Source organism: Meriones unguiculatus, chromosome 14 (genome assembly GCF_030254825.1).
Source record: "Meriones unguiculatus strain TT.TT164.6M chromosome 14, Bangor_MerUng_6.1, whole genome shotgun sequence".
Lineage (NCBI taxonomy): Eukaryota > Metazoa > Chordata > Mammalia > Rodentia > Muridae > Meriones > Meriones unguiculatus.
In genome coordinates, this window is record NC_083361.1 from 6,291,332 (window position 1) to 6,363,420 (window position 72,089).

A 72,089-nucleotide genomic window follows, 5' to 3' on the forward strand; every position below is an offset into this window, starting at 1 on the left:
GTGTTTGGGGAGTACTGTAGCTATCCCCATTGTGGACTTGGCAGCAGGGCCAGTGATGATGCTAGCTGATCAGTGTCCTGTGAGGTGTAGAGTCGTAGACTCACTAGAAAACCTCACAAGCGCAGCACGCGGGAGCCTACTGTAGAAAAAGCACTGGGCTGGGATGGGGAGCAGCTTAGTGGGTGCAGAGGGCTCTCCGAGCTGCATAAACCAGGCGTGGTGGCGCAGGGCTTACATGCCGGCAGGCTGCCGACCGCTCACCTGAGCTACAGCTGCAGCCCAAGTTTGGGATCTCCTGTCTGCCCACCCCATCCAGTGTTCCAGCGTGTCCTACGAATGGCTAGCCCTTTCTCCTCACGTCTGAGATCTTAACTGACGAGTGCTGACTCGAGCTCTCCTTGACCGTCTACGGTAAGAAGTCAGTGCTGGAAGGAGTTAGAGCTGACCTGCTTTGGCGTCAAAGCCTCGCTAGGGGAAGGTGCGCCGCAGGCACGCTGTGCTGCCAGTTATTACCTCCACAACGAGTGCCCCGTCAGTGACCTAGCGGGCTGGGAAGGAGTTCAGCCTGCACGACCGTGGAGAACTGGGCCCCGACATCCCAGCCTAGAGGGCTACCATATGTGCTTTGATGCTCACAGTAACTAAAAGTGTGTTCAATAACACCATCTGTGGCCCCCAAAAGGGTCACCTGCTCACATCCAGGCACACGGCGAACGATGGCTGCCAAGTTCTGGGGCTCAGCAATGAAACACAACTACAAAACATTTCTTGTTGATCTATACAAAAGATATAAAACTAAAAAAATAAACCATCCTTAAATGCTCCAGTTCTCCTACAGTGCAATTTCCAACACCTTTATCACTACTGAGTGTTTTTTTTTAAGATTTATTTTATCACTACTGAGTGTTTTTTTTTTAAGATTTATTTATTTATTACTTATGCAATGTGTGTTAGCATGTACACCTGCACGCCAGAAGAGGGAATCAGATTTCATGTTTAGATGGTTGTGAGCCACCATGTGGTTGCTGGGAATTGAACTCAGGACCTTTGGGAAGAGCAATCAGTGTTCTTATCCTCTGAGCCATCTCTCCAGCCCCCACTACTGAGTGTTTTAATGAGAGTTAACAAAAATCAGAATAGTTAAAAATATTTAAATCTTTGGATCCCTTTATTCCATGGCCTTTATTAAAAACACAAAGTGGCCAGATATTTTTTTGCTATAGCTTAAATATCAAAAAAGATTTATTAGTAATTTACAGTTAGCAACAACAGTGCACACGGGGCCGCAAGTGGGCCACTCCACAGACTGTTAGTGATGTTGACAGGCGCCAGCTGGTTCTGAAAACATCTTCCTGAAGTAGACAGGAGTCAGTGTCATCGCAACAGGATTCCAGGCATAGCAGGAGGAACAGGTCAATTGGTGCCTAGTTTTAATGTCTTAAAAAGGGGGAAAGTTATTTATTTGAAAATACAGCGAGGTACATTCTCATCTATGATTATTTACATTCATTCACTGAAAATATCTGTTATTTGAACAAATCCTGTGATTTGCTACAAAATGAAGTCCGTCCATACAGTATGCATGAATAATTTATCCTTTTTAGATAATGGAATAAAGTTATCAAATCTTCATGTGTGTTCCAAACATTAAAAAAGAAACCAAAAGCTGTAAGCCTGGAAAGCAAGGGGGCAAAGACCCACCCACAGCCTGCTCCTCAGCATCCCAACTTCTGCACGGACACGTGTGTTTGCCGACTTTAAAACGTTTATTCTTTAAAAAATTAGTTGCTTTTTATACAGCTATACAAAGTTCTTAATGTTTCTTTGGCAATGGAATATAATGGAATTTTACAACTATATAAAAAAGTTACCTTTGCCTAAGAAACAGTATTTACCTGTGTGTACATAGTTGACTGACAAAATTCTCTACCGTCCAGCACCCTAATTAAGTGTCGAAATAAACTACCTCATATTATAGGATCTTCAAAAAGAAAGATACAGACACGCGCACATGCACGCACACATACATACACACACATGCGCACATACACAACCTTCTGTGGCTCAAAACACAGTATCACGGCCTATCTGCAGGCAACTCGAAGTAATCGCTGAATACAATTAGTGATAAGAAAACTCCTTTCAATGATGAAAAAATACTTAGCAGTTCCATTTCGCAGACTTTAGTTCATCTCTACGCCAGGAATCACAGCCTCCGCTACTCCACATACACTTATACTTGTGTTTTAAGACGAGCCTTCCTGCCCCAAAGCAACTGCAATGCAGCTTTGAAATGAAGCAGAAAAACGAACAGACAGAACCCAGTGCTGGTGACAGACAGACAGCAACTTCTCTTCTTCATTCTTCACAAAGACTGAAAGCGCTTTCCAGGACCATGAAAGCTGGGAGTCACCCATTTTCAAAGGCTTGTTTGTAGACTATGCAGCAACTTTGTTGTCTTTCTAAAAAAAAAAGGGGGGGGGGCTCATTATCGAGACTTTCTTAGTTTGCTTAGGTTTATTTAGGTTCCTTAAATACACCCTTCCTCTCATTTTTTCACAGAAAAAAATACCCGTCTCACTGGTTTCTGGGAAACTGTTTTCAACTTTCTATATTTTATTTTTGTTTTTTTTGAGACAAGTTTCCTTGTGTAGCCTTGGCTGGCCTGGACTTGCTTTGTAGACCAGGCTGGCCTTGAACTCACAGAGATCTGCCTGCCTCTGCCTCTCCGAGCGCGGGAATCACAGGCCTCAGGCCCTGGGAAACTATTTTAACCGCCACATCCAACTATCTGCTCACTGTATTTTCTAGTCAGCAGCGGCTACAGCAGTGGCTGGCCTGATACGAAGGCAGGCTGCTCTCCAATAGGGGTACCCCACTACCTCTGGTTGCCGGAACAATTTAAATACAACTTATGTGAACTTTCACTTGGTCACTCATAAAAGTCTTTAGAAACAAGTTTTACAAAATCTCTGTATTGCTGAGACCTTTGACCAAGCAGTAGTAACCCAAAGGTAAAGTAGCACTTCTCTCTAACCCTGCACACTAGGAGAAGGCAGTGTTGCATTTAGAAATCTATTTTTTAAAAAATAACTTAAAATATTTATTTCTTACTTTTATTACTATCTATGTATTTGTGAAGGCACTGGATCCCCTGGAGCTGTGGGTCTCAGCTTGACACACTTGAGTGTTCTTCAAGAGCAGCAAGCATTCCCAACTGTTGAGCTCTCCAGCCCCCAGCAAATACCTCCTAAAAGGCTAGGTCAGCGGAGCCCTAGCCTAGCATCTCCACCACGTCAACTAACCGCAGTGGCACATGCCTCTAATCACAGCTCTATGGAGATGGAGGCAATACAAAATCTCTCTCATCCCTGGTTAGACAGTAGGCTCAATGCTATTTTAAGCCATATAAGACCAGCACCCATCCCCCAAATCTCTGCAAGCTAATAAAAATTAAAAAGCAAAACAAAACTCTTAAATTTGAAATAAGTTTGAAAAACAAATTTAACTGAGAAAATTAAAAACTAACCAATAAGAAAAGCAAACTAGTGCTGAAGGAGGCTCTAGTGAGATTAGCCCTAAACTCAGTTGGTTATAGTACTGAGCCCGGGGCTTCTGCTTCCTCTCAGACAAGTAGCTACCATATCCCTGCATTCTTGGGTCCTACATTCCCAGGTCTTCAGTGTGAGCCTCTCTCCCTCTCATTCTTATTCTCGTTATGCCCTAAACAACAGAGTATAACAATTACTATACTAGAGCCAGCATAGAGCCCCGGCAAAGCCTGGGTGAAGCCCCATGTTCAATCCCCAGCACCCACAAACAGGCAAGAGAATATGATGGGTTCTATGCAAACACAACCTTGTTTTGTAAAGGGACTTGAGCGTGCATGGATTTGGGGATTCATGGGGGAATCTTGGCGCCAATCCATTTAGACAGTGATGGCCACACTTTTTTTGTTTTTGTTTTTTTTTCTTCTTTTCTTTTTCGAGATAGGGCTTATCTGTGTAACAGCCCTAGCTGTCCTAGAACTCAAGAGATCCTCTTGCCTTTGCTTCCCAAGTGCTGGGGCTAAAGGTGTCCATCACCACATTCTTAACTCTTACTGATACACACCCCAGTGGTAAGACAGGTACTTCCTAGGTGAAAGCCATCCTCTGAGGGTAGGACAGCAAACTATTTTTGTACAGGGTCACTAGTGAACTGAAGCACATATGGCAGAGTACAAGTCGGCACAGGAACCAATCTAAAGATGAACCCTCTGTCCCCCGCTAAACCACCCTTCACACCTCCCAATTTCTTTCTTTCTTTTTCTTTTTTTACCTTTCAGAAAGCAGTATGACCAATCCAGACCTTTTAGGGTCCAAAAGCCGTGGTTTTCTGAAAGGTTAAAAAAAAAGATAGGAGAAAGAGAGGGAGAGAAAGGGGGTAAGGGGAGGGAGGAGAAAATAAAAGGGGAAGGAAAGAGACTGAGTCATTTCAGATTTTTTCCTCCATGCCCCCAAATTAAAAAGAAAAATGTTTGTGTGTGTGTGTGTATGCCTGTGCAAGGAGCTAGAGTTACAAGAAGCTATGGCACCGGTGCTGGCAATGAAACTTTGGAAGTGTACTGCGCACTTTTATCCACTGAGTCCAGCCCCCATTTCAGAGTCTCCAATGTCTCAGGACTCTCTTTGAAGAAACAAAGACTCAAGTATGCTGTCACCCACTAAGGTGACTGAAACCACTTTAAGTAGCATGAGATCCCAATCCACATATCCTCTTTCTCTAAAAAGATTAAAAAACAAACAAAACAAAATAAAAAACAGCACCGGACATAAAAGTTTGTATGTAAAACATTATTCTTAGTAAAAATTGGGGCAAAATTACGATCAGTGTGTGTCTGCCCTGGAACTAGAACCCTCTAAGTGTGAGCTCATAGCCAGATGCATGAACCTCTTGGGAGTTAGTCGCCTCACTCACAGGTGGAGTGGAGGACAGGCTCGGGCTGATTCTCCACGGTGCTTTCATCACTTCTGTTTCTGGTACAGCAGACCTGCTTACATCCCCACACTGACACCCACGCCAGTGTCCCAAGCACTAAACTTTAGGAGGGCTGCTGCGGCAGCCATGTCCACGCTGGAGGGGCAGCAAGGAGCCCTTGCTGCACAGCAAGACTCACTGTAATGTTTAAGGTAAAAGATGATGTGAGCTTAGACGGTATGACAGCTAATCCTCATGGTCAATTTGACAGGATTTAGAATCACCATGGAAACAAGCCCACGGGAACGGAATGTCTGTTTCTAAACGAGGGTGAGGTGTGAGGGTGAGGTGCACCATGCTATGGCCTGGACCTGAGCAGCAGCCCTCATCTGCCTTTGCCTCCCAGCTGCAGGGGCCAAGTAAGCAGCCACCTCAAGCACCTGTGGCCATGGCTTCCCTACCATGGCAGGCTGTGCCCTGAACTATGAGCCAAAGGGAAAAGGAACCCTTCCTACTGTAATTGCTTTTGTCAAGAATTTTGTCAGTGGGTTGTTATATAGTTGGCAGAGACCTCCCTCTCTCAGTCCCTGAGACAGGGTTTCTCTGTGTAGCCTTGGCTGGCCTGGACTTGCTTTGTAGACAAACTAGCCTCAAACTCACAGAGATCGGCTTGCCTCTGCCTCCCTGAGTGCTGGGATTTCCCAGCTGGCAGGGACATTTCAAACGAAAGCAGCAAGGTGCTTACATACTTCTACCCTGTGGATGGTTTACCAACCAGAGCACGGAGAACAGGAAAAGCAAGATCAGTCAAGGACACAAAGTAGGCAGAATCCAAGAAAGCCCAGTAGGAACAAAGTGTAAGACAAAGGACAACTGAAAACCGCCAGAGGACACGCTCACAAGAGGGAGTGAGAGTACTTGAGCAAGAAAGCACACGTGAGTGACTGAGTACACCAGCACACGCCCAGCAGCTCTCTCTCGAGCTCCTGAACACACTGTCTCTCATTGAGCACCGGGTCACAGCTTGGTTGAAGAGTGCTTGCCTAGCATGCGTGAGGCCCAGAGCTCAGGCCCTACCACACAAACCTGGGCATGGTGGCCCGCACCTGTAATTCCAGCACTTGGGAGGCACAGGCAGGAGGATGAGAGCTGGCTGTCGAGACTCTACCTCTGTGTGTTAAGACCCCCCCAGCAATCCCTAAACACTCCAGGCAGCACTGGGTCAGAAAAGGCAGGAAGGAGGGAAGAGGGAAGGAAGGCAGAAGTTATAAGTAAGAATGGAAGAAAGAGAAAACCCCTCTAAGATAGGACATTCAGGGTGCGCAACAAAAGCACGAGGCCAATGACTCTAGCAGAGGCAGAGGAGAGGGTGGCCCAACTGGCGACAAGGACTAGAAACAACACTAGATTTCTGACCAGGAGAGGGAAGCAGATTACAAAAAACAAACAAAAAACACAAACAAACAAAAAACCAAACAAACAAACCCCCCCCAAAACAAACAAACATAAAAATCTAAGAGTATTAAATAAACTAATACTGGACAATAATTTCATACATAAAAATCTAAGAGTATTAAATAAACTAATACTGGACAATAATTTCATACATCTTTAGTCCCAGAGTCAAGGGTCTGTGAGTTTGAGGCCAGTCTGGCCAACATAGTAAGTTTCAGGATAGCCACGGCTACATATTAAAACCCTGTCTCAAAAAAATAAAATAAAAAAGGAAAGAAAGAAAAACCTAAAGCCAGTGGCTAGTCACCAGTATCCACTATTCTACAGAGGTTAAACACTGGGTTCTGTATGTGGTCACTGGCAACTCTAAGAAGTCAGATGGGCAAGAGCAGCCTATGGTGTGAGGAACTCTGAGCTGGAGGGTCCTGTGTGCATGGCTGGGCACACACAGGAGCTAATGACTTGAGGCTAATTCTGAGCAGTCTTGGCACAGTATCCAAGACACTAAAATTAACATAGCCCGTCCAAAAGCCATGACAAGCAGTCTCCTTCCACACAGTCCCTTAACAGTGGCTAGCTATAAAAACTGGACAATGAAACTCCAGCCGGCAAATGTTTGCAACTGTCTTTTCCTATTCATCATGGAACTCTCTGTATAAAAGAATATTGCTCTTTTTTATTCTTTCCTTGTTAATAAACTAAGATATGCAAGATAGCTACAGTGCTGCCTTAACTAACAGGCCTACTAAATGAACAATGCACAAAAGCACACTACATAGAGCCACGGAATTCTCCCACTGCTGTTGGCGAATGCTAATATCCCAGAGGGCTCCCAGGAGCATGCCTTAATAAGAAAACAAGAGCCAAGTCAGTTCTCTACAAACCTATATTAAGAGCAGTGACTCAAGAGCCAACCTGCTAGGCTCAGTACTCAGTATCCTCCCTCTCTGCTTCTGTGACCTTGGATAGTTGTTTAATCTCTGTATGTTTCCTTTGTAAGCTCAGATAGGAATGGAGCCCTTCTCACAGAGCTGATGCGAGGCTTAACCAGGCTAGCGTGCGTGAGGAACATCAGTGCGTTATTCATTATATGCGAACGCCAACGCTCTCACATTCACAGGTTTGCTCTCTTCCGAGATTCTTTTGACATTGAAAGTGTAAAACTTAGTAACATGAAATAAAGGTGGTATCAGTCAGTTTCCTTATTGTACAGCTTTAGGGATCCTTACTGTGCTTCCTATAAAACATTTTTCTTTAAGAGGCAGAAAAAAGGTAACACCTACTCAGCTGCTGGCAGTTTATTCCTTTTTTGGGGGAGGGGATGCTTCAGAGATTTTAATGATTCCTGATTACCTAAACTAATGGCTCTAACAAAAAGGCAAACCCCACTGTCTTCTTACTCTTCCTTTCTCAGCTGGAAGAGCAGTCAGGCTACAGGCAGCTCTCCAGCTACTGCCCAGACTGATGCCGCTGTGACGTAGTCAACGCAGTACTCTTTCTTTGTTTCTGAGGTGTCTCAATATGTGTCCCTGGCTGCTTTGGAACTCAAAGATCCTCTAGCGCTGGGATTAACGGCATGTACCATCAAGCCTGGCTCTTTTCTATTCATTAGCCAAGAAATTACTGTTAAGTCAAAGTAAGTATTTTAATCATGTATATCTCCAAGAAGTTATAATTCTGCCAAAACGGACACCAGAAAAATGTTCTGAATGCCAAGGCCACACCATGCAGCTATACTTACCCTATATTCAAAATCGGCAAACTCCCTACCCCCACGACCGCCTCGGAATCCACCACGAAACCCCCGGGGGGCAGTGAAGGTCCCTCCTCGTCCGCTACTGCGTCCTCTCGCACCACGGAAGCCAAGGCCTCCTCTGCCGCGGTAGCCCCCACGGCCACGGTTTGGACGAAGTGGGATTCCAAACGTTTCAGCATTTAATCTTCTTTCTTCGGCCCAAGTTGGTCTCCTCTCTCTGTTATACAAGAGTGGATGAACATTAGTCTATCGACTCAAAAAAGTGCATTTCCCAGCAAATCTATGCAGCACTAATTCCTGATAAATGTAATTGATTTCTCAAGATAAAAAAAAAGAAAAAAGCAGTCAATCTAAACTCTTCCACGCTTTCATGGCATGCAAGCTATAAACACTCCTGTAGTATATTTTCACATGACTGGTTTTTTTCTAAAAAAAAAAAAAAAAAAAAAAAAAAAACTTATTTATTTATTATTTATACAGTTCCCTTCTAGCATGTATACCTACACACCAGAAGAGGGCATCAGATATCATTATAGATGGCTGTGAGCCACCATGTGGTTGCTGGGAAATGAACTCAGGACCTTTGGAAGGGCAGACTGTGCTCTCTTAACCATTGAACCATCTCTCCAGACAGAGGCTAGTTTCTTATAAATACAACTGATTGACTGTACTTGACCCTACAAATTTTCTGTGCAGCACAGAAAAGAGGACCAAGCCGGCAGGAAAGGCTTGGCTTAGAAAAGCTAGGCGATGGAGGACCTAGGATCCTAGCTCATACTCTGGACCTGATACAATTAGCCCCACAGTTACCCAGCCTAGTAGGCCTCAGGCCTGCCTATCCATGAAGGAATTGAAGCCAACGGTTGCCAGCAGTGGCAATCAGCTGCAGTCAGGGCAATGGTGAGGTGATGGGGCAGCAGACTCGGCAGCTCTTGACTCACTGTGCTGGGTCGTCTCTTTCTGACAATCTGGAAATTTTCTGGACTTTTTTTTAGTATAACATGTCAGAGTTTTTCTGCATGAGTCAATGCTGAAGAAATACTTTCCATTTGGGTCTGGTTTCATTTGAATTACAATGTAGACAAGTAACAGGAAGGTTAATATACTACATGACTATAATAGTATTTAGATGTGACTACATCTTTAAACAAAACTGTATCTTTTTTTTTTCCATTCTTTTTTCAGGACAGAATCCCCCACAATCCATGAACTAGTTATATAGCCAAGGGTGACTCTGTGCCCTTGGTCCTCCTGACTCTACTTCCACCCAAGTGCTGGGATTATAGGTTAGAGCCCATGACTCTTTTTCTTTTTTGTGGTACTAGGTCAAAATCTAGGGCCTTGTGTATGCCAGGAGGCATTCCTCCACTGAGCTACAACTTCAGTCTTTACTTCTTTTAAAGGAATATAATTTACATTGAGAAGAACAAAAAAAAAAAAAAAAAAAAAAAATCAGAAAGAAGGAGAGGAGGAGGACCTCCCCTATCAGTGGACTTGGGGAGAAGCATGCATGCAGAAAGAGGGAGAGGGTGGGACCGGGAGGGGAGGAGGGAGGGGCTTATGGGGGGATACAAAAGGAATAAAGTGTAATTAATAAAAGTTAAATAAAAAATTAAAAAGAAAAAAAAAAAGGAATATAATTTAAACTTCTGGGCTGGTGAGATGGCTCAAACAAAGGTGCTTCCCAGCAAGCTTCACATCTAGGTCCCGTCCCTGGAAAACCTCATGGTAGAGAGAGAACTGATTTCTGTAGGCGGTCCTCTGACCACCACACCTACTCTACAGAACGTGCACAAACACACACGTATGCATGCACACACAAAAAATTAAAAACTTTTCAATAGTAAATTATTTTAGCAAAAGAAAACATCACTAAAAAAAAAAAAAAAAAAACAAAACTGTGGGAGCTGGAGAGATGGCTTAACTATCTTGACTATTGTTAAGAGCACTGGCTACTCTTTCAGAAGACCTAGGTTCAATGCCAAGCCCCACATGATGGCTCACAACCATCTCCAGATTCAGTTCCAAGGATTTGATGGCCTTTTCTGGCCTCGTGGGTACTGAACGCACATGGTGTACAGACAGACACACATTCAGGCAAAACACCAATGTAATATACATAAAGTAAAAAGGAGTAAGTCTCATAAAAGACAGTACCTGTTATCATCACAAGAAATATTATCAAAGAAGGATTTAGTTTTGTCATAATAGCAGTTGGGCCCAAGCGGATCTTCTTCATCAGCATTCCCTTCACTGTTTTGAGTATCAATTCCAGAGTCTCCTTTATCTTCACCATTTATAGGTTTCTCCTGTTTCTCAAGTTTATCTTCTAATGAAAAACACGCAGGTTAAGACTCTTCCGTAAAACATCTTTAACTCACAGATAAAATTATTTCTTGAGTAGAACAATAAAAACTTACCTTTTAATTTAAGTTTATTATGAAACTCTCTGTCGATCTCCTCCTTGTTAAATTGTGCATTTGCACTTTCAAAGTCAAAGTCTTTCTCAAATTTCATTGGACCGTCTCGGCGGATACCAAACCTTCCCCTGCCACCTCGATGGCCTCCCCGTCCTCTCCTGGGAGCAGGAGGAGCACCTGGAACTATGTTAATAAAGAGTATTTGTAACAAACATTCAGTGTGTAGCAGCTGGTTTAGAACAGTACTGTGTCTTTTTTATGAAACAATCTACAATATAAATGTTTAAAGGTCTCTACTGTCCAGTATATATGTATTTTTACATAATTAAGAAATGGGGTGGGCCGAGAGACGGTTCAGTAATGAAAAACGCTGGACGCTCTTGCAGAACCTGGGTTTAATTCCCAACACTCACACGGTGGCTCCATTCAGAACTCCACATTCAGAACTCCAGTTCCAGGGAGTGACTGATCCTTCTTCTGATCTCTGCAGACATCAGGCATACAGCCGTACACACACATACATGCAGGCAAAACACGCATACACATAAAATAAAAATCTTAAAACAACAAAACTCTCAGAAATTGAGGCTAGGGAGATAGCTCAGTGGGTAAAAAAGCTGTTGCCAAGCCTGATGACCCAAATTTGATCCCTGGGGCCCGTATGGTGGGAAGAGACCAGACCTCCACATCTGTACTGTGCGCACTGACACAGCTATACAAGTAAAAACAAACAAAAACGCCTGCAAGTCATCCTCTGATCTCTACAGGTGCACCGTAGCATACATAGACAGATAAAAATGCGAAAAAGACACCAGAAAATTAAGTTGCTAAAAGTTAGTATGATAATGAGAAAGACCACAGAAAATATAATGCAATTTAATATAGCTGTTATACAGTTATATTTATGAAAACCACACAAGCAGATGTATAATCAGCAGATTTAGGACATTCTCCACTGTATGAACCTAGGCTCCAGAGGTACTATCTAGACTCGCACTCTCTCTCACACCCCAAGTGTCAGGCCCTTTGTGGAAAGGATAACAGGCAACAAGATGCACAATAAACAGCAACGTAAGTGAACACAATCAGCACAGACTGTAAGGTGGAAGGTGTTTTTCTCACAACTCAGATAAGACAACAGATGAGAAAAACAAAACAGAAAACCGACAACAGATGAGAAAAGCAAAAACAAAACAGAAAACCGACAACAGATGAGAAAAGCACTTCCTGAGTTCACCGTTCCCCGCTAACTGGCCCCACGGAGTTAAGTCTCCCTGAATCTACAGGACTTCAGTGAATCACTGAGATAAGATAAAACGGTACAAAGCAGCGAAAGTCAGAGTGAAAACTTGGGAACCCAAATACCCCACACATGTATGACTAAGAAAAACCGCCCAGAACCTGGAGCAGTGCTGGGTGCGAGCTTAACTTCAAAAGGTGCAGAGCACAAACTGGGTGACACACGACAAATCAGTGACTGCAGGGTGACAGGTCTGTAGAGCAGCATATTCAGACACTTACGTCTAGATGAGCAGGTCTTCAACACGCTCAACTGTATTATTAAAAGCAACAGTTACGTGCCAGGAAACAGAGCATGATTCGTCTTAAAGCTCTGCATGAAGAATACGTGTGTGTAAAATCCAAGGAGAACCCACAGAACAGTCACTGCTCTGCTAGCGACCCTTAGTGGTGGAGGAGGGAACCCAAGCTTTTAGTTTGTCTTGCTTTTGTGGTACCGGAGACTAAAGGCATTCTGGATGCCAAAGCAAGAAGCATCCTAGCATTTTACCACCAGAAAGAGCGGCGAGTTTGAAAGATACTGTTAAAACAAATTTAATTATTCCTTCACATATTGTTAAAATATTCACTGTTTTTATTTACGTGTGTGCATGTGTATGTGCCTGCAGAGTCAGGAGAGGGTGCTGGGTTCCCTGGGGCTGGGGTTGTGAGCCGGCAGCTGTGGTGCCAGGAGCCTAATCCTGCCTCTGCAGGAGCAGCAAGTGCTCTTGACTGCTGAGGCATTGCTCCAGCCCCTTACATAACTTCTGCATGACAAAAATGCGGCAATTATTGTGAGAAGAGAGTCACCTGTTTAAAGTGTAACAACTACTCCACAACACACAAAACAGCAACAAGCAACTACTCAGGAGGTGAAGGAGGTCCAGGCCACACAGAGCACACTCAAGTACAGGAGAAATAAGAGTGCTTAAAAATAGTACATCGACATTGGGCGGCAATAGTGCTTGCCTTTAATCTCAACAATTCGGAGGCAGAGGCCAGAGAATTTGAGGGCAGCCTGGTCTATAGAGCGAGTTCCAGGACAGCCCTGTACAGAGAAATTCTATTCCCCCATAACAAAACAAAAACAACTCTCCCCTCCACAAAGCACAATGGGATGTTTAATAATAAAAATAAATTCAAAGATTACTTTTTAATCCCCATCTAAATTAAGGACAGTAGTATGTTTCCTTTATGTTTTTTAACTTGGAACAGTTTTAGATTTTGTTTTCAATTAATAAATTGGAAATTAGAACAAATTAGCTTTTGAATACTAAATATTGCCAAAAAGTAAAACCTTATAAAATCAATAATCAAAAAAGAAAATGAAAAGTTCTTATACAAGCACTTCATTTAAAAAGGCACAAAGAGCTGCAGAGATGGCTCAGAGGTTAAGAGCGCTGGCTGTTCTTCCAAAGGTCCCAAGTTCAATTCCCAGCAACCACATGGTGGCTCACAACTTTCTATAGTGAGTTCTGGTGTCCTCTTCTGGCATGTAGGCAATACACGCAGAATACTGTATAAATACTAAATACATCTTTAAAAAATAATAAAAATAAAAAGGCACACAGGGGATGGAGGAACAGCTCAGAGGCCAAGAGCACAATTGCTTCAATGATGACTCGGGTTTGGTTCCCAGCACCTACATTAGGTGGCTCACAACTACCTGTAACTCCAGTTCCAGGGGATCCAACAGGCACGTGGTGTACACATATGCATATAGGCAAATATTCATACACATAATAAAAAAGCAAAAATTGTTGGGCTGTGTCTGATGGTACACTCTGGAGACAGAATCAGGGGTTGGAGGCCAGCCTTGATTGTGCAGTAATTCCCAGGCTAGCCTGGGCTTCAAGAGACTTTGCCTTAAAACAAAGAAAACCCAAACCTCTAGATTTAAACAGCTTTTTTAAAAACATAAACTTTATTAGATTTAGCAGGAAGCACCTTTATCCGATTAGCCATCTTGCTGGTGCCTTAGATACTTTTTTCTTAAGATTTTATTTATGGGCTGGAAACTGCTCAGAAGTGAGGAGCAGAGTGGCTGCCACCATCCACAGGGCAGCCCACAACTGTCAGTTAACTCCAATTCCAAGTGATCTGACCTCCTCTTCTGAAGCCTGTGAGCATCAGGCATGCATGCGGTAACCATACATACAAGCAGGCAAATACGCAACACACACACACACACACACACACACACACACACACACACACACACACACACACACACAAAAAGGGCTAAGGAGGCATTCCTGGGGGTAAAGCTAGCTCTCTTGCTATGCAACCACAAGGGCTGCAGTCCAGATGCCTAGCACCCCTTAAATGCTGGGAGGGTGCAGAAGCCTGCTTCTATGATCCCAGCTCTCAGGAGGCAGAGACAGGGATCAGCAAACTAGCTAGCCAAACTAGCCTAATTAACAGGCTCAGGGTTCAAGTGAGAAAACTTTCCTCAATAGACACATGATGAGGAGGGAGTGAAGAGGACAGCTGCCGCCAACCTCTGACCTCCATCTGCAAATGCCCATGTGGACGTAAGCACTAGGACCGAGTTCTGGAGACAGCTGGATCCGGAGCTCACCGCCCCGCCAGCCCAGGCAAGTCAATGAACTCCAGGTTCAGGGAGACTCTTACCTCAAAAATAAGGCGGTGGAGTGCGACCAGCGAAGACATCTAACACTGTCTTCCAGGCTCCACTCCCCTGTGCACATGTGTGTATTATGTACCTGCATGCACACATCCACAAGAACATGTACATACACACCAAACGCAAAAACAACCCTGAACCACCAAATAGAGTTCTTTCAGAAAAGCAGTATTTCAGGGAAACGATATTAAACGAAACACAGACATAAGAAAACGAAAAGCAAAGCACACCGTGATGTCACAGTCCATTTCCAGCTTCAGGCCCACCAGCAACAGCGGCACTCCTGCACACCAGGAAACAGGCCTGGCAGAGTTCGGGTAGCTGAAGCCCCCGCCTTACCTGTGTGTCACTGTGGCATGGATCTTCTGGCATGTATTCACACAGAGCCGGCACCAGTTTGCCACGTGCACACACTCACAGTCTTTGGTAGTTTATAATTCCTTTTTTTTTTTTTTAATAGCAAATATGCATCTTTGAAATGGCTTCCCTTATTGAGATCCACAGCACATGGCTTGCAGATCCAGGTAGCCACCAGCTGTGGTGGCACATGCCTTTAATCCCAGCACTTGGGAAGCAAAGTTCCAAGTCGTCCAGGGCTATAGAGGGAGGACCTGTCACAACCAACCAACCAACCAACCAACCAACCAACCAACCACAAAACTCACAAATCAAACAAACCCAAACCAACTAGATCCAGGTAACTTACCTACTTGCCTCTTGCTATCATTTCTGAGTTGCTCGTTTTCTGGCCTGGGGACTTTGTGTACTTCAGCTACAGAAAGAGACATGCAAAATGACAGATCAATTTAGAAGCTCTAACTAAAGACTTCTGTAAAGTTAAAATGGGAGAGATGACAAGACCTGCAATACAACACCCCCCACCACTCTGAATCTTCTTTGAAACACTGAACACTATTAAATGAAGTTCAGCTTAGACCTGCTAGCGCCATTCATATAAAGTAGCACTCTTGGTGAAATGAGGAGATGGAGAGTGATCAGTCAGTGCAGGAACAGGAAACAGCTCAGCTCTACCTCGCCTGTGCTCTTGGTTGTCTATTGCTTTCTGGCTGGTAGGTGGCAAAGGCCTGGCTGGTACAGGGCTCCTTCTCCCAACAGGTGCTGGAGCAGGTAAGTGGGCCGAGGCGGTCTGTACTGCTTGTTCCATGGTTGGACTTTTTCTCAAAGGGTCTAACTGAGGGCTTGATCGACCTAAAATGTAACCAAAAGATTAAAACTACCCTACCCTGGTTGCCAAAACCATCTAGACCTTGTAAAAATAAGTCTAGAATTTTATTCTGCCAATTCAAATCCTTAGCATAAAACTGAATTAATTTATTAGAACAGTGCTTAAACCTGGTTATCTTTAGTGGGGTGGTTACTAAACTAATGAAAAACAAATAACCCCTCCAAGCCCCAAAACAAACAAACAAAACCCCAAACCAATACCCTGCAGCCACAACCCCACAGTAACATACTGTTAAGACTTTATCCATGTTTTTACCCAGAATAGGAATATCAGCAAAGATCACACTGTAGGCGTGCCAAATGGAGGCTTTCCCACAGCTGCCACAGAATTATACTTACAGGTTCAGAATTTACTTATTTTATTTTATTTTTTTTTTTTGAGACAGGGTTTCTCAGTGTAGCCAGGGCTGTCCTGGACTTACTTTGTAGACCAGACCTTAAACTCACAGGGATACGCCTGCCTCTGCCTCCCAGAGTGCTGGGATTACAGAACCTCAGCTAGCTCATAGCTCAGGCTAGCCTTAAATTCCTGACCCTCTTGCCTCCATCACTCCAATGCTAGGATTCCAGGTGTTTACGTCCACACGAATGACTAAAGGATATAGTTCTTACGAGAATGTAAAGGATAATAAAACATGGCGGGTAGGTGGTTTTTAGAAGCCTTACATGTTTGGGTAATTAAATGTCATAATTAAAAAGCCAGCAAAAGGAATCCCTTCTGAGAAGTCCAGAGTAGTCACACCCCTCCCAACCATCTGAGAGCTCTCGCTTACGAAATCCCACGTTTCCCTTTAGGAGGTCAGAATGACATTAATTATGCCTATCATGCTTTTGGTTCCTGTAATGTTTGCTCTGAATTTCCAAAGAAACTTTTATTTCATGGTACTGTACCAAAATAAGAGAATTTTGCTTAAAAATTACCTTCATTTTGTTTAACAAACAAACCCCAGATATGCTTCTGCCTACATGTCTACCGGCTACATGTCTACATGTCAACTGGAGAGGAGGGTGAAAGCTGTGGCTGTGCAGTCTCAGGACCCTGGGGACAATTCTCCAGGTACCCTAAGTATGGAATCACAGTGTCTACATATTTCCAGACATCAAGGCAAGTTACTTCAGTGAAAAGATTAATTACCAGTGAAACACTGAAAACATACAGTTCTGTTAACAGAAACACTGTAAGTTTTCATTCTTTATGGTTATATTTTGGCTCACAAAAACATTATTAAGCATTGTCGGATATAGGAAAGGGTAAGATGCTCAGACTGGCACTGAACATGTGGACTCAAATGATCCTGCTGCCTCAGCTTCCAATGTAGGTGCCTATGCAGCTGACAAGAGACACAGACATATGTCACCATGCACTTTTCAAAGAGTTAAGTTTGTTTTCTTTTTTCTCCTCTTTAGATCAGGCCCTCACTAAGCAGAAAAAGCTGGCTTTGAACCCCTAATATTCCTGCATCAGCCTTCCATATGTTGGAATTAGAGGTGTGATCACCGCAGTTTCAAGTGTTAAGACTGAGAAAACCTGTTGCTACAGTTCATTTTATGATATTCTACCAAATGATCTTTCAACTTTCTAGTTCATCGCTGCTGTTCTGAGAAGCAGGCCTGTGGCTCTGAAGCAGTGCAGGAGTCAATGGACACAGGGAGTTACTGGCTCATTGGCTGTATAGTAAATTTCCTTTTCCTAACAACTTGCTAATCATGGTGTCAATTCTGCTACAAATAAGGAAACATGGTGCATACGAATATATGCACAAATAGAAATAACTTGAAATAATTTCAGTTAAATTAAAACAACACCCTTGAGTGATGATCAAATTTTTGTTTCTTCGTCTATTTGAGACAGAGTTTCTCTGTATAGTCCTGGCTGCTCTATAAGTAACTCTGTAGACCAGGCTAGCCTCAAACTCAGAGATAGGCCTGGCCTGCCTTTGCCTCCTGAGCGCTGGGGTTAGAGGTGTGTGTACACCCCTGACCAGCTGCCGATTATGTCCTTACCACAGTGTTAAAGAAAATCTACTGTATACTTGTGAAATTTAGAAACTTTACGATTTTCTGAGACAGTGTCTCTGTGCAGCCCTGGCTGAGCTGGAAGTAACAGGACCACAAGCCTCCACAGCCACAGCCTTGGGTTAGAAGTGAGCGCCACCACTCTCGGCTTTATTATTTTTGAAAAGGGTTTAATTTTTATGCTTTCACCATGCACCTGAATGAGTGCTTGAGAAGGCCAGGAGGGCGTCAGATGCCCCTCGAGTGGACTTCTGGTGGGGCTGAGCTGTTCTGTCTGATACAGGCACTTTGAGGAACTCTCTGATGTGGCGCCTGCTGAGCCACCTGTCCAGCCCATGAAATGCAAACATTTTAGTTGGTGAAATTGAAAAGATTTCTTATGCTTTCTGTGCTACAGCTTTATGTAAACCCATGTCAAAATTTAATAAAAATACTTCTGTTTTCAATACAAGGGAAGAAATCCAGCCTGTTTTTTGTTTTGTTTTTCTTTTCCTAAAACATTAGGCCCCAACGTCACTTACTGGAAATAACCAGCCTTTCTCTCACTATAACTTAATCTACAAATCTCTTGTTCTGTTTCTGTGGGTTTATTAAATTATTTATTTATTTATTTTTGAGGCAGGGCTTCTCTGTGTAGCCTTGGCTGTCCTGAAACTCACTCTGTAGACCAGGCTGGCCTTGAATTCACAGAGATCTGCCTGCCTCTGCCTCCCAAGTGTTGGGATTAAAGGTGTGTGCCACCACTGCCTGGCAATTGTTATATTTCTTAAAATATTTTATACAAAATTTCTATTTCTCATTATCAACGGCTGTTTCTTTTATCTCTATTATAGCATGTAGACTGTTTTAAGACAACTACTGACTTAAGAGTTTTTATGTGTTAGGAGTGTTTTGCCTATGTGTATGTAACCGCACATGTGTGCAGTGCCCTCAGAGGCCAGAGGAGGGCATGAGATTCTCTTGGAAATAAAGTTATATATAGTTGTGAGGCAGCATTGGGATGTTGGGAACTGAACCCAAGTCCTCTGCAAGAGGAGCACGTGTTTTTAAGAGAGCAGCAGTAAACAGGTATATATTTATATTAGTAAGAATTTCTGAATAACATTAAGTCTGATGTTGGCTACTGGTTAAGAAAGCTACCATTTACTAAGTAGTTGTATGGAAAACACTAAGCCAAGAGCACTGCATAGATTGTTCTGCCTGCATGTCTGCCTGCAGGCCAGAAGAGGGCACCAGATCTCACTACAGATGATTAAGAGCCACCAAGTGGTTGCTGGAAATTGAACTCAGACTTTTGAAGAACAGCCAGGGCACTTCACCTTTGATCCATCTCTCTAAGCTTGTTTGTTTGTTTTTAAGACAGGGTGTGGTGGTGTCAATAGGCTCTACCCCCATAGATTCATGTGTTTAAATACTTGGCCATAGGGAGTGGCACTATTAGGAGGTGTGGCCTTGTTGGAGTGAAAGTGGCCTTGAAGGAGGGAGGAAGTGTGTCACTGCCCCCCCCCCCCCCCGGGCGGCAGGCTTTGAGGTTTTACAAGCTTAAGCTCCACCCCATGTGGCATAGTCGTCTGCTGCCTGCAGCCTAGAATTTTGTGCTGGCGAGATGGCTCAGTGGTTAAGATACTGGCTCCTCCTCCAGAAGTCCTGAGTTCAATCCCAGGAACCACATAATGGCTAATAACTATCTACACTGGGGTCTGATGCCCTCTTCTGGTATGCAGGTGTAAATGCAGATAGAGCACTCATACACAAAATAAATAAAATCTTAAAAAGAGCAAAACAACAACAACCCCATAGAATTCTCAGCTCTTCCTTAGCACCACATGAACTTGTATACCATGTCTCCTGCTATGACAATAATGGAGTAAATCTCTGAAACTGTAAGCTAACCCCAATCAAATGTGTTCCTTTATGATTGCTGTGGTCATGGTGTTTCTACACAGCAACGAAACCCTAAGACACAGGTTTCACTATGTAGCCCTGGGTGTCCTGGAATTCACAGAGATCTGCCTGCTTCTACCTCCAGACTGCCAGAATTAAAGGCTTGAAATGTCATATTCCGCAAAAGTTGAATTTTTACAAGAAATCTGTTGATCACAAGGAAAAATTCCATTTCATAATTCAGGAGATTAAGGCTTTTTTGTTCAGTAAAGACAGAGCTTAAACATAAAATATAGCAAAACAACAAAGACACAAATATACATTTATATTAGCCTAGAAAAGTCTGAAAATGCATGTAACAAAATGTAAATATTGTCATTTACGGGAAACAAGATTATGGTTTTTTTAAAATTTTATGCTTCTATTTCCAAGTCATTTACAGAAAAGCCTTTAAAATGTTTAAAACTTTATGATACACATAGATATAGAATTAACTTTTTATTTTTAAATTACGTTTCTGTGTTTGGGTATGTGTAAGTATCCATGGGAACCAAAGATTATCAGCTTAGATCCTGCTGGAGCTGGCAGCAGGGGCAGTTCTGAGCTGTCCCCTGTTGGTGCTGGAAACCCAACTCAGATCCTCAGCAAGACTAAGTCCTTTTCACTGGGGCCACCTCTCCAGATCCACACTTACTAAGTCAACCAGCACATATGACACTGGCTTCAATTACTCTACGGCACAACAATAAAGCACACAGACTCTCCTTTTTGGCACTGGCTTAGATTTTGGTATTCAGCAGCTTCTCCCTGCAAGTGTCTCACCTTCATGCAGTGAATCCACCCTGCAGGACTGAACATAAAGCCAGGAGCCATCACACTGACTGTAGCAGTGGACACAGCAGATGGGACTGTGTGATTGAGGACCATCAGGTGGAGAACAGAATTTAAGCTTATTAAAGTATTAGTCTCTATGCGCTACAGCTTCTAATAGTTTAGATCTCAATTCTAACCTGAATTTTCAGAACCACAAGACGGTTCTTTTGTGGTGTTCACAGAGACAGATGGTTCTACATCCTGGGGGGTGTTAGGTAAGACTCAACAGCATGCACACCAACAGTTTATTTCTTTAAATGGTTTATCAAACTAATCTAGCATAATTCAACCTTCAATAGTGAGTTTGGGACTAATCTGATCAACTCCTTAAACAAAAAATGCTCATCATTTCAATTTCAATGTATAAAAAGTTTAAAAAGCAAAAAAATAAAAATAAAAAAAGCAGAAACCATTCAGCAAAACATTTACTATAATATAATAACCAGAAAAACAAAACAAAACAAAACAAAACAACCTTGAACCAGCCAGGTAAGTTGGCACACACCTGTAACCCCGGCACTCAGAAGGCTAAGGCAGGAATATACGGAGGTAGAGGCTAGCCTAAGAAAAGCAGTGAAACCCTTGTCTCAAAAACAAAATTTAAAGAACCAAACACCAATGATACATGGTGTTTATAAACCTTGAGAATGCCAGTACCTGACGGACAGAATAGTTTACCTTGGGCTAGCTGTGGTTTGACAGATCTTGTATCCTGTGTGAAGGCAGAACCAACTGCACTGCTCTGGGATAAAGTACCACTGTTTGATGCTTCTGTTCCGAAGGATGTCAAGGAGCTCCCAGCTTGAAAAGATTGAAAAAAGACCAGGATTTTATTGATGGTCTGGGTATCCACCCTGTACTTATAAAATTAATAGTCCTGAAAATGATACTAAACAATTTGGGAAATCTACAGTAATGTATGGTCAAAAAATGGCACTCTCTAGCCCTATCGCCTTTAAGCAAACAGGTTTTGGAACACATAAAAGAAACTGCAAAAAGAGGGACACAATCAAATGGTGAATAGTATAACTACATTAGACAGCAATCTTCAACTACTGTAACCTCTGCACAACAGGTGAGTCAGCAGATCCTTTGGTTAGTTTTCCACCATTTAAGGAAGTAGACTGTATTGAGAGTTTTGGTTTCTTTAAAAACTCAGTTATGTTATATAAACATGTTTTTTGTTTTAAGCCCAGGTGTGGCATATGGGGCTGCTTCAGACTGTTCGCAGTAGCAGACTATTTGCCTCAAGTGTGCTCTGAGACACGTATAATCTTTGCCAGCTGCAGACAGTTTAATTTTGGGAATAAATGGAGCCCAGGGAGGGACTGTGTGCTCAGAGGAAGAAGGCAGCTGCTCCCCCATGCTGCTCCTAGTTGCTGTTGCTGTCATTTGACAAGAAGTTGGAAATATCTTGAGGAGATGAAGATTGGGCTTGCTCCAAGGAACCCAACAACCCTAACCAGCAAGAAGCAGCCTAAAGGAACGATGCCCCCTTGCCCCTATAAACTCCTTTCTCTACCTGGTGTTGAGGTGTTGGAAAGGATTGGGTAAAGAAGGGAGGTAGAGTATAAGAACCCAAATAAAATAGCTAAAAAAGAATACGCCAACAGCAAACAACAGACTCTACCTGCAAAGCTTCCCATTCTGAAGGAGCTGTGCTAAGAAGAGTAGAAGGTACAGAGCTTGCTGCTGCCGAACTGACACTCCAGCAGGCAGCAGCAAGGTGGTAGGGCACACGCCCTCAAAGTAGCTGATGTTCACCTTGCCCAAGAGCAAGCTACATTCTGCCCGAAGCAGCTACAGAAGAGCAGAAATCATGAATAACAAAAATGATTTAAAAAACCCCAGTTCTCTGCTATACTTGTCACCAATCTTCTCTAATTCGTGTAGTGTAATGACTAGTTGATCCTTTAAAAAGCACTCTCTCAATATTCTATCTAGGAAGTTTGTTCCTGTATTTGAACAATCCCTATTTCATCTCTCATTTGTATACCACTCTATGATAGCAGTCAGAACAAGCTCTTACAAAATAAAAATATAATCACCTCATTATAGTGTTTGGGACTCTCTAATAGTTCCCAATGTCCCAAATTACTACCTCCATTTATAAAGGCCTGGTTACCAACTGGGCATGGTAGCAGACATCTTTAATCTCAGCACACAGGGAAGCAGAGGCAGGTGGATCTCTGTGAGTTCGAGGCCAGCCTGCTCTACAAAGCGAATCGAGGATAGCCAGAGAAACCCTGTCTCGAAGAACAAAACAAAAGCCCCGGCTCCCTGCCCCGCTGCTCACATCACTTTGTGTACGTGGACCTATGAACTGCAGGCTACACTTTGCTCTTCCACTGCAATCTGTTCATTTACAGGGTGGTCTGCTCCAGCTTTTCCAACTACTTCTAACCACTTCAGCCACGGTACTGCCTCCTCCTAATTTGATGAATTCTGCTCTTCAAATCCCCTGAAAACGGACCATCAGAATGTAGCAGGGCCTCACACACTGAAGCACTCACCCTCCCTGGCACATCCCAGTCCGCTCTGGAAGACCAAACATCACCCCCACAAATCCTGGGAATGTAGTGAGCATTTTTAAAGAGCCTGCTGTGCTCTTGGGCAAGGTGAACATCAGCTACTTTGAGGGCGTGTGCCCTCACCACCTTGCTGCTGCCTGCTGGAGTGCCTGGTAGCAGCAAACTCTACCTTCTACTCTGCTCACACCTCCTGCTCCTTGACTCAGTTCTGCTACTGATTGCATGTCTGCAACCTTCTCCAAACAATCTATTATCAATACTATTATTAGTGACAATGTCTTGCTACGTAGGCCAGGCTAGCCTTCGTCACTCAGCTTTCCAGGTACTGGGGTAAGAGGCACAAGCCACAACTGCCTCCCAGATCACTTTTTCTCCACGGTTTAAAAAGGGGTGAATCTAGTCTGTGTTCTCCGTGGAGACACTCAGCTGCTACAGCACTGTTAAAATGGTGATTATTTCCACTGAGCTGCACCGGCACCTTCCTGGTAAAGTCAGTATTTGGGCGGATCTTCTTCTAGTCTCTATTTTTACTTACCCATACTTGTCTATCTTTATGCCAATAATCCACAGCTCTAAATATTCTTTCTATCTTTGTAAGTCCTAAAATTGGATGGTATAGACCTCAAACTTTTAAAAACACTGATGGGACTTTGACTTGGCCCTGAAGAGAGCACTGTCACCTGAAATGTTTGACTTGTAATCCACAAGCATAGATTAGCTGTTTCCCTGTAGCTTTGGTCTCTTAGCAGTTCTGTAGTTCTCTCTGAACAGAACCTTACCTCAACTTCAGCATTCATGCTGTCTCAGCACCCTGGACTCTTCCCACAACATACCAATACAGCCTATTTTCAGATGCCCAAAACTGACTCCTGGCCCTTCATTGTTAAATGTCCCCGTAAAGCACACGGGCAGTTTGGTCCATCTCCAGTGAGAAGAACCAGCACAGAAGTTCTAAGGCATCTTTCATCCCTGGGTCCAGGGTGAATTCTTGGCACTACTACTGTAAGCAGTATTGTGTTACATATTTCAATACCCCATTCAGATCAGGCACCAGGCAAATGTGTTCTGCATGTGGTCTTTGTGATCTCATCTTTGATCTGTTACTGACCAACTAGTCAGCACCATTTCAAGTTATTTATTCATTCAAATTATCTTTATTAATTCCAAATTTATTTCTTTTGGCTTGAGAAGATACTATATATAATTTAATGTAACTTGCCCATAACCCCTGATAGGATCAACAGTTGCAGAGAACCAACATTCTGCAAAAGGCTAGCACACATTTAGCATTTATTTCCTTATTTTTTTGAGAGAGTGTCTCATCATGCGGTTCTGGCTGTCCTGGAATTCACTATGTAGACCAGGCTGGACTTGATGTCACAAATACTTACCTGCCTCTACCTTCCAGGTGCTAGCATCAAAGGTGTGTGCCACCATGTCCTGCCACTATTTAGGATTGTTATACAATTCTAAGTAACTGACCACTCTATCAAATGAATACTCTGACAGCAGCTGTGGCCTTTATGTGCTTTGTTTAGTATATATGACAGTTCTTTTTCATTGTCTTTTTTTCTATTCTAAGTAATTAAAAATTAATCTATGTAGGAGACTGGAGATGGCTCAGCAGTTGAGAAGAGCAGATATTACTCTGGTAGAGGACCTGAATTCAGCTCCCAGCCCCCATGTCAGGCGGCTCACAACTGTCTGTAACTCCAGTTCCAAGGGATTCAATATAATTTTTTGAACACCCCCCCTTCCAAATAGAACAATTCTTTAAAATATTTCTATTTAACACTGGGGACTTAAGAGAACCATCAGACAGCTGGTTGATTAACCAACTAAAATGGAAGCATCTGCCTATAACAGCACTGAACTTCGGCATACTACTGCATACCAGCAAACCATCTTAAATTAGTTCTGTTGAACTCATCAACTGGGGTAAACAATGGAAGGAATCCAATTGTGCCCATGTTCTTTATTTTAACCTTTGCTGTACAAAATAAGTAGTAAGGCTCTGGGGGTGTAGCTTAATTATCTACTGCTTGTCCTACAAGTATGAGGCTGTGGGGCTGAACCTGGTTAAAGGCAGGGGTGCTGGTTAGTTTATGACTCCCAAGTCTAGTCCCTTATCTGCCCTAGCAATATACTCCTACCTCAGTAACAATGTCTGCTCTTCAGTAACAATGGGCAAGCTGTTTTGATGCTTTATTTATTGTGGGATACTTAATTTTTTTTGAAGATCTACAAATTAAGGTCAATAATGATTCATTTCTGTATGAACAGTCCTGCAAGAATGGTTTCAGCATCAGCTTACAAAGACAACGCTTAAAGAAAAAGTCTACCTAGTACATTACATTTTCTTTTTTTTTTTTTAAAGATTTATTTATTATTTATACAACATCCTGCCTGCACACTAGATCTTACTATAGATGGTTGTGAGCCACCATGTGGTTGCTGGGAATTGAACTCAGGACCTTTGGAAGAACAGTGAGTGTTCTTAACCTCTGAGCCATCTCTCCAGCCCCAGTACATTACATTTTCAGTGTATCCAGTTCCTCATGATTTGCCAAAAGCATGTTCTGAGTTTCTGCCAAATTGATAGTAGAGAAAAGGTATCTTAGCGTGATTTATTTATTTTTTGATTCCTATTTATCACAAGCTAGCCTCAAATACTTCACGTTTGTATCTTCTACCTCAGGGTTAGAGAGAACAGCAGTAAGAGCAGTTACTGCTCATGCAGAGGCCCTGGGTTTGGTTCCCAGCACCCACGGTCCCAGGTCATTGTGATGCTTCTCAGGATGCCACGGGCTCCCACATACATACGCTGTACATAAACGTACTCAGCCAAGCAGAAACACACACACACACAATCAATGAATTAATTTAAGAATCAATCAATAACCATTCTGCCTCCACCTCAGTGCTGGGAAGACAAGTAGGCACCATCACACCCTGTTATTGTGGTGCTAGCACCAGACTCAGGCCTCCTGCATGCTAGGCCAGCACTCTACTGACTTGTACTGTGCTCTGTACTTTTTTATTTTTAACTGTAAGCAAGAGCAAGCACTTTTTTTCTTTTTAAATAGATGTTTATGGAACCTTGTATTTATGGTTTTTTGTTTTTATGGGTATTTATGGGTTTTTGGTTTTTTGTTCTGTTTTGAGACAGGGTTTCTCTGTGTTGCTCCAATTGTCCTAGAATTGGCTTTGGACACCAGGTTGGCCTTGAACTTAGAAATCTGCCCACTGAGATTAAAGGTGTGTGCCTGGCTTGTATTTTTTTTAAATATATGTATGTATGTATGTATGTATGTATGTATGTGTCATTTGTACATATGTATGCTAATGTGTATCAAAGTCAGAGGTCAATATCAGGTGTCTGCCTTAGTTGCTCATCTTCTTTTTGAGATAGGGTCTTCTCACTAAATCTGGAGTTCAGCAATTCATCTAGACTGGCTGGCCAGCAAGCTCCAGGGATTCATTCTCATCTGCCCCTGGACTCTACCCTCTCAACAGCTGTGCCTGTAAATCATGTAAGTCATGGGGATCTGAGCTTAGGTTCCTATTGGCTAAGCCACCTCTCCAGCCCTGGGCATTTGTGTTTCCTGTAGTGAAATTCAAACTCTTAATTAACAGTGCTGAACTGCTGATCTTCTCCACTATTTCTAGAGGCTCTCATTACAGGAAGAAATTAAATAATGTAATATGGTAGAATCAATGACAAATAAAACTATCATGATTCTCCCTCGACGTTGGACAACAGGAAGATGCAGCTCTTGGTCAGTCATGTGATCTGAGGAGTAAACCTCTGCCATTCTACCATGTGCTGGGAGTCAGGCCAGCTGGTTATTTTTATAAGATATTCCAGATTTCCACAAATGCTGCCTGTATTCATACATGAGATTCTGCACTTCATGAAAAGTGGGTTTTGGGCTGGCCTAGGTTTTCTGTTTTTGTTTTTAATTGTGGACCAATGTGTTCTCTGAGCTAACACGTTTGGTGGGCTAAGTGAATTAAATGCTTGTTTGCTTCTTCACTTCTTAAATATGTAGGTGCATGTGCCTGAGAGTATGTTCATATATGTACGCAAGAATCCTAGGAGACCAGAAGAGAGCACTGAGTCGCCTGAACTGGAGTCACAGACAGTGGTGAGCCATGGAGTGCTGGACATCGAACCCGGGTCTTCTGCAGGGCAGTAAGTGCTCTACCTGCCAAGTCACCTCCCCAGCTTCTTAGGTGAATTCTGACGCGTTACAGCACATGTTAAACAGTGCAAGCTTCTTTTTTGAGACAGGGTCCCATATATTTCAGGCTAGCCATAAACTTGCTATGACCTTGATCCTCCTGCCTCCATTTCCCAAGTGCTAGGATTAGAGACATGTTGCCTAGTTTACAACATAAGTACTTATAATATCATAAAACAAAGAGCAAATGACATTTCCAAAATTTCTGCCAGGTTTTCTATATCTTTGTGGTCAAGAAACTGAGACTTAAAAAGAGAAAGAAAAATGAAAAAAATAACACCACCTACCAACACCAACGGCGCCAAACTGCTGCCCAACTAATGAACTTGGGCTGAACTGACTGTACGCTGGCATCCTGCCAAAAGGTCCATAGGAACTCACTGACTGGAATGAAGAAGAAGATGAACCTAGTGAAGACTGAGAGAAAACCACAGGTTAGTCTAAATTGAAAGTAGCACGCATATAACGAAGACTCGGAGTTTTCTAAGCTTTTGAAAATGTGCGAAGTTTAAAACTGTCAAGACAAAAAAGCAACTACAATGTCTGATAGCATACACTTGCTATTACAAGAGTTAACAACCTTACTTCAGTATCTGTCTACTTGTGAGCTGCCATGCAGGTGGTGGGAGTACTGGACTCCAGGTCTCTGCAAGAGCAGGGAGTGTTCTTAACCCCTGGGCTAACTCTCCACACCCCAGTATGTCTACCCGTACCAGTCATATTTAATGCTATTTACAAATACCTTTTCTATGATAAAGTCCTCTTCTGAGTTTAGTTTTGTAACAGACTTTGATTCTAGTTCATAAAGAAACTGCTTATAGAAAAATCACTCACTGGGTGTAGAGGCACAAGCCTTTAATCCCAGCACTAAGAAGGCAGAGGCAGGAGGATCTCTGTGAGTTCGAGGCCAGCCTAGACTACACAGTGACTTCCAGAATAGGCAGCAATACGTAACAGAGAGACCTAGTCTCAAAACAAAAACAAACAAACAAACAAAACATTAGAGTAATTCAGTAATAAAGGGTTTTAGTCTTGTATCAAATAAAAAAACTTTCATTTATAATTTTCCTTTATGTTTACATGTATTCATTCGTTCAGTGTGTATTGTTTATGCATTCATGTATAGGTCAGAGGAAAACTTGCCAGAGGCAGTCCTCTTCTTCCATTTTGTGGGTTCTGAGGCCTGAACTCGGGTTAACAGGCTTGGTTCCAAGTGCCTTTACTCAGTGGGCCATCTCTCCAGACCCTGCTTGTTTCAATTACCTCAGGGCCACTGCTGATTTCACAGAAAGGGACGCAGAAACAAACATCCTGAAGTTGTTTATATTTTAAGATTGCTAGTTAGGTCGAGCAACATTTTACAGTCAGCTGTAATGTGATGATTTATCTAGTCAACTTGCTTGTTGTACTGAGATGCACTTAGGAGATGAGTACTTCCACAGATCATACTTTGGGTATCTGTGAAAGCTTTCTCCAGAGATGAGTGATTAAGCGAAGAAAACTGTCCTGAATATGGGTGCCACTGACAGGCTTTAAATCCAGACGGAAGAAAAGGGAATGAAGGAGGGCTGCCCTCTACTACTGACATGCTTTCCCCGCTTCTTGGCTACAAGAGCAGCCTCAGCCATATAACCCTGTTGCCATGACAGTGTGCCTTCTTCCCTCAGACCCCAAACAACAGATCTAACTAAAAGTTCTGAAATTGTAAGCCAAGATAAAACCTTTCCTCCTATTAAGGCGCCTTTCTGGGTAATGCATTTACCTTAGCTTACTAAATATATATACACATATACACTGTAATACATACATATTGTTAAATGTTATAAAATATTCTATAATACAAATATGGATTGTATTGAAGACTACAGGGATATAAGCTAATTTATAGCAAGCTCTTATCTCTTCTGCCTTGCTCGTCCTGGGGACAGAACTCAGATCATCAGGTTTGGCGCCTCGCATGCACCTTTTGCTTACTAAGCTTTCTTAGCTCAGACCCCACCGTTTGTCCTCTGCTGATAAGGGCACACACCAGGCATCTGATATATATGACTGCATGAGTGAGGCTTATGGCTGGAAGTCACGCAGCACCATCTATGCTTGCCTACGTTTTCTGTTTCCACAAAGAGGACTGCTCAAAGTACCTGGTAACTGAATGATGGATGTAAAAGACACTAAACAAGGGGCTGCAGAGATGGCTCAGAGGTTAAGAGCACTGGCTGCTCTTCCAAAGGTGCTCAGCTCAATTCCCAGCAACCACAGGGTGGCTCACAACCATCTATAGTGAGATCTGGCGCCCTCTTCTGGCCTGCAGAAGAACACGCAGACAGAATACTGTAGAAATAATAAATAAATCTTTGAAAAAAAATTAAACAAAACAAAACACATAAACAAGGTAACAGCGGCACTGGTGTGGGAGCTACCCCTAGTGCAGCCTTGTCTCTTCTTTCTCGACCTAAAGACTCGTGTTTTCTTAGGGTTACTTCAGACTTTGTTGGCCAAAATAAAAATTAAAACGTAGACAAAGATCTAGTTTTTGCTGCAAGGATGAAAGTTCCTATTTCTTATCAAAAAACTATTATAATTAATAAATGTACTTTTTTTTGAGACAGATTTCTCTGTGCAGCCCTGGCTGTCCTAGACTCTGTGGACCAGGCTGGCCTCAAACTCACAGAGATCTGCCTGCCTCTACCTCCTCGAGGGCTGGGATTAAAAAGTATGAGCCACCATGCTATCAAAAATTATTTCATATTTTTTCCTTCTCTCTCTCTCTTTTTTTTGGAGCTCTGGTACTGGAGATTAGACCCAGGACTTTGCTAGGCAAGAACTCTACTGAGCTACGTTCTTTGCCTCATTTCACTTTCATGGGTTAAGCAGATATTTTTCTTTAATAGTCAGAAAAAAGATCTTAGGAAAGATATATACACACTTTCCCATATATGACTTGTTGGAAAACCAACAAGCACATTTGAAATAAGATTTATGATAGCAAAAAAGATTACAAATAAAACGAATTCAGGAGAAAACCTATGAGGGACTACAATCCCTCTCTCCTGTTTTTCCCCACTTCTGCTTGCTTATTTCAGTTTCTAGGTAAGATCTATAGCCCAGTCTGGTCTCAAGCTCAGTATGTAGTGGAGAAAAGCCTCACTAAATCTCTCGATGTGCTCACCTCTGCAGTGCTGGGCCTGCATGTACGGGCAACCCTTGCTCAGAGGTTGCATCTATCTTTAATAAAATATGCAATGATTCAAGCCTAAGAATACCTAAGCTAACTAGTCTGCCATGAGGCGGCTTGGGCAGGGGATAGATATCCTTCCCAGCCTTCACCACTGCGCCAGGCCAGATGGTGGGAGAGCTGACCCTGCACCTTGCCTGGGCAGCACAGAAGAGTGACCTTGGCAGTGAAGGCACAAGTGACCCAGCCCTGAGAGACCAAGAGAGCTGGTCCCACCCCTTGATGGCAGCAGCATTGGGTGAACTAGATGGCGCAGTGCTGGAGAGCTTGCCCTGGTGGGGGCACAGAAGAACTGGCAGGCTGACCAACTCAGCTACCACCAGGCCCAGAACCAGGGCTTTGAGTTGGTCCACCCAAACATCTACCCTGTCTACGAACTGCTTGAATGACTGAAGGGGCTGGTGTGCAGATTCAAAGCTTCACTTATCTACTAAGCCGTCTCTCCAGCCCGGTCATTATTATTTTTTATTCTATCTTATTTTCTTTTCTTTGGGGAGGGAAGTTTACAAGGGCAGAGAGATGATATAAAGGAATGAAAGATGAGTAGGATTGGGATGCATCATGTGAAATTCATAAAGAGTTAATAAAAAGTTAAAAAGAATACTGCAGCTAATTTTTACCTTGCAACTTTAAGAAATTTAAGTTAAAACCCTTCTATGCTTGTGGTTTCTCACTAAGTAGCATTGCATACTGGATAGTGCATACTGGAATTTAGCACCACCTACTTTTAACCTAGTTATTTTATCCCAGAGTAGCTACAATCACCCTGGTTTGTAATATGAACCATTATCTGCTTAGTGTAGAGGCATGGGTTTTGATTTCTCGAGTCTTACTACCTGGATCATTTCAAATTATGGTTCCTTTTCATTATTCCTCACTTAAAATTATTTAAAACAAAACCAAAATAAAGCAAAACAAAATTCTGAATATAAAGCTGAAAAAGTACCATGAGGACCAACTTTATTTTTTTATTTTTTGAGACAAGGTTTCTCTGTGTAGCCTTGGCTGTCCTGAACTCACTTTGTAGACCAGGCTGGCCTTGAACTCACAGAGATCCGCCTGCCTCTGCCTCCCAGAGTGCTGGGAATTACAGGTGTTCAAGGACCAACTTTTATGTGCAACTTATGTGTTTTATATTCAAAGAGTCTTATGTAATTAATTTTCTGTAAGTATTAGCCATTATAGCAATGCAGTAGTGTTGAAAATAGAAAATACTGTAAAATTTATTTAAACTCTTCAGCTATTTATTTTATCAGTTTCAACTCTCTCTCTCTCTCTCTTTTGGTTTTTATAGACAGGGTTTCTCTGTTAAACAAAGCTGTCCTGGACTTGGTTTTGTAGACCAGGATGGCCTTGAACTCACAGAGATCCACCTAGCCTGCCTCTGCCTCCAGATTGCTGGAATTAAAGGCATGTGCCACCACGCCTGGCCTATTAGTTTCAATTTATGATCCCAAAAGCAACTTATAGAAGAACATTATCCAAGTAATTGTACATATCCAAGTAACTTCTAACTAGTAAGCTACATGAATGTTTTGAAAAGGAAAAAGCCAAGGCTAATGAGGCATAACTGTACCTCTCAAAGGCAATTTACTATCAGTTACCTGAACAATAGCTGGGTCTTGAGGCAAGGAACATTGTGGTTTCGGTGGCTCACAAACAGTGAGGTCTTTGATATCACTCCCCCGGAATATAATATATTCAAAGACTTCATCTCGAGGCGGAATTGGACGATCAGTTGGTCTGTCTTCTGTACCGAAGGATCGAACTGGTAAGAAAATAGAGGACATGAGACATATGTTTGCTACTCACTATATTTAGATAGGGCCTAAGGATTCTGTTACAAACACCAAGCACTATTCACCAAGCATCTGTTCTCAAATATCATTCATGCAGTATTTACTACTATACGGTCAGATAATTTTTAAAGATTTATTTATTTATGTATATGCGTGTTCTACGGCATGTATGCCTACAGGACAGAAGAAGGCATTAGATCCCATTATAGGTGGCTGTGAGCCACCATGCGGTTGCTGGGAATTGAACTCAGGACCTCTGGAAGACAGCCTTTCAACCGCTGAGCCCTCTTTCCAGCCCCTACTCAAATATTTTTAAAAAAGGAAAATAAAACACATTTTGCTTAAACAGAGTATATTCCACTTAAAAGCCCAGTGTCATGAGGCTGTGTTTTCACAATTTTACTTCTATCTTTGGTGGTTGTTTGTGGTAAGGTGTGAAAATGTCTTTTTTTTCCCCCCACTGCTATTTTATTTTTAGTGTTTAGCAAAATAAAGATATGACAACTTACATCCTATTCTTGGTTGGGAAGGGTGGCAACAAACAATTTTTCCAGTATACAAAATCCAAAGTTCAAGTTTTGGAGCAAGAAAAGCCAGTGAAGGTTAACATTTCCCTTGGTGAACAGTAACTCTTTCAGAAGCCGAGTTTCCATGGGCAAGATTAAAATGCCCAGCACCTAAAATAGCCACAATATAGTAACTCTCAGTATTTAACACCACAGATGGCACTAATCAGAGTTAAACTGTGGCTTACCACAGCCGAGTAAGCTGAGTGTAAACGAAGAACTCCACTGCATTTGTTTCTGAGCAGTGTTCAGAACCTGCATTTTAAACCACCCCCCGAGTCTCTTACACTAGTTTCATGATTTCTATCTTAGGAAACCACTGAAAATGTCAGTGTCCATGTGACACTCCAAATAAGAAAGCTTGAAAGATCTCACACTCTCGCTCATGGCAAGACTGCATTAGAGGAGGCCAGAGATGGACCAGCAGTTAGTTTTTCATAAAACAGATCCGAAGCTAGAGCGAATGCTGTTTCAGTTTGATAATGTCTTACTTTCTGATTCTAAAAACTTCTACTACTTATGAGGAAGTTTCAAGAATCAAGTTTGCAGCTTCCTTTAAAGTGTAAAGAAATGAAAGTCAAAGGGGAAGCTAAAAACAAAGAAAAACCCCAAATCAAGCCCAACAAAACAAAAAACCCACAAACAAAATAAACCCCTAAAACAAGTACCAGCTCGCATCTACAGAATTCCAGCACAGAGGCAGAAAGGACTGCCCACAAGTACCAGGTTGGTCAGGATTACATAGTAAGAGCCTGTCTGGGAAGACTAAAAACCAAACCACACCGAACACCTAAAGAAGCAGGCATGGCAGCATACTCTATATTCTTATAACCTATGTTCAGGGGAGCAGCCTTAGATACACAGAGAAGGAGAATTAGTCTCAGAAAGGACAAGCATTTGGGTAAACTGAAAACAACAAGGGTAGAATGCCCACCCTTCCTCCAAAGAAAACCTCACTAGCAAACCCAAGTGGGCAGATGGAGGCTAGGACAGGTATGCTAAGAGAAAACAATAAAGAAGGCTTTAGCAGCACTCCCCCAACCATCCCTTCAGGGCCAAATGGCATGCCAGCAGGTGGGAACCAAGGTGCGTGTCCTCCTCCACAAGTATATAAAGGTAAAAAGTTTATACTTTGACCTTTTAAGAAAATATGTGCGTTATTTTAAATCACGTGTTTGTGTGTGTCCGTGCAGAAGGATGTACCTGTGAGTACAGATGCCCTTGGAGGAGAGGAAGGGCATGATGCCCTGGAGATGGAGTTACAGGTGGGAGGAGCTACTTGAGGTGTGCAGACACCAAACTTGGGTCCTCTGGAGAAGCAGTACTTGCTTTTAACCACTGGGCTATTTCTCCAGACACCACTTTGACCTTTCTATACAGAAGGATGAAGAACAGAAAGCAGAACAAAGAAAATCACAGATAAAACCAATCTCAATCCATCTTCATAACCACCATAATGAATAATATCCCATGTCTCAAAGTTGTCCCTAGCTTGTTCTCAAGTAGAGCGGGAATGTCAAAGGCCCTTCTGCAAAATCAGAAAGCTCAGTTAGGCCTCCTTTAAGCCTGTATCCAGGTGAATCAACCATAAATCACAAAAACAAAAAACAAAGCAACAGCAAAACCCCAACTTTCCTTATTTATGAAGGCAATGCACACTGAAAATATGTTCATTCTCCTTTCTTCCTTTCCTCCCTTTTTGTTTTTCAAGACAGGGTTTCTCTGTGTAGGCTCAACTGTCCTGGTTATAGACCTAGCTGGCCTCTAACGCAGAGATCTAAGAGATCTGCCCAGCTGCTGGGATTACAGGTGTGAGCCACCATGCTGGGCTCATTCTGAAGGTGTGTGTGGGGGGGGGGGAAATGTAGCAGACAGATAACTGAGCTGATTCTGTTAAAGTTAAAAATTTCTAGAGTGGCCGGGTGTGGTGGCATAGGCCTTTAATCCCAGCATTCAGGGAGGCAGAGACAGGTGAATCTCCCCGTGGGTTCAGGGCAGCCTGACCTACAAATCCAGGACAGCCAGGGCTACTGAGAGAAACCCTGTCTCAAAAGCCGAAAAAACCAAAATTTTCTAGAGCAACAGCATTGAAATGTTAAAACCCAAAACACTTGAGGCTTCATGTGGTGATAAAACAATAATAATGTTCTGGGTCTGTTTATTTCAAGTACTTCCCAGTTGACAGACCTCAAAACACTTCTGCAGAGCCCAGGCTAGCTAAAGGAAATTGATATAAGCATATCTGAGAATAAAAATATCCCTAATGTTATCTTCAGACTGTGTGTGAGGTTACCCCAGCACCTGGGAAGCTCAGGCAAGAGGAGGATTCTAAAACTGAGGCCAGTGGGGGTTGCACAGTGAGACCATGCTTCAAAAAGCACCATCCATTGTCATTCTACCATCTTTAAATAAATACTTGCCAAGATCTGAACCATATATTTTCCAATCAGGCAAAATTTTTCAGAAAAAGTACCTTTCATGCGATCAACAAATAGCTTGTATACTGTGTACAAAGATGCTGGTGTCTGGTAGCGAAACAAAGAGAAAGCTCGATAAGCACAAAACTAGGCTTAAGCTTACGTTTCCTCTTCTCCAACCTCTTAAACAGGCAACCGATCTCAGCAGCGAAGCTCCCCCTCAGACAATCAGGTTTTACAATATGCTGTCAGCATGAACTAGTTAGATCCTAGTTAGTCACATTATTGGTGAACATTTTTTTTTTTTGGTTTCCAGAGACAGGGTTTCTCTGTGCATCCTTCACTGTTATGGGCTGGCTTTGTAGACCAGGCTGACCTCAAACTCCCAGAGAGCAGCCCGCCTCTGCCTCCCTGAGTGCTGGGATTAAAGGTGCGTGCCACGATGCCCGCCCAGCTTTGGTGAGCACTTTCTATAGCATACCAGGAAAAAACCTGTTACCTTGCCATCAGATGATAAATGAAGATGTGGCCATGGAAGCCAAGAGCACTGGGTAAGCTGGAACTTTAGCCTTGCACAGCTGTGGACTCCCTTATGGATGAGGACAAATCAAAATGAACAGAGCATGAAAATATGCCAGAAGGAAACCCAGACAAGCCGTGGGTTTACAATAACTTAATATGGAGCACTATCAGGGGTTTACTCTTTTCCACACCCAATTTGAGAATAAAACAGGTACCACAACATGTGCTAATTTAACTACTCCACACAGCGACTGTACTGTAGGTGGCTGTTTCTCTCATAAAGAATGACAAGAATGAGAAAAATGAGGATTAAATGAAATCACATGAAGATCAAAGAGATGCTTTGAGTGCAAAATCTGAAATGAGATTCCAAGATGATTCTGGGGTACGGGGGCAGGCTGAACTCCCTGGGGCATGAATGCTCTGAAATGAAAAAAGGGATAAGCAAAGTAATGAACTCAGTAGAGGCAGATGGAATTCTCTGAGTTCAAGGATAAACTGGATTATGCAGCTGAGTTCCCAGCTGGCCAGAACAACATAGAGGAAAAATATTTAAAACTAAGTGTATAAAGCAGAGATCTACAACAAAAAGCAACAACCAAAAAAAAGCAAACATTTTCCTGAGCTAAAGAAAGGCTAGCTTCCTTGAATCAACATGGATATGCAGCACAAAGTCCCCACAACAGCTCAAGCAGAAGTTGCCAGAAAGCTCACCAGAACAAACAAACACAAAGTGTGAGACAGCAGCCACCACTGGCTGGACTCCAGCTGGGTGGTGATGGATGGATCTCTGGTGCTGGGGTGACAGGGACGACTGTCATGCCTAGCTAAATAAGATGCTCTCTACATAGAAACAACAACAAAAACAGAATGCTACCAAACTTCTTCTGTAAAAAAGAAAATGGCAGAAAAAACTACAGAACAATATTTTAAAAGTATACAGGGATACAGGGGTGGGGAATAGCTAGAGAGATGGGATAGCTAGTTCGTTCTTAGCTAACTTCTGTGCGGCCTTAATCCCAGCACTGGGGAGGGGGTGGGACAAGGAGGGAGACACACATGTAGGAACGGTAAGACATAGGCAGACATACTTCTGAGTCCACAGAAAATTCCTTCCACTCCTTTTTCGGAAATTTCCAGCTAAACAGATTCATGTCGACTCATGAAATGTTGCCCTTGAATTAACATTGCTAATAAAGCATTTTAAGGGACTCTAAGAATATAAGCAATGTCATAAAAACAGGTAACTATAATCACCAACTATATAAGCCTGAAAAAGGAGGCAAGAAAGAAAAGCAAAAAAAGAACATGTTAATGCTTTATCTTGGGCATACAGAAGATAGGCCTCCCTCAACTGTCTTGGAAAACTTCTAAAATCTATGAACTTTCTTTTTGAATGTTATACATATGACAAGATTCATTTATAATTGCAGAGGACCAAGGATTCTCTGAAATCCACCCATGACCTCCATGTTAAGAATCCGTTAGATAGGGCTGGAAAAGTAGCTTAGTGGTTAAGAGCACTTGTGGCTCTTGTAGAGGACCGGGGTTCCTAGCGCATGGTGACTCATGACCATCTGTAACTCCAGTTTCAGAGGACCCAACACAATCTGACTTAGCACCAGGCACACATGTGATACACACACCCACAAAAACTGACAACAAGCTGGGTACTCCAGTGTAATTATTTGAAATGTAGCTTTGTAAAGGATAGCTCTGATTTAGGAAACCTATCAGTATAATTTACATATTAAAAGCAAAGAGACTGGCATTGCAGACCAGTGGCAGAGTTCAAGGCCCTGGGCTTGATTTTGGGCTCTAAGGAAATACAGGGAGAATGGACATGACTAATTAGACACAAAGAAACTCTAGGTTGATGGAACTGTTGCAAAAACAGATCTGTCTGCTTGCTATTCTACCAAGATGGAGGAGTCTCAGCTGTACACTCCTGCTACCATGGAGACATCTGCCGTTTCACCTTTTCCTGGACAGAAAGAAAGATAGGCAGGCAGACAGATTAAGAGGTGATGACTCCCACTGCCTTGTACACTTTACCTGGGTGAACTTTATAGCTTGTAAACTGTATACAATAAAGCTGTTCTTTGAAAAAAGGAGAAAAATTATAGTTGTTGAATAGCACTTAATACAACCTAAGGTAGTTTGGTGCGATGGCAAATACTTGTAATCCTAGCATTCAGGAAGAAGCTGATCAAGGCAGGGTCAAAGCTCGCCTGGTCTGCAGAGTTCCCAGCCAGCCCTTACTTAAAAAACAAAACCTAATGGTGACACACCATTAAGTCCTATTAACCAAATGCATAACTTCATAGGAGAGGAATACATTGAGCATGGTTGTCTCAGCACCCAGTGTGTCTATTTTCACTCCATTCCAACTGCCCTCAAATGCGCTTAGTTTCTCTGGAACCAGTTTTACTATTATTTTCTTATCTCTGGGAACAAGAAAGGAAGCAGTCACATCAATGAAGAAGGGATTTGCTGGTCTGAGCACTGTCTGAATGAGCCAACCCTTTAGCTGTAGCTACAACCTCAGTTACTTTATAGTGCTCTAGTTTCCTTTGTGCAATGCCAATGCCAATCCTGAGCTTTTGGGGCAGAGGGGAACACAGCAGGGTACTTCTTGGCTTTTCCTATCATCTACTTAGCTTACAGGTCCAATTCTACTAAGAACTTGCTCTTTAGACGTACTTACTGTGGAGGAGGCTATTTGGCCTCCAGAATTTTACTATTATCTCTTTTCCAAATCTACTTGGTCTTTTGCCTTCTTAAAAGAGTTCCTCTTGTGCATTTTTTGATAGAAATTAACGGGAAAGAAATTTTAAAAAAATGTCAAATTTGCTGTCCCTCCCCCAGCAGTCTACATTTAACCTTGACTCTTGATTTTTTTTTTTTTAAGACAGAATCTCTATGCTGTCCTGGAAGTTGCCGTGTAGACCAGGCTGGCCTCATATAAATCTGCCTGCCTCTGCCTCCCCAGTGCTGGGATTAAAGGCGTTCACCACACCTGGCCTAATTCTGACTTTGTGAACTGCTTTTAGCATGCATTCTTTCTTGTGGTTCGTACTGTATTTTAATCTCCCCAACGACACAACTAAGAAAAACAGAAGGACAATTAGAGAAGAAAACACTATCGAGCACAGAAATGATCAACGTGCCTGAATAGAAGGGTGGAGATAAGGTTTGTCATTACAACCAGCAGGCATGTTGTGTGTGCACACACATGTGTTGCACACACATGTGTTACACACTGCATCAAGTCAGAGGAAAACCCGCAGGAGCAGGCTCTCTCCTCCCATCATGCGGACCCCAGGCTACAGGCACTGGATTCAGTCATCACGTCAGGCTTTCCAGCAGGCCCTTTAAGCACTGACTCACCTTGCTGGCTCTATTATTTGTCTGTACGCTGACACGTAAGAACACAGAAATTGTACATATCAGTGTGATGTTTTGTTACATGGATCCTAATTGTGTAAGCCAGATTAAATTTAGCAATCTCCTCACCTTTCTTTATTACCAAATTTCCAAACTCCTTGCTTCTAGTCTTGAAATTTATAGCACATTACTGTTATCTATTGCACTCTGCCTGCTATTCTTTTCTGAGTCAAAAAGAAAGCAAGTTAACAGACTGAAGGTAAAAATGGAATATTAAGTGTTGAAGATCTGAAGGAAAGAGAAGGATCACAGAAACCTCATAGCAAAGAGTAGAGGATGGAAAACACAGCATGTCTCATGGGAAGTGGCCAAGACTGCTGAGGTCAGTGAATCCAAGCAAATTCAGAGCGAAGGTGGTTATATAATGAGCTGTGAATTCTGCAAGCTCGTATGTATAAGAGTCCAAGTGTAGACCAGGAGAAAGGAGGGTACAAACTCTGACTGCAATGACTGATCACAGAATTTAAACAGGAGAGAGACAGTGAAATGAGTGAGAATGAAGGGCACTGAAAGACTGTCAGATGAAGCCTCGTTGGGATTTTAGCCACTAAGCACTTCGTTAAGCACCAGCTCTAAGCTAATCACTCTTATGGAACACTTCACATAATTATCAGGATGGGTAAAAGGTAGGCATTACATCCCCATGGAAAAGGGAAAGATGCTAAATGCCCTGTCCACGGTCAACCTGCTGGTCACATATTCTTCCGCAAACACATAAAACTAGAATAAGCTGACCAAGTCATACTTTATCTACACAAAATATGTCCATATAATCATGTGTTAAAATAGCTGAGGTATTACTTTACAGCACTATGAAAGAAAATAAGGGCAAAGTGTTCCTGGAGAAGAATTCAAGTTAAACTACCTATACTTACTGCTGTTATTACTACAGCACTGAACCAAATTCAGCTCTTGTTGTGCCCGAGTCAATAAGGTTTGGTTACTCTCATTTCTCTCCTCTTGATTTTCGTGTAGTATACATTGTTTTTGGCATTGTCATACAGAAAGCCATGGCTCACGTTAGAAAGAAAGCAGCACATGAGTTCGGAAGAAAAACAGCACATGAGTTCGGACTCCATGTTTCTGTAGCTTGTATAGCAGCAACAACAAAATGCCTCAGAGCCTTAGTTCAGGGACCTCACAAAACAGGGCAGACAGAAGAAATCTGGGCTTTAAACTTCATGAGATCTTTGCTGTTCAAGGTAGCAACTTTGTGAGTTGTCAGACTTAGATTTTTCTTATTATGCATGTTGCTGCTAGGCATGGTGGTGCACGCCTTCAATCTGAGCACCACTGAGGCAGAGGCAGGCAAGTCTCATGGATTTGAGGCTAGCCAGGCTACACAGAAAGACCCTGTCTCAAAAAAAAAAAAAAAGTCATTGAGGTATCTCAAAGGAACTTCCAATGCTCTCCTGCTCGCTCTACTCGACAGTGGGTTATGATTATGTGGCCAACTGACAATCAAGGAGGATAAGCTATTGGACAAGGCCCAGCAGGTGACGGAAGACTGTTAACAGTTTACTGCTTCTGTCTCTGACACAATTCCTTGAAGTTTAAGGGCAACTCATTTAAAAGCTGACTGCAAGTCTTTTTCCAGCTTTTCAGTGGCTACCTGATGATTACTCAGAGACTGCTAACTAAACATACATTTTTTTTCATTTATGTAAGAATTTCCCTCATTTTAGCACATGGAATTTATTAAATGCATTCATCCATATGTGAAATGCAAACACACCAGAACTAGTACCAAATTATTTGTGCCTATCCCTTACTTTATATTTTCCTTCAACATCCTGACCTGACTCTTCAAAGGGAAATAATAATGTCTATTTTGTTATAAAACCTCCTCTTTTACATACCCACTCATGGAAATTCCCCAATACTCCCATTTAGGGATCATATGTTACAAATTAGTTTAAATTTATTTATGTGTATGGATGCTTTGCTTGCATGTATGTATGTTGTGTTCCACACACATGAAGTCTCTTGGAGGCCAGAAGAGGGAGTCGGATCCCCAGAGAATGGAGTTACAGATGGTTGTGAACTGCCATGTGAATGCTGAGACAGGAACCCAGGGCCTCTGGGAAAACAGCCAGTGCTCCTAAACCATCTAACCATGTCTCCTCCCCAGATGTTTTCATTTTGAAGAAGTAACACAAGACTACAATCTGGAGGAGCTGCTAAAACCAGCTGCTGAAACCACCATGACCCAGATTACCTACAAACACACTTAAAAGACGCTGCCAATATCACTTCAGATGGCCCTTTAAGACTTCCTGACATTCACCTAGGTTGTTAGGATCGGAGGCCATCCATTAACTTTTGAAATCTCAAGCAGAGCACCAGGGAAACCAACCACTGCCAGCACCTCCCCGTCAGGCTTTCACTTTCTTATCATTGTAACTCATTTCCCACACTGGGACATTGAAAGAGAAATGCTTTTAGTAATGGTATTGAAACAAGCATAAATGATGACTTTCTACCAGGCAAAGCCACAGATATAATCAACCCTAATTTTATACCATACCAAATGTTAACCAGCCAAATTTTCTAAAGAATTATATAGTTTCAGACATACGTAGATTATATGCCATAGCCATGTCAAAGACCTAAATTATAATACAGATTATAAAAGCCAAGTGAATCCTTTAATAAAGTTAAAGATCTAAACATTGTGTGCCATACACAAAATCAGTTTTAGGTGCGCTATAGCCCTAAATGTGAAAAAGCAAAATAAAAATGCACTTAAAAAAGATGAAGTATTTCCATAACATTGGATTAAGGAAAAACCCATTACTAACATGGATGAATAAAAAAGAAACATCATCCAGCTAGCCCTAAAAAAAGCTTAATAAACAAGCCTAAGTTAAAATGAACTATTTACAATAAGAACCCGCTACACAGGAAAAAGATATTTGTAATGTATATAACCATCAAAAGATTTATAATTAAAACTCAAAATTCCAGAAAATTATGTGGGAAAATAAATGATAAATTTCAAGGCACTTAAGGAAAGATAAACATCAAGAGACTTTGCTATGGAGAGACTGTCAAAACTCATTAGCAGCAAGAGAAAGTGAGTCTAAAACCACATTCAAGGGGCTGACGATGGCTGGCAGTTAAGAGCGTGGCTGACTTGCAGCAGCCACATTATTAGGTGGCTCACAACCACCTGTAACGCCAGCTCCAGGGGATCCACACCTCTGGCCTCTGCAGGCACCTGCACTCATGCATAAACCTTCCTCCACACAACCCAACTAATAACAAAAATAAATGAAAAACACACTGAACTACTCACCCACTAGACTGGCGAGAATTAAAATGTGTGGCAACCAGTGCTGCTGCTGGCGAGACAATCGGAGCAACTGGAATTCTTCTACACTAGTGAGCACCCACTAGAGGAAACTCCTTTGCATGACATGCATCCCCATGCTCCCGCAAGTTAACCTCTAAGTATGCGCCCCTCCGAAAATGACTTCAGTAACAGTCAGTGTATCCCAACACTCATTTTCCTAAAAGCACTGTTCTGAATGGCTCCAAACTGTACCTACGCTGTTAACTGTTAAATAGCCAATCCTGTTGGAAGGTTAAAAACCTAGGTGCATGAAGTTCAAGCCGCTGTGCTCCTAACAGCTCACCATTTCTTCAGCTCTTTAGTAAGGTAAAAAGAATTATTTGGGGCTGGAGAAACGGCTCAGGGTTAGGAACAACTGCTGTTCTTTCAGTGCTCACACCCACTTGTGATTCCAGTCCCAGGGGGTCTGATGGCCTGTTCTGATCTCTGTGGGCGCCACACGTGTGTGATGCACTGACATACATGCAAGCAAAACACTCATACACATAAAATAAAAATGATGGTTAAAAAATTACATTTATTTTGTGTGCATTTGTGTAGGTCAGAGGACAATATGTTGGAGTTGGTTTTCTCCTTCCACCATATGGGTCCTAAGAATTGAACTCAAGCTGTGAGGCTTGGTGGCTTTAGTCATCTCCCTAGTTCCCAACTTCTGATTTTGAAAACTGAGGTGTTAGGTCCTGGACATTAAGGAAAAACCATATATTGGTATATGGATTAAATAACAATCTTATAGATATATATGAAATGATCACAATTATTAAAAACTAGTAAGATGTCCAATAATTTATTCTAATAAAATATTTTGTTGAGACATTTTAAAAAACTTTGGGTCATAAAAGTTTTTTTTTGTTTGTTTTCCTTTTGTCAAGTACAAAAGGAAGAGGCAGAGGCAGGGGAATCTCTGTGAGTTTGAGGCCAGCCTGGTCTACAAAGTGAGTCCAGGACAGCCAGGGCTACACAGAGAAAACCTGTCTTGAAAAACAACAAAAAATGAATGAATGAATGAATGAATGAATGAATGAATAGGCAGATAGGTTTGCAATTAGGAAATATTTAATACATTCAAAATCTTGAAAATGGGCTGTGCTGGTGCAAGTCTGTAATCCTGAGATAGAAGCACTAGGACTTCACATTTAAAACCAGAGCAGGGTACACAGTGAGAACCCTACCTCAAAAGCCCAGATGACTGGGCATGGGGGCTTACACCTGTAGTACCAGTCCTCGGAGGGCAGAGGCAAAAGGATCCACAATTTAAGACTACACAGTTCTAGGTCTGCCAGGGTTACAGACTGAGAGAACGCCTCAGTTGATCAAATGACCAGCCCAGAGCAAACATCTGGGAGGGAGGTCTGACATCTGTGGCTTCTGCCAGCATCTGTACTCACATGCACTTATCACCACACAGACCACACACATATAAATAATAAAGTTACTAAGCCTGGTTATGTCTTACAATCCCAGCAGCTAGGTGGTGACTAAAGAATTAGGAGTTCAAAGTGGAAGCTGGCAAATCAGTACTTTGAAGCCATCCTTGACTACCTATCTAGTTTGAAGCCAGCCCAAACTACAAGACTATGAAAATAAAAAATCTCCAAACCAGTTTATTGAGAAATACTGTTCTCAGCCAGTGTGAAGAGCACTTGGTGAGAGCAGCAAGAACTTTAGACACCTTTTTCCCCACCCTTTAATACAGTCATTAAAACTAATGCTATGAAGTAAAGTCTCCATCAGTAAGAAACAGATAAAAAGTAAGCATAACCTGCTTTTGATTAAGAAACATCACAGTCACCTCTCGATTGCTTGCTTTTAAGGCAGGGTCTCACTGTTAGCATATAGGAATAACATAATACTCATTCTAGTTTTGCTGGCCTGGAACTCCCTAAATAGACCAGGCTGGCCTGTGTCACCATGCCCAGCTTCACACCACTGGTCAAGTCTTTAATAATTACTAAGGAGAATCACAGAGCCTGAAGCACAGTGAGTGTCTAAAAAGATGAAAGCAGGTTCTTTAACAGGCAGTGCGTTACAATACTCCACAAGGCAAAGAGAGTTCTGGGGTGTTCCTTGGCTTTTCAGTTTTTGTCTTTTTTGAGTTATGGATAGCAGGCAGCTCCTGATCGCCTGAGCCTGTGTCCACCTCCCTAGGAGAATTATAGGCACTCACCACCCACACGCGGCTTTTCTCACTGAGGACTGAACCCAGGGATTTACGCATGATACATAAACAAGCACTCAGCCGGGCTCGGTAGCCAAATGCCTGTAACCCCAGCACTCAAAGAGGTTCAAGGCCAGGCTAGCCTAGAGTACAGGACAGCCAAAGCCACAGAGAGAAACCCTGTCTAGAAACAAAACAAACAAAAAGAGCAAGCATTCTATCAACCAAGATACCTGTATTTATCTGCTTTCTAAGATAACCTAGCTGTATTGCTTGAGCAGCCCGGATGTTCCCTAGTTCGGGAACGGGAGGGGAGTGTCACAGTGCCAAGCTCCATACTCTTGAAAAAAGCAAACTCCTTAACTTTTTGAGTGTTTGACTCAAGGGTTTGTTGGGTTTCTGTTGTTGTTAAGTAAACTGCCCAAAGTTACGTAAGTGTCATCACAATGTAACGGTGGAAAACATCACTGTTTTTATAGTGTGGCCCCCTCCCCCCTTTTTAAGCTTTGTTTTATGGTACTGGGGAGGGAACCCAGATCTCCCACTTGCTAGGCCAGCGCTCTTCCAAGCAGGCCACACCCCTAATCCCTATCAGTTACCGTTGCACCCTAAAAATATTTTTTTACCCAGGCCCAAACTAATACTGTTAAAAGGGTCTACCAAAACATCTAAACACCGGGTCATTAAGACTTGTTTGGTACTGGGAGATGACTCTTCCATCCCGCCAACGATTTGATGCGATTTTAGATTTAGAATCTTTCTATGCCGGACCCCTTTTCTTAGCGTAGGCGGGTCTTAACAATTCCCACCAAGGGTGTTGAAAAAAATACCCGTCTTGGGCGTCAAAAAACTGTTCTAGGACACCTTCTAAGATCAGAAGCTCAAATTTACTTTTCTTCCGCTTGCCTGGCAGAGCAAAAGTCCAGCACGTGTGAACGGAAACAAAACCCACAGACGGACTGTACGGACGCTAAAGACTATGGGGTAAGGGTGGTCCCCTTCAACACAAGCACAGCGGATTCGGGCAGCGCCCCCCGTAATCCTCGGTCTGAATTCCGTACAAGAGCCCTGGATCATCAAACTTGAACTTTCCTTTCTACCGAGGTTCCAGGACGGAGGCCCGTGGGGACAGACAGCAAACAAGCAGGCATTTCAACGAGCACCCTCTGGCCGCACAAGAACTCCGGCCCAACAGGTAACAACGATCAGAGGAGACAAACGGGACGCGGCGGGCTCGGCGGCACCGACGGCCTTCCGAGGTCCCAAGTCTTGCGGCGCCGACCCAAAGTTTGGAGCGCATCACTCCAGGAGTTCACTCGGCAACCGCCGCGACCCACCGAGATGAAGAGCGCCGAGAAAATGGGTGCCGGGGAATCGACACATCCGCCCTCAACTCGGGGCCGGGCGGAAAAACTCTTCGGCTCCCCCGGGCTTTGTTCGGCGGTCCAGGAGACGGAACGACCGAATCCCGGGCGTGGAAGAGACGAACCTGGGTGTGTTCTCCGCCCGGTCCCCGGGACCTCAGCACCGCCCCGCCCCGGGCGCCGCGCACTCCTTCCCGGACTTCCCCGGATGGAAGGCGCGGAGCTTCGGGGAAGGAAAGGAGCCCAGGGAGGCCGCGGGGCCTCGTCGCTCGGGGGGCGGGGAAGGGGGGGGACCGGGAGCGAGGGAGCGGCCTCCCCGGGGCACCGGGGACGGGGAAGAGCGCGAAGGCCGCGCGGGGCGCCCGGCCCGCGCTCCCCCAGGCCCGAGGCCCGGGCCGCCGTACCTTTGGCGAGGGCTACCGTGGAGTTCTCGGTGTCGATGGTGTAGAGGATGCCCTCGTAGCGGATCTCCGCCTTGGAGATGAGGCTGATCTTGCTGCCGATGTAAGGGGTGCCCCCGCTCATGGCGCCGTCGCCCGCCGCTCGCACTCAGGCAGATCCCGCGCCGCGCTCGCCGCTCCGCCCGCCCGCCCGCTCGCTCGCTCCGCCGGCGCCTCACAGCAGCCGCCTCAGAACCAACATGGCGGCCGCGCCGGCTCCGCTACCCTCCCCCAGCCTCCCGCCCTCAAACCGCGGCGCGGCGGCGGCGGCGGCGGCAGCGGCGGCGGCGCGGGGCATGCTGGGAGGGCGAGGCCTCCCGCCCTCTCGCGAGATTCGGCGAGCGGCGGACGGCTCCTGGCCGTCTCCGCGGCGGCCCGGGACTCCCGGGGGTCGGGCTGGTGGCCGCTCCGGTGGCGCTCCGGGGAGCTGGAGGCCTTTCGCGGCAGCTGGACGCCGCGCGGAGCCTGGACGAGCGCTCATGCCCTCCCCTGCCGCCCCCGCGGGTGACGCCGCCTGCGGCCCCCGCCATTTCTAGGCGGGCTGTACTTTGTCACGAGCCCAGCGTCTTTGTAAGCGGTCGCCTCCCAGCTCGTGACCGCCTGTCGGTTTCCGCGGGTCACGGAGTTCTCATCGTCACGCCGGAGCAGCCATCTTCGCCCAAGGAGGTTCACACCCCAAGGGCCGCCGCTCCGGGGAGCCGCTGGGTCTCCGTCCCCAAATCTGTTTTTCCTTCCCGCTGAGCCCCAGCCCTTTTCCAAGGGCTTGATCCGGGCTCCTAGCTTTCAAGCTGCTATTCGCTACTTAAGTATGCGAGAAACGCCAGCCCCAAGTGTTTCTGCGGCTTTGATCACTTATTTCAACTCCAGTTTCTTAGCAACGATCATCTCTCCAAACTGGCATCTTAAAAGTTTAGGTCCAGAGCTGGGGCTGTCCTCGGTTTTACTTCAAACTGGTCCCTCTAGCTTGTTCTCTGAGGTAACTAGGAACCGGGACCGTTTACTTAGCTGCTAAGACCCCAACCCCGGCTTGACTTCTCCTTCACCTCTACATCTGTTCCGACTGTAAATCTTGTCTGTTCAGTCTGGATCATCTCCATCCGTTACAGCCCTACAAGAAGCCTCAGGCCGGAATTGTTGGCTGTAGCTTCCTAAGAATTACTCTTAACCCACGCTGGGTCTTAACCCAGCAGCCAGCGGGTGGGAGGTAGGGAGAGCTCATGTTCAAGTAGCGAGCAACGGACTCTGAAATCAAGTCAGGTACCACCCCTCCTCTACTCAGTACCCTCCACAGATTACATGTTACACAAAGTCAAAACCGGACTTCCTGGTTTGGCTTATAAGGGCATACATGATTTAGCTTCTTGTTACGCAACTCTGCACTTCTTCACGCAGAGCTTTCACAATTCATTGTACTCTGTTCAGAGCCACCCAAAGATACTTGTTTACAACACTACCGTGGACCTCACTTCACTCCCCTCTGCTCAGCTTGCTTCCTCCCCCCCTTCGCTAAGCACTTACGTCTATGTAGTCATAGGTGTGTGTCTACCTCCTTGGCTAGAATGCAAGTATTTTGTAGAAAGGAAGTTGTTTTGGTCACTGTTTGCATCATCATCGGGGCCAAGTGTAGCAACTGGCCCAGGACAGCTGCGCGGTAGATCCTTGCTGCAAGAATGAACAACTGGCATGAAAGCAGAATGCAAGCAGCAAGTAGGATGTCTGGTGAGCTGAGCAGGAGAGAAGATTAATGAGCTGTGATGTGATTGGTGCACACTGGCTTCCTGGGGTCCTTGCTTCAGTATAAAGGCACTACCTGGGTATGCAAATCATTTGGATTTTCCTTCCCTCTGTAGGTCTCAGGCCAAAGTTTCCTTCTCATGCTCCCATAGTGAGCACATTCTTTCCCATCGTCAGTCTCTCTAAATTGATGATATCCAATACTCAAATTGACATCACCCACACCTGGCTGCACACACACACACCACACTCCTTGCCACCTCCATTGTCTTTTCTTCCATGGTGCTAGCTGGTGATGGAACTCAGGGCCGTAGGCATATTAGCCAAGAGCTCCACTACTGAGCTGTACCCCCACCCTAATTGCACAGTACACTTAATTGCCAACTTGATAACTTCTCCATTATTGTATCTCCCACCACCACCCCAGCAAATAAACTGCCTGTATCCATGGTTCCTAGGTCATCCATGTCCCAGGGTTTGTGTCTGCTCTAGTTGAATGTGTCTCCCAAGAATTCTTGTAAAGTTTAATCCCCACTGGGGCAATATTGAAAAGTGGGAGAGAGAGCGCTTATGTGGGTACACACGTGCCATAGCACCAAGTAATATGAGGACAATTTGCTAGAAGTTCTCTTCTTCACCATGTGGATCCTAGGAATCAAACTCAGGTCATTGTTGTACTTTTTTATACTATTTTATTTGCATTCCTTAATGCCTCTACCTCCTTTCTCCACCCCAATCTCTTCCAATTCTAGGTAGGAGAGAAAGAAGGTTAGTGGGGAGTGGGGGCTTAATTCTCTTTGGCTCCTTCCTGCTGTTTAGGTCGATAGGTTCCTTGGGGGGCAAGTTTCAGGATATCTCTGACTTCTTTTTCTTGTCAAACCTCATCAACAGCAACCAGGAGCAGCAGGGCTAACAGCAGCACCTCCTTCCTCAGAGCCCCCTTTCTCTCTCCAAGCACTGGCGTTTATTCCCTCTCCAGAGTCCTCAGAATTAAACTATCTGCAGCTGGCAAAGAGCCCCTCTCAGAGCCCGCATGAGGCAAGTCGTCTGCTGCTGTGTATGGACAGTCTGAATCGGTCCCCAACACCTGGAATTAAAACAGCGTCTTTACATAACATAACGAGGTTTGGGTTGTTGTTCATTCCCCTCCCCCAGACAGGGTTTCTCTGTATAGCCTTGGCTGTCTTGGACTTGCTTTGTAGACCAGGCCGACCTTAAACTCACAGAAATTCGCCTGCCCCTGCCTAGAAGAGTGCTGGGATCACAGGTGTGCACCACCGCGCCTGGCTGTAACTGAGTTTTTAAAGACACCAAAACTTCCACTATAGGTCATCAAGCTTGGCAGCAGGCAGCTTTTACCCATTTGAGCTGTCTTGCCAGCTGACAAACTGTTGGGCTTGGTCTGGTGCTCTACGTATATAAACGCTGAATTCTGGGCCTGGAGAGCTGGTTGTAGTCTGGATGAATGCATACTCCGAACAATGTTGTATAAACTTTGCTCCCCAGTTGTCTCTGATTGGTTAATAAAAAAATCTAGACAGCCTGTAGCTGGGCAGAAGAGAGGCAGGTGGAGCTAGTTCCCAGGCTGCGGGTCTCAGGGATCACAAGGAGAGAAGAGGTAGGGAAAGGACAATGTCTGATGGAGCAGATGCAGCCCTTATAGAACCAATATGGGCAAGTAACTTGGGGCATGTGGCTGGGAAGTAGCCAGACTAGATGAGAGGATTAATATAAATGGATATTTGCCCAGTTATTGAACTTAAAGCTTATTAATAAATCTAGTAAGTCTCTGTGTCTTTTATTTGGGAGCTAGACTTGGTGATTAAAACCCTCCCACCCCCAAATTAGTAAATCTTCTACAATAACAGAATGAATTATTGTTTGTTTGTTTCAAAAGTGGATATAACTATTGCTCTGCCTATCCTAGAACTGTAGACCAGGTTGGCCTTAGACTCAGAGATCTGCCTGCCTCTGCCAACCAAGAGCTAGGAGTAAGGGTGCTTGTAGAACTTTTTAGTAGGTGGGACCTAGTAGCGAGTTCTTGGGTTGTTATTAAAGGCCTCACTCTTGGAATGGATGAGTGCTGGTTTTAAAAAATAAATTCTTTTAAGAGCAAGGCTGGCCCAGCATTGTGGTGCACGCCTTTAATTCCAGCACTCAAGAGGCAGAGGCAGGTGGATTTCTGTGAGTTTAAGGCCAGCTTGGTGCATGAAGAGAGTCCTGGACAGCCAAGGATACAGAGAGAAACCCTGTCTCAAAAACAACAACAAAAACAGGAGCAAGGCTGACCTTTATTGCTGCCTGGCTTCAAGTCTTACCATATCATTTCTTCCTCTTGAACATGCCGTACATGCCCAGCCATGACGCCGTTATGTGTAACTCAGGGGGGGAGGGGAGCTTACAATCAGATAAGCAAATGTTGGGTATTATAGCACCAGAAATGGCAGGGTATGGTGGCTCGTGCATGTAAACCCTGTATTTAGAGGCAGAGGAAGGCAGATCAAGAGTTCAAGGCCAGCCTCAGCCACATAGAAAGTTTGAACCCCGGTAATGTTACATGTGACCCTATCATAAAACCAAAACAAATAACTTGAAAGGAAAAACAGGGCAATACAGTGTCCAATCCTGAGAACAGGTTCTCATCTGGGTAGAACCTCACAGTAATCCTGTTAACTCTACTTTGTGTTTTACAGCTCATAATTCATCATTATGGATGGTCTTTATGATCCTTGTGTGAAGTCAGCTTTGCTTATGATGAATAGGGTGGCAATGTTAGGTGTTCCATAACCTTTTTTTTTTTTTTGTTATGTGTGCCTTGTAATAACATATAATTAAGCTTTGTGTTTTTGACATTTGTGTTCAAGTGTATCTGAAGGCATGCCCATGTATGCTTGTGAGAGGATGACATAAACTCCATTTTGTCTCCATTTTCGGACCAGGTCTGACTTTAAAAGAAAATCTAGGCCACAGGTCACTAATTCCAGGAACAAGACCATAAAATCTCCTCCCCCCCCACCCCCAAGAAACAGCCTGGAGGTAACCACAAGAATGGGAAGGTATCTTATCTCAGTGTGGGGCATCTGTGCTGGGCAGCCCAGCAACCTTGTAGAACATTCATGGCACAGAAAATACCTAACATTCCTGAGGTCTATAGATAGGTCGCTCAATGTTAGTTATGTTAGTCAGCCAGTTGCTTTGTAACAAGCTTGCTCTTGCTGAATGTCATCCAATCATACAACTGCTAAGCTGGAAATTCCTCGACCTTGCTCAAACCCCAATAAAAACCCTGCCGTGCAGCTGCTTGGGGCTCTCCTCTCTGATCCACTGCACTGGTGATGGTGGAGAGACTGAGCTTAAGCACGAATAAAGCGCTTTGCTCTTGCATCTGTGGTCCGGCTCCTGGTGGTCTTTGGGGAACTTAAGATCTGGGCATAACACTTGTATGTGGAGACCAGAGGTCAAAGATGGGTTTCTTTTTAAGTTGCTCTCCACACTAGTTTTTGAGAAAGGGTTTCACATTGCAGCTTGGAACTTGCTAGTTTGACTAGACTGCCTGAACAGCAAAATTCCAGGTTTCCATTCTTACGTCTACCTCCCCAGTATGAGGATTATAGGGATTGTCACCAACTTCTTTTTTCTTTTTGTTGTGGGTCCTGAGTATTGAACTCAGGTCCTCAAGCTTGTGTAGCAAGTGCTTTACTAGGCCATGTCAACCCAACCTTTGTATTTTTATTCAGGTTGATAAATTCTGATCCTGACTTGGAATTTCTTCATATCTGCTTCCATCTTCTTTTGTATTTATTTTTCTTTCTCCTCTGCTTTTTTTTTTTTTTTTTGGTCTTAATACATATTTGGGAGGGGAGATAACATACATACACATAGTGCTGACTAATTTTTTTGTTTTGTTTTTGTTTTTTTGAGACAGGGTTTCTCTGTGTACTCTTGGCAGTCCTGGGTTTGCTTTGTAAACCAGGCTGGCCTCAAACTCATAGAGCTCCACCTGCCTCTGCCTCCCAGAGTATACCGCTGTGCCCACCTGTTATGCTGAGTAGTTTTATGTCAACTGGACACAAGCTAGAATCATCTGAAAGTATGGAACCTCAATAGAGAAAATGCTTCCAAATATGACCTATCTGTTGGGCATTTTCTATGACCTCTGCATCAGCTCCTGCCTCCAGGTTCCTGCCCTGAGTTCCATCAGTGATGGATTGTTACCAAGAAGTGTAAGAGAAATAAATTCTGACCTCCCCAGGGGAGGTCATGGTGTTATCACAGCAATAGTAGTTCTAACCAGAAAAGACACAAAATCTCTTTTGTTTTCTTGGGGCAAAGTCTCTCTATGTAGCCTTGGCTGTCCTGGAATTTGCTGTGTAGACCAGGCTGGTCTTGAACTCAAAAGGATCCACCTGCCTGTGCCTCCTATGTACTGGAATTAAAGGCTTTTGCCACAACACCCAATTAGGTTATGATTGCCATGTAATTTTACTTCTAAATATGAAGTCCACACAGCATATATATATATATATATATATTTTTTTTTTTAAGTAGTGTGTGTGTGTGTGTGTGTGTGTGTGTGTTGCTGGGCATTGAACCTACGGCCTTATATGTACATGTTAGGATTAGGAAAGTAACACTGAAGAAATCTCCAAATGCCTGATTTCAATTATTCTTTCTTGTACTGATATTTTTATTTATATGAGTGTTTTGCCTTCATGTATGTATATATGTATGCATGTATGTATGTGCAGTGCCTTTGGAGGTCAGAACAGAGTGTTAGAGTCCCTGGGACTAGATTTACAGATTGTTGTGAGCCACCATGTGGGTGCTGAGAACTGAGTCCAGGTCAGTTCCTGGACTCTGCTCTGCAAGAGCAGCCAGTGCTCTTAAATGTCAAGCCATCTCTCCAGGCCCTCCTGTACTTATTTTAACCAGCTATCCATCCCAGTAAGTATAGCCTTTTTCAGTCCTAGAATGTGCAGTTAGGTTATTTAAATTTAGCCAGTCACGGTGTTGCATACCTGTAGTTCTAGCACTTGGGAGGGCTGAGGCAGGAGAATTCTGAGTTCCAGTCCTGAGCTACAAAGTGAGATCCTGCTTTCAAAACAAACAAACAAACAAACAAACAAAATCTATTTTTTGCTCCTGAAAACCTACATCTTTTTGCCTATATTGTCTATCTAATGTTCTATTTAATTATCACATAATAAGTACATGTAAAGTCATCATTAAGCAGGCACAGTGGTGCATGCCTGTAATCCCAGCACTCAGGGAGGCAGAGGCAAGTGGATTTCTGTGAGTTCAAAGCTAGTGTGGTCTACAAAGTGAATCCAGGACAGAGAAGGCTACACAGAGAAATTCTGTCTTGAAAAACAACAACAAAAATCATCATTAATTCTAATATTGCAATTAAAAGAACTAAAGTGACTGTAGTCAATATTTTTCCCAGAAAGGACAATCCTTTTTCTCTCCTAGTCAATAGGATAAAAGTTTTTGTGTGACTTTTCCTGGGGAAGATGAACTAAAACCTATTTGTGCCAAGTAGGTTGTTATCCACAGACCGTAGAAGGAATCTCTTGTGTTTATACGGAAGCATCACTGTCAAAACAAAACAAAAAAAACCTAATAGCCTATAGTTGAGGCAGGAAATAGCAGGTGGGACATCCAGTAGACAGAAAGGATTCTGGGACAGAACCAGGCATGGGAGATTCGTCCAAGAAGATGTGAGGAGGAGAGACACATAGTACCTGAGCAGAGGTAACCAGCCATGTGGCAGAGTATAGATTAGTGTAGATGGGTTATTTTAAGTTATGAGCAAGTCAGAGAAGAGCCTAACTATATGGCCAAGGTATTTGTAAATATATTTTGAGTCTCATGAGTCATTTTTTTGGGAGCTTAAGGCCGGGAGGAAAGACCACCACAACAGAGAAAAAAAAATGACCGCACCCAAGTCTAGATGATGAACAAATGACTTACTTACAGGAGCATACCAAAGGTAGCAGCATCACTGAAACAAACTGATCCCAGCTCCCAAAAGTTGCATCCCTGGTGCTCCCCACCTGAGCTGCAGGCATACTGAGAAGACTCACCCTTCAGTTATTGGCTCCTGATAGAAACTTGGGGAAAAGGCCTTGTGAATCTCCTTACTTTCTGAGCTTCCTGAGTCATGTAAATTTCAGGAACTTCCTGAGATTAATGTTTGGTTAGCTTTGGGAATCTTCTGAGCCCTCTCTCCACAGAAGAAATAGTTATGCAACAGAAGTTGATTACTTAGGCCTAATTGGGAGTTAAACTGAAAGGCATAGTAGCAGGAGTGATGTACTGTGGGCATTCCTGGCAAAGGACCATTAGGGCTCATGGCCTGGGTCAGCTTCCGAGGACCTGACTATGGAAGTAGTTTGGCAATAAGTATGTGACCTGAAGCCAGCGAGTCTGCCCAGAGACAAACATCCAATGGCTGGCTCAGAGATGGTGTGGAGAAACCTGATTGGTCGCCCAAGGCTATATAACCTGCTGTCTCTTCTGAAATAAAAGAATCTGCAGCTGTTTGCCCTCAGTTTGCTTCCACCTGACTGACTCCTGGGTGTCTGTTTGGTGACTCCTTGCCTCTTGCCCCCTTGGCCTGAACCCCCTGCCCTCACCCGCAGGCTGGACCCTTGGGAGGAGGAGCAACAATGCATGACTGTAATCTGCTTTTGGAGGCAGAAAATTGGAGGCCTATGCTGGCCTGGGCTTCACAGTGAGACTTCCTAAAACGAAAAAGTAAAATTTGGGTGGCTGAAAAGGTGCCTCATTAGTTAAGAGCACTTGTTTTTGCGGAGGACTCATCTTCAGTCAGTTCACAGCACCCATTTTAAGGCTAACAACATTCTGTCACTTCAGTTCTACGGGATCTGATGTCCTCTTCTGACCTTGGAGGGCACCAGCATGCCTGTGGTGCACAGATGTAAATGCAGGCAAAACACTCATACACATAAAATCCATCTAAAAACGTTCTAAGCCTTTAAAAATAGACTATGGAAAATAAACTGTTTCTAGCTTTAAAAACTGTTTTCTTAACTTGAATTAAAATAAGCTGCGTGGAATATTTCTTACGTCTGTTCTATGTTTGGTTTTTGAAAATAAATGTTTTGCCCCCAGTCCAAGCGTTTCAATTCTTTTCTTGTTGTGTGCCATGTTAACTGCAAATTTCAATTGCCAGTTGAGTAGTTCTGTGTGGTGCTTTTCCTGTTTCTATGCGGCAGACACCCATGGCTTTCTCATTCACCCCATCTGGGCCTCCAGTGTGGTGTAATTATCCTGAGAAGCGAAGACGTGCGAGAGCTTAGCTTGATTACTCTAATGGCACACAATGTTTTCACAAACCTCTCAATTCCTGAATAATTATCATTATCATATTTATGTGTTTAGCCAAAAGCTTAATTGGAAGATTCCAGAACGAAACAATGCTACACAAGGAAACAACAAACAAACAAACAAACCTTTCAGTCGTTTTTCACATCGAAATGCTGGCGGTACACGCATGAGGTTGAGCCGTCCCGTCATGCGGAAGCGATCATAACGCACGGCAGCCATTCCTGGCCTCTCCCCAGCGGCCTTCCCATGGACGAGGTCTGCCTCACTCCTTCCGGTGTTTCTGTCTCCCTGTCTAGCTGATGTGTGCTCTGTGCTTACACCCCCGGCCTCTTTTCCTTTTCACGGTTCATTTCTATTCATGTGCACGTGTGTATTTGTATATGAACTCGCACATGTGCACAGGTGCCCCAAGAAGCCAGAAGAGGGCGCTGGATCTTCTGGTGCCGGAATTACAGGGTAGGTAAACTGCCCGATGTAGAAGAAACTCCAGTTCTTCTTCTTCTTCTTTTTTTTTTTTTTTCCTCTTACTATGTAACCCTGGCTGGCCTCAGGTTTGAACCTTTTGCCTCAGACACCCGAGTAGCTTGGATTACAGCGTGTGCCACCACGGACGACCACACTGCCATTCATTTCCACAGGCAGTCGTGGAAGTGTTTCCCAGGGCGTGTTGTGAAATTCTTTTCCATTCTCCAGTTACTTTTATTTGCTTTGTGCAAGCCGGAGGTCAGGCTGCACTGATACTTATCTGGCTGCTGGTAGTATCTTTGGTTTGCTTATCTTAGAGTAAGTCTTCCGAGTTGAAGACTTTCTTCAAGTCTGGTGACCGTGTGGGCACACATGTGAGAATCAGATCACAGATAACTCACTCGGCGGTTCTGCGTTTGTGGTGTGCTTCATTCGCTGGAGAACGCCACTAGTGAAAGTCTAAATGACGAACTTGGATTGAGGCATTAGATCTTTCAAAAATGTTATCACTGTTATTTTGTTTATGGGCGTGTGTGTCTGAGTTAATGGACGCCACGTGCGTGCATGTCTGTCGGGGCCGGAGGAGGACCTTGGGTTCCTGGGAGCTGCAGTCACAGGAGGGTTTGAGCTGCCCAATGTTTGTGCTAGGAGCTGAACTTGGCCGTTTGAGCTGTAGTAAGCACTCTTGTCTGCGGAGCCATCTCTCCAGCCATTTTTTCCCCCCTTGAGCCAAGGTTTCTTTGTGTAGCCCTGGCTGGCCTGGAGCTCACTATGTAGACCAGGTTGGCCTTAGACTCACAGAAATCCATCTGTCCTTGCCTCCATGCCCAATCTCCTGTTCTTATTTTTTGAGACCGGAATTCAGTACATAGTCCAGGTTGTCCTGGAACTCGAGATCCGGCCCCTGTCCTCGTCTCAGCCTCTCAAGCGCTGGAATTATAGCCAGGCATCGTTTTGGGTACGTGTTAGGCTATCACAGGATGCTGTAGGAGAGTACCAGCGAGGGAAATAGGGATTACAGGCATGGGCCACTTGAGAATACTGTGACTCCCGGATCTAGGGACAGCTCAGTGCCGAGGAATGTGGACAGCCAACTCCTCTGTTATGAAATGTCAGAAACCAGGGCACACGTGACCTGGGAAAGCTTTGTATCTGCTCCTGCATCTGCATGCTTTGTCAGCAAGAGGCTAGGGCAGGAAGAGGGCAGGGAGAGTGTGAGACAAAGCGTGGAGTGGGCGTGGCTTAAGGAGGTCCTCACTCCTCAGGCACAATCCCCAGGGAGCGAATCCTGCTCTAACACGCCACTGCTACCTGGACAGGGAAGTCCAGAGCACATTTGCATAGTAGTGATAGCTTTCCAGGGAAACACATCAATAGGATATATATAGATTTATAAGAAGAGGTTTAGTTAGGAATTGGCTCACGCGATTATAGAGGCCAAGGGATCTTACCATCTGCCGTCTGTAAAGCTGGAGAGCCAGTAAAAGCACACGGCATAATTTATCCTGAAGCTGCAGGCCTCAGGATATCAAAGTGTGGGACTGGGGACTGGGGTGGTTGAATATTGTTCTAGTTTCTGTGATAAAAACACTGACCCAAAGTAACAGAGGAGGAACGGGTTTATTTGGCTTTCATTTCAGATTACAGTCTATCATTGAGAGAAATCAGAGCAGGAGCCTGGAAGGAACTGGGAAGAAATTGCCTGCTGGCTGGTTCTCAGGTTCATTCTCTGCTACCTTTCTTACACAGGACCACCTGCCTAGGGACGGCCTTGCTGACAGTGGGCTGGGCCCTCCTGCAGCCATTAATAATCAGCCCCCTACAGATATTGGCCACAGGCTAATCTGATGTAGGCGATTCTTCTCAGCTGAGGCTTTCCTTTGAGATGATTCTAGTCTATGTCTAGTGTATAGTCAAACCTAGTTAGGACAGGTCTGTTCTGAGAACCCGGAGCTCTGGTATCTGAACACAGGAGAAAGAGGCTGCCTTACCCTGATTTGGGATGTGGGAGTGTGTGGGGAATAGGTGGAGAAGAAGAGTGAGAGAGAAGAGAAGCAAGAGAATATGAGGTGCTAGAGAAAGAGATTTTCCCCCCTAGGTAGATGCAACACACACACACACACACACACATACACACACACTGGAAGTCACAACAGATCAATGTAATGCTTACACCAAAGTCCAAGTTTGTGATTATAGGAGTTGTTAATAGCATCACTGACAGGAGTGTGGATGACTCAGACAAGCAGCTGTGTCTCTGAGAAGCCCACCCCAACACGAGTAGCCAACCTAGCAACCCGCAGGCAGCTCACAGTCCACAGCAGTCTCCTCTGTCTGTCTCCTCTGCAGCTCAGCTGTCTGTCTCCTCCCCCAACAGGGCTTCACTCCTTTTCTAAAGCTGGGGAGGGACCTTCAAAAAGTGTCCAAAGTTTGATTTTCCCAGGCGTGACTTTTTCTTTACCTCTTGAGTCTCTTTGAGTCTATCCCTCCCTCCTGAGGGAGACAACACATGCCATACCTGTAAACCAAGCCCTGGAGGAGCTTGAGGGAGAAGGCTCAGCCTGGCTACAGAACAAGACCCTGTATCAAAGCAAAAGCAAAATATATACCTCAGTGTATATGTGTAAGAAAATGTCATAGCCAAACTCATTTTTTTGTACAATTACTATTCACTAATTAAAAAGAAAACCCTTAAAGTACAACACAAATGTCACAAGCCGGGTGTGGTGGAGCACGCCTGCAATCCCAGTGCTCTGGGCGGCAGAGGAAGGAGGATCTCTGTGAGTTCAAGACCAGCCTGGTCTACAAAGGGAGTCTAGGACAGACAAGGCTGTTTTTGTTTTTCCTGTCTCAGGAAAACAAAACAGAACAAGTCGCATAAAACATCTAAGAAAATCAACTTATGAAGATATTTGATTTGGCTCCTGAGTTCACAGAGGTTAGCCTATGACCGACTGGTTCCTTTGCTTTGAGCTCTGGCAGGCCTGCTCATCAACGTACAGGTAGGTGTTGGGGTGATACCAGTCACTTTGTGGCCAAAAAGGGAATGAAGGCAAGATGGCCAGGGTTCCCCCGTGGAACCTTGAAGGGCATGTTTCCAGCTACCTAAAGTCCTCCCCCCTAGGCCTGACCTTCTACAGTAGTTCCTTCCAATAGTTCCCCAAAATGACTCCTTGGGGAGCTAACCTTCACCACATAGACCTCTGGGAAATGCTTAACTTGCAAATGATAGCACTTGCTTTTCTATGCTGCGAGGCTTCAGTGGATTGGCTAAGGGTTGCTTACATTAACAAAGAGACTGCTCTTTATTCCGTCTACTGCAGTAAGGTGTCCGCTTCTCCTCTTGGTCCCACACTGCCGGAATAAAGACTCACAAGACTTAAAATACATTTACAAATACCTAGGCCTTATAGCTAGGCTCTTCTCTGACTAACTCAGAACAAAACATCTCACTTATACTAATCTGCTTTCTGCCACACGGCTGGTTACCTGTGCTCAGGTATCATACATCTGTCCTCCTCACATCTTCCTGGGTGAATCTCCTGCACCTGGTTCTATCCCAGAATCCTTTCTTCCTGCCAGATGTCCTACCTTCTATTCCACCCTTTCCTATAGGCCAAAGGTTATTTAATTGACAGGCCATGCATCCGTTCAATATACAAGATATTTTTCCTACACTTCAATGCTAATTTCCTCCCAACCCCCTCTCACCAAAATGTTCAGAAATAATGTTTTACTTGCATCTGAGCACTCCACAGTATAAAGGAAAGACTGCATGTACCATGTTCTTGTACAAGCATTTTACTGTTATGTGGTCTTCACACTACCTGGGTTGAAAATTCCTGGAACTGGAGTTACTAGTGGTTTTGAGTTGCCGTGTGGGTTCTGGGAACCGAACTTGGGTCCTCTCCAAGAGCAGTAGGTGCTCTTGATGGTGAGGTCATCTCTCCAGCCCACTCAACTCTTTTTTTTTTTTTTTGTGAGAGTCTCTAGTTAGAAGAGTAATCAATAGCCAGGTGGTAGAGGCACAAGCCTTTATTCCCAGTACTTGGGAGACAGAGGTAGGTGGATCTCCATGAGTTCAAGGTCAGCCCGGTCTACAGAATGAGATTCAGGATATCCAGAGCCATGCAGAGAAATCCTGCCTTGGAAAACCAAAACCACCACCACCACCACAAAAACAACAACAACAAAGAATAATCAGTAACTGATTCCAATGTGTATACTTATACTTTTTGGGTGCAAAACCCCAAACTTTTCTCCATCTTGTATCTTGACTGTTACAGCTGCATTAGCTGTATGCAGTAATCTATGATTGTGATTCTAGCACTCAGGAGACTTATGCAGGAGGATTGCAAGTTCGAACACAGAGCTTGGGCTGCTATTTTTGAGGCCGTGTCTCAAAAAAAAAATCTTGATTATATGTTCTGATAGTGACTTGAGTTATTAAAAATACAAATAGTAAATTATGCTAATAGACATATTATCAATAGAGCGATCAATATATTTTTTGCAAAAACACTTCCATGAAATTTGTCTTAGGGAATTAAAAGTATCAAAAAATGACAAACTTGGGGTCTGGAGAGCTCAGAGGTTAGGAGTACTGGTTGCTTTTCCAGAGGACCCAGGTTCAATTCCCACCATCTGTACCTCTAGTCTCAGGGAATCCGATGCACTCTGTGGTCTCTGTGGGCTCCAGACATACATATGGCACACATGCATACATGTAGGTAAAACATATAGAACATAAATAAATAAATAAAATACTAAAATAAATAAATAAATAAATAAATAAATAAATAAATAAAAACATAAATAAATAAATTAAAAAGACTTTTTTGTGGTGGAGAGATGACTTAGCAGCTGAGTGCTGTCTCTCAGAGTTCCAGTACCCGAGCTCATGTGAGGGCTTAGAACCACCTGGAACTCCGGCTCTAGGGGATCAGGTGTCCTCTCTGGCTTTTGTAAGTGACTTCGTGCACATGAACATGAATCCCGCGGAAACCTACACAATACACATCCTAAAAAAAAAAAAAACAAAATAAGTCTTTCAAATTTTTAAAAACGATGTTGGTGCCATAGTGATATTATTTGATTTCCTGGAATTTCAGAATGTGTTGCAACTAAGCATATGTTGTTATGACAGCAACCTGCTAATGGCATCCTCCAGCTATGTTCTGAGTAAGGGGGACGCACTTTAAGGTCCTGTACCGATTGAATAACATATGCACGGATAATTAGGCTGATGGGGGTAGTGACAGTGATGGTGGCTGTGCTCTATGAATGAGTGATACCAAGAGATCTTCGAAGATCTTAATTCCCTTGCAAGGGAAATAGTTATTCAAATATCAGGAGTTTTCTATGTCTCTCTGTGTCTGTGTGTTTTTGAGGAAATTGTGCACATGGCTGTAGTTCCCGAGGAGGCCAGAAGAGGGCACTGGAGCCCCTGGAGTTGGATTTACAGGCAGTTGGAGTTGGGGCATGTCACTGAACCAAGTCCTCTGAAAGAAGAGATGACCGTGACCTGTCTCTAAGCCGCCAACTCCCCATGTCCACACAATTTAGATAAATTACAAAGGGGGACCGTGAGAAAGACTGAAGGACTGCTGAAACTCTGGGGACTTTTCTGTTTTGTAGCGGTTCTGCCTTGTACCAGTACCTGGTACCAAGCTGAGCGGCTGTAGGCAAGGAGAAGGCAGAGGCATCGTCAGGTGCTGCTCTGACCCTCCCAGGGGCAGTGCACGTAGGAGGCAGCTTGCAGATTCTCCTGTCACCGAGTGCCTGTGTGAAGTAGAGCACGATGGCGTCTCTTCTCAGTTGTTCACAGCTTGACACAGGCTGTCCCTGTGCTGTGCAGCAGAGGTCAAGGACAGAGGCCACACGTTGTGTCTGACTGTATGAAAAATATAACACAAGGACCGGAGAGGTGATGACTCAGCAGTCAAAAACACGGGCTGCTCTTCCAGAGGATCTGATTTTGACTCCCAGCACCCACAGGGTAACTCCCGACTGCCTGTGACTCCAGTTCCAAAAGTTCCAGTACCCTCTTCTGGCCTCCTAGGACACCAGGCACACACACACACACACACACACACACACACACACACACACACACACAGGCATACCTGTGGGCAAAGGAGCCATTCACAGAAAAAATATTTCAAGCAATCAGTTGATAAATAAAATATGTTACATTCCTTTTACTTGGGTTCTCTATCCTCCAAATTGTCCCGAAAGCCAGGTTCAAAGGTAGACTTCTCAGATGCTTGGAGTTCCACATCAAAACTTGGTGAGTAGAAAGGTGACCACCAGGTCTTCCTTCTCTTTCCACCCAAGCCCTTCCCAGGGTCACAAACTCTCTAGCTACAGTGTCTAAATCTGTTTTTAAAGCAGCCACCTCTCGGTCACATGAAATCCTAGAGAAGGACCTACCCCATTGGTAACTCTGTGTCCCTCAAAGTAAAAGACGTGGAAGCTCATACAGTCTAGAGATGGGTCTGATGACTTAGGCATGGAATTCTGTTTGCCTTGGCTTTTGGCGGCCGGGCATGAGCTAGAACAGAGGTCAGGAGGCTGGATGTAGAATCAGGGAGTATTGTGGGCTTGAAGCCAGTCTAAACAATACAAGGATACCCTGCTTTCAAAAAAAGAAACAAATCACCCAAACAAACAAAAATGAAACAAATAGGGGGTTGAAGAGATGGCTTAGGGGTTAAGAGCACTGGCTGCTTTTCCAGAAAAACTTGGGTTCAATTCTCAGCACCCACATGGTGGCTCATGACTATCTGTAACTCTAGTTCCAGGGGATCCCGTACTCTCTTCCGACCTCCTCAGGCACCAGGCATGCCCGTGGCGCATAGACACACATGTAGGCAAAACACCCACGTAAACGGTTAAAAATATTAATTGAAAAAATACATAAAGCATACACGTCAGCAAACTCTGGTGTAACAGACCTCACACTGGTAAATTGTGCTGTTGGAACTCACTGAGAAGCTGGATCTGAAATTCACACCCTCTGCCTTCTGATCCCAGCGTGTTTGACAGGAGGGAAGAGAACAGAAAATCCCACCGGAGGAAAAACACCACACCACGGAGAACAACCGGAAGGTCCCAGCCTAACGCTGTGGCGGCAAACAAGTACCAGGTGACTTGAAAGACTAAAGGTTTATTCAACGTACGTTCCTGGGGTGTGAACAGTCTAGGAACATGGCATTGGCATGTGCTTACATGTGGGAAAGGCCTTCCCACTGGGCTGTGGCATGGCGGAGGGCTTCACATGGAGAGCAGGTGCAGGCTCTAGTAAGAGCCAGATGGCTTTCATAGCAGATCCACTGCTGACATAACCCCGAGCCTGTAATCCACACGTTACTAATGCGCTCTGGAGAGCAGAGCCTTCGCCATACAATCACTGTTTAAAAGCCCCCACTTGGCTCCAGCTTGTTTTTCTGTCTTTGTTTTGTTTTTTTCCATAGTGACTTTTTTATTGATTTATTATTTATTACAATTTACTTACTTTGTATCCTGGCTGTAGCCCCCTCCCTCATCTCCTCCCAGTCTCATCCTCCCTCCCTTTTTTTCCCTCATGACCCTTCCCCCGTCCACTGATAGGGGAGGTCCTCCTCCCCTTCTGTCTGACCCTAGCCAATCAGGTCTCATCAGGTCTGACTGCCTCCTCTTTTTCTGTGGCTTGGAAGTGATCAAAGAGCCGGCCACAAGAATCCACATCATAGACATCCTCTGCTCCCCTTACTAGGGTACCCACATGGAGACTGAGCTGCTTAGCTTTACATCTTAGCATGGGGTCTAGGTCCTCTCCATGTATGATCCTTGGTTAGCACATTGGTGTCTACAGGCCCCCTAAACCCAGAATTTTTTTTTTTTGGCTCTCTTGCTCTCCTTGTGGAGTTCCTGTCCCCTCCAGGTCTTTCTAGCTCCCCTTTCTCCCATATGACTCCCTGAGCTCTGTCCAAAGTTTGGCTATGAGTCTCAGCATCTTCTTCTATACCCTGTTGGGTAGATTCTTTCAGAGGCCTCTGTGGTAGGCTCCTGTTCTGTTCCCTGTCTTCTCCCACTTCTGATGTCTATACTGTTTGCCCTTCTGGATGGTGCTTAAGCATCTTCCCTAGAGTCCTCCTTGTTGTTTAGCTTCGTTAGGACTATAGATTTTAGTATGTTTATCCTGTATCATATAGCTAATATCCACTTATAAGTGAGTATATACGATGCATGTCTTTCTGCTTTTGGGTTACCTCGCTCAGGATGATCTAGTCTAGTTCCCACCATTTGCCTGCAAATTTCATGATTTTCTTGTTTTAAATTGCTGAGTAGTATTCCATTGTGTAAATGTACCACAATTTCTGTATCCATTCCTTGGTTGAGGGGCATCTAGATTGTTCCCAGATTCTGGTTCTTACAAATAAATCTGCTATGAACATGGCTGAGCAAATGTCCTTGTTGAATGGTTGAGCATCTTTCAGACACATGCCCACAAGTGGTTTAGCTGGATCTTGAGGCAGCACTATTCCTAATCTTCTGAGAAAGAGCCGGATTGAACCGACTTTGTTTTTTTGTTTTGTTTTGAGACCATTCAGTTTAGTAGCGCAGGCTGGTTTGAGCTAGTCTGGCCTTGAGCTCAAAGAGATGCTCCACCCTCCTGTCTCCTGAATGCTGGGATCAAAGGCATCCTCACCTTGGTGCATACCATCCTGCCTGGCTTCTGGCTGGACCTCTTACTAATTCCAGAGTAGGGGTTACATTTCATTTCTGTTCGAGGTTTTCATGTTATTTTTATTTTTTTACACTTTCATTTTTATTTTATTGTTACTATTTCTGTGTGTGCACATATGTGGCTGTGCTCACGCTGTAGAGAACAAGTAGGCTCTCTCCTTCCACTGTGTGGCTCCCAGGGATCAAATCCAGGGCCTTTACCCTGTGAACCGTAGCAGCAACTGTCTTTTTGTTTGTTTGTTTGTTTGTTTTTGGGACAGAGTTTCTCTGTGTAGCCCTAGCTGTCCTGGAAATCACCCTGTAGACCAGGCTGGCCTCAAACTTAGAGATCCTCCTGCCTCTGCCTCCCTGAGTTTGGGGATTAAAGCACCACCACCACGTCTGGCTAACAGCCATGTTTTTAAATAAAAAAAAAATTGCTTGTGTGTGTGTGTGTGTGTGTGTGTGTGTGTGTGTGTGCCTGCTTGTCTTTATGTGGACCCTATGTGTGCAGTGCTCTTGAAGCCCAGAAGAGGCTATTAGATCACTTGGAACTGGAGAAACAGGTTATGAGTAAAATGATGTGGGTGCTGGGAACCAAACCTGGGATTTTTGAAAAAGTAGCAAGCCCTCATAACTGGTGAGCCCTGTCTGCAGACCCTTAAAAAAATTTCAGTAACCCAGGCTGGTCTTTTCTGTCTGTTTGTTTTGAGACAGGGCCCAAGTAGTCCTGGCACTCACTATGTAGGCCAGGCTGGTCTATAACTCACAGGAGGACTACCTGCCTCCTGGGCCAGGATTAATGCTGTTTGCGTCCATGCCTGACTTCCAGGCTAGCCTTGAGCTCTATAGGAGTGAGCTGGAACTTTGATCCTTTCACTCCCACCTCCCAAGTGCTGGGATTTCGGGAGAGCACCCCCACTCTCAACGTTCACTGGGGGCTTGTGTGGGAATGTTCGAGCCTTGGGAACAGCCGTGCTCATCCGCGTCGTACCTGGGCTTCCTTCGCACTACAGTGGCACGTGGCATGGTTGTGACAGGTACAGAAAAGAGTGTTTGCAGACTCCTGATCTGGAAGGTCGCATGTGAACGGGCAGGCGGCAGAGGGCTTGCTGTCCACAGCTGCAGACTCTGGCAGTGCAGGCCTTACACCCGAATCTGACTGTCATTTTCTCTTGTCTCTCTGAGAGAAGATGCACGGAGACAGAAACACGAAATGATTTGCTTTGGCACATGGTTTCAGAGAGTTCTTCACGGGCTTTGGTGCTGCGGATGCTGGGCACCTGTGGCAGGGACTGTTTGTTTGGCAGCAAACAGGAAGCAGAGACAAAGGGAAGGGATAGGGAATAGATGCAACCATTGAAGGCACACTTCTAGGGACCAAGTTCTTTCAGCAAGGCTTTGCCTCCCAGAGTTTCTGCTGTCTCCCCAGACAGCACCACCTTGACATCACAGTCGCTCAGGAAGCTTAAGTAGGAAGGTCGGGAGTTTGAGGCCAGTTTGGGCCACAAGTTGAGCTCACATTAACAACAACAAAAAATCAGGATCTAAAATAAGGCAAAATCTGGAGACCAAGACTTCAGTCTGGGAGCTGGTGCAGGACGCTTCATTCACCACCCATGAGGAAAATCAGGCAAACCCAAGAGGAAGGGCATCCAACAAACATCAGGCCTGGAAGCTTCAAAATATTGCTGCCACTAATGAAGAAGAACAAAAAATGTTAAATTCAGGTTAAATGAGACAGAGAGAGATGACGAGCAGAAGCTAAGAGATGGACAAAAGAATGGAATGGATGGGGGAGAGATGCCGTGAAAAAAAAAAAAATACCGGAGAGCCAGGAAGACAGCTCAGTGGGTCAGGGGTCTTGCTGCCAGTAAAAGTCAGAAACTAAAATATAGGAACAAGGATTTTCTTCTTTACTCTTCCCTTCTCACACCTGTGCTGCCAACAAGGGTGACTAAAATTCGACACAGCTTTAAATGTTCCAGAGACAAAAACCAAACCAAACCAAAAGAGAAAAATGAGTATCCTGAAGAAAAGAAGTAGGGATAAAGTCATTTTTGAACACGGGATAATCCGTGCAGCACCGGCCAATAGTGACTTCGGGCTTCTTTAAACTCCCAGGACACGGCGCCTGGAGGCACAGGCCTATAATCCCAGCTTCTCTGGACCTGAAGTGGGGGGATCGCCTGTTCAAGGCCCCCAAAACCTGTCTCAAAACAGAAACTCCACTGAGGCCTGGGCTGGGGCTAGGATCGCCCCCGCACTTCCATAAACAAACAAACAAACAAACAAACAAGGAATGAATGTACTAGTTCACAAGATGACCAGAACAGAGGGATATACGGCAGGGATTAGCTGACAGCAGGGCCGACTCCTCCCTGTATCCCTGGAAGCAAGCGTCATTGCTGCAGGTCACTCAGAGGATTCAGGAGAGTGGGTAACTCCGCTGGGGCCGGGCCTGGTGGTGCACGCCTATACTCCTAGTGCAGGGGAGGCAGAGGCAGGCCAGTCTTTGTGAGCTCGAGGCCCTCCTGGGTCTACATAGTGAATTTCAGCCCAACAGGGCTACAGTGAGAACCTCCCTGCCCCTCCCCCCGTCTCAAAACCAAACCAAACAGCCACTGGGTTATTTTGATGGCAGCTCTGATTTAAAAGCCCCCTCCCCTTCATCAGAGGAGACCCCCACAGTCTCCCATTTCAGGGACTCTGCAAGCAGCGTGTCCATGGAAAAAGTTCCAAATTCAGGAAGCACAGACTAAAGCATCCGTGGAAATGTGGCTCAGGGACACCTAGGTTGTGCAAGGCTTTGGGTCTGACCCTCAGCCTAGCAAATATGCGACCAAAGGACCCCCCACACGACAGACGGACAAAAGCTAATAGCTGTAACTACATCTAGTTCTCAGTCCATTGCAGTTAACCGGCGAGCATTTCTACTCCAAGCCTTCCTTAGCAGCCTAGCTGACGCTTTCAGAGACATACATAACCTTAGGATTAGATGTTCAGGTAGGGCCTTTTGCTGGGCCACTCCTGTAACTCTGGTTATCACCTTTAACAGAGAAAGACAGGCTACTCTATTTTGTGACCAGCAGGGTCTGTGTACCCAATGGGATGTGGCCTTCATCCTATGCAACTGGCCATCAGTGATTTTAATTGTCAGAGAGGTAGTTTACCCTTTTTTTTTTTTTTATCGTGGTCATTATTTACTTATGGGTTTTGTTGAGTCAGGTTCTCTCAGTCTAGCCTTGGCTAGCTTGGAACTGGTTTTGTAGACCAGGCTGACCTCAAATCCCCAGAAACCCACCTGCTTCTTCCTCCCGAGGGCTGGGATTAAAGGTGTGAACCTCTACAGCCGGACTTACTGTGGTGATTTAAAAAATTATACATTAAATAGTGTTATATGACAGTTTTCCCCAAACCAGCTTTCTACAGTGACAATTACTCGACTCTCTTATAAAAGTATTTTTCGAGATACTGTATGTAAATGAATGGTTTATTAATTTTTTTTAAATCAAATTAAAAAAATTTTAGTGCATTGTTGTTTTGCCTGCATGTATGTCTGTGCAAGGGTGTTGGAGCCCCTGGATCTGGAGTTACAGACAGTTGTGAGCTGCCACGTGGGTGCTGGCAGTTGAACTGAGGTCCTCTGGCAGAGCAGCCGCTGCTCTTAACCACTGTGCCATCTCTCCAGCATCAGAAAACAGCTCAGACCTTTAAAAAAAAACCCAGTTTGGAGGATGGGGTAGTGGGACACACTAGCAGTTTCACCCTCTGGAGGCTGAGGCGGCCAGATCAGGTTCAAGGTCAGTTTGAGCTACAGTGTGAATTCTGGTCTGGCCGGGACTACATAAGAGACCCTATTCCCCAAAGCTGAAAAAAAAAACAAAAAACAAAAAACGAACCTAGAATCATTTAGCCTGTTGCACATTCCCGTCATCTTTCACTAGATGGCAGCAGAGGACAGCGGTTTGAAGCGGGGCTAACTCAGAGCCGTCTTCATCTGCACGCACGCCGCAGCGCCTGGACCACGTCTCCGGTCTCATGGGTCATGAGGTTTCCAGCTTTCCAGCTTGGCGGCATGCACCTTCACTTGCTGAGCTGTCTCACTGCTTCCAGTCCACGGTTTCGCCCTGTTAATTTCTGTGTTCATTTTATTATTTGTTTTTTGTTGGTTTGCTTTGAGACACGGTCTCTCTGTAACCCTGGCTGTCCTGAGGCTCATACGCAGATCAGGCCCTGCTCTGTCTCCAAGTGTGGGGCTAATAAAGGCATGCACGGCGAGGCCTGGCTGTTCTGTTCTGTTTTCTGAGGCTCAGGACGGCCTGGAACTCTTGCTTCTCCTGATTCGGCTTCTTGAATACTGGGAAATCAGGGGTGCAACCAGCACACCCAGTTTCTTTAACTTTTCTACCAGGGGGTGTGTGGGGGCAGCAGAAGAAAGGTAGCCGGATTCTCTCACGTAGCCATTCAAGCTTTTCTTTAAAAAAAAAAAAAATGTTCTAAAGGAAGTGTCTCGCTAGGTAGCCCAGGCTGGCTTTGAACTTATGTTCCTCCTGCCTCTAGGTCTTTTTCTTTCTTTTGAGACAGCCTCTCACTACATAAACCAGGCTGACCTCAAACCCCCAAAGGTCAGCCTGCCTCTGCCTTCTGAATACCGGGTCTAAAGGCGTGTGCCGCCGCGCCCCAGCCTGCCGCTAGCTCTAGGGTTTTGGCATTTATGGATGGGAGCCACTTTGCCCAATTCAATCCACTGGCCGAACTGAATCAGGGGGTCTGGAAGAGCTAATGCGCGGTCACCGCTGTTCTGTGGTGCTCATGGCTGTCCTCTGGAAGCCAACCAAACAAGAGTCCCAGCGTTAGTTCAAGAGTCTGGGCGCACTAGCCCGCTCCTGGGCTGCTTAGCAACCTGTGACGTCATCATTGGTTGCCCCCTGCCTCCTCTCTCTCTGTTTGTCTCTGTGTCATCTCTCCTTTTCTCTTCTCTTGCATCCTCTCTGCCTCGGTTTCTCTCCTGCCCCCTCCCCCCATTTCTCTCTCTCTCTCTCTCCCTCTTTTTCCCTCTTTCTCTCCACCTCCATCCAACACATCTCTTTGATTTCAGATCTGTTGTATGAGGCATTTTAAAGCGTACTATTACAGCCAGTCCAGCTGGCCTATTGAGAAGGAGCTGGACGGCGTCCATCCAGATCGCAGTGTGGGATAGTCTTAGCAGTGGCTCTGCAGAAGTGCGCAGATGGTTCAGATCCTGGAGACAGGACCTGGGCAGGTGGGAGGGCCTTGGTTTGGAAGCTGCATGCCCCCTGGCTAACACTGATAACAGCTCGGCATGCAGGCCTGGCTTCCAGATCCCCAAGGGGAACTTGCATTTAGAAGAGAGCCCAGAGCTATGGCGATTCCTTGCCTAGATAAAAGTTAGCAACTAGGGGTCATTTTCATTAGAAACAATGTTGTTTAGTAACATAGTTGACACATACCATCTTATCTGTTTCCAGGAAAAATAAAGGGCAGGTAGTCAGGGAAAATAGAGGGAAAGATTTTGATGCTTCATTCAGAAAGCTAGGCGTGGAGAGGGACAATGAGCAGGTGACTGAGGCGAGTTAGCAAAGTGAGTGGTGATATTGTTTGTTTGGTTTGTTTTTCTCAAAACAAATTTTCTCTACTGTAGCCCAGAGTAACCTTATACTCCCTACACTGCCTAGCCTTGAGAATTCTGGGATTGCAAGCCTGTGCTTGTATGCTTGACGCAGGTTTTCTGTTTTTGTGAGATAGACTCTCAAGTAATCCAAGCTAGCCTTTAACTCTGCTCTGTAGACACTGAGTTCCTGATTCTCCTACCTCTATCTGCAAAATTCTAGGATTTCGGGTGTGTGACACACCAAGGCTTGCCTCCTCCTCCTTTTTCTCCTTTTTAGATACTTTTTTGGGGTGTGGTGGCAAATGCCTTTAATTCCAGCATTCCAAAGCCAGGGCAGGTGGGGCCAGCTTGGTCTTCATAGTGAGTTCCAGGACAGCAGGACAGGCAGGGCTATATAGAGAAAACCTGTCTCAAAAAAAAAAAAAAAAAAAAAAAAGGCACTTTTATTCTGTCAGCCAGGCCGGCCTTGAATTTGAGGCAATCCTCCTGCCTCAGCTTCCGGAGCCACAGGATTGTAGACGTGAGCTGCTGTGCCTGGCTGCAAACTGATGAACAGTGAATAGAAACAGACCCACAGTTATGAGGGGTCCGTACAAATAGGAAGGCTGTGGCTGAGGAGAAAGATTCCAAGTAGGCTGAAAGAAACGTTTGGGTACGATGGAGATAGCCATCCTCTTGACTGGTGCTAATTTTAGGGCTGCACGCACATACAAGTAAAACAACAACAAAAACAAACCTGCATGCTTTAAATATGTGCAAACTTTTTCTTTCTTTTTTTTGGGGGGGGAGGGGTAGGGCTAACGTAGCCTGGCCTCGAACTCTCTACGTAGCAAGAATGGCCTTAAACTTCTGATCTTTCTGCCGCGACCTCCCGAACACAGAAGGTGCAAGCTATTGAACGTCCATCTCTCCATTAAGTCTCTTTAAGACTAAAGACAGGGATGGAGGAACACCGAAGTCATACGCATGATGGAAATGACCCAAGTTTCAGTATTTAGCGAAAGCACAAGGTTCTGCTGGCTACAGCACACACCACGTAGAATGGTGGCTGGCAGCAGGCGACCGACTTCAGCCTCTGGCACAGTTTGGCTTTGCGGTCTTCACAGAGTCCCTTAACTTCCCGCTTTCAACGTCTCAATCGCGGAGGGGATTAAATAACCTAATAGTCCTCATCCAGCCAGCAGGGAGTGGAGGGCCAGCGTTCGGAGCTGAGCCGCAGGGAATCATTGCTGGGATTCCACAGAGGCAGGTGGGGGGAGGGCAGGAGAGGGCCCCACGGTTGGCCGGGAGGTCCAGACGGCCGGAACAGAAGTGTCAGAGAGAGACGGCTCAGCAGATCATCCGCTGGACCACCAGACGCCCCAGCTGCTCAGCGCCCAGGGCTTCGAGCGCATGCGCGCGGGGTTGCTCGGCTTTAGGTTCTGTGGGCGTTACCAGGCAACGAGCACCGCCCCAGGTCCCACAACGCCGCGCCTCCTGCTGTTGGTGCTTGCTCAGCGGAGGGTTCAAGGCTCCAGCTCCCTCGCTGAGCCAGGCTGGTGGTCGCTGGGCCCCAGGATCAATGGTTTCTGCTTTTGGCAGG

At 44.4% G+C, this 72,089-nt stretch overlaps 1 protein-coding gene across 4 annotated transcripts; it reads right to left on the reverse strand.

Moving 5' to 3' along the window:
- Positions 1-1,149: 1,149 nt before the first annotated feature.
- On the reverse strand, positions 1,150-46,910 carry Lsm14a (LSM14A mRNA processing body assembly factor). 4 transcript variants are annotated; one of them, XM_021641814.2, is made up of 11 exons: positions 46,576-46,843; positions 32,148-32,311; positions 27,596-27,725; positions 21,212-21,334; positions 15,548-15,724; positions 15,222-15,287; positions 10,591-10,773; positions 10,328-10,499; positions 8,156-8,387; positions 4,321-4,377; positions 1,150-2,462 (listed from the first exon to the last, which is right to left on the reverse strand). In XM_021641814.2, the coding sequence occupies exons 1-10, from the start codon at positions 46,694-46,696 to the stop codon at positions 4,354-4,356; spliced, it is 1,392 nt and encodes a 463-aa protein (XP_021497489.1). In that variant the 5' UTR covers positions 46,697-46,843; the 3' UTR covers positions 1,150-2,462; positions 4,321-4,353. The 4 variants fall into 4 exon arrangements, with proteins under 4 accessions (XP_021497489.1, XP_021497499.1, XP_021497509.1 ...); XM_021641824.2 differs by lacking the exon at positions 4,321-4,377 and having other exon boundaries at positions 46,576-46,910; XM_021641834.2 differs by lacking the exon at positions 15,548-15,724.
- Between the last annotated feature and the right edge of the window lie 25,179 nt (positions 46,911-72,089).

Coding starts and splice junctions, on each gene's coding strand:
- Lsm14a (XM_021641824.2), bottom strand. CDS start 46,696: ATGAGCGGGGGCACCCCTTACATCGGCAGCAAGATCAGCCTCATCTCC. Junction 15,288..15,547: donor CAACCAAGAGCACAGGCGAG/GTAGAGCTGAGC, acceptor CTCTTTCTGTAG/CTGAAGTACACAAAGTCCCC. Junction 8,388..10,327: donor ATTTCTTGTGATGATAACAG/GTACTGTCTTTT, acceptor CTTGTATAACAG/AGAGAGGAGACCAACTTGGG.